Source organism: Mercenaria mercenaria, chromosome 14, assembly GCF_021730395.1.
Source record: "Mercenaria mercenaria strain notata chromosome 14, MADL_Memer_1, whole genome shotgun sequence".
Lineage (NCBI taxonomy): Eukaryota > Metazoa > Mollusca > Bivalvia > Venerida > Veneridae > Mercenaria > Mercenaria mercenaria.
The window spans coordinates 22,098,131-22,170,219 of NC_069374.1; the positions used below are offsets into that span (position 1 = coordinate 22,098,131).

General features: G+C 36.6%; 2 protein-coding genes and 2 long non-coding RNA genes across 4 annotated transcripts; 1 reads left to right on the plus strand and 3 right to left on the minus strand.

Moving 5' to 3' along the window:
* Positions 1 to 4,155: 4,155 nt before the first annotated feature.
* On the minus strand, positions 4,156 to 5,871 carry LOC123526681 (uncharacterized). Its single transcript, XM_045305926.2, has one exon. The coding sequence runs from the start codon at positions 5,869 to 5,871 to the stop codon at positions 4,156 to 4,158; it is 1,716 nt and encodes a 571-aa protein (XP_045161861.2).
* A 3,461-nt stretch (positions 5,872 to 9,332) lies between these two features.
* LOC123526684 (uncharacterized) lies at positions 9,333 to 11,039 on the plus strand. Its single transcript, XM_045305930.2, has one exon. It carries the CDS (start codon positions 9,333 to 9,335, stop codon positions 11,037 to 11,039), a length of 1,707 nt encoding a protein of 568 aa, XP_045161865.2.
* Positions 11,040 to 18,265: 7,226 nt separating this feature from the next.
* Positions 18,266 to 35,374, minus strand: LOC128548393 (uncharacterized). The gene is made up of 3 exons (XR_008367006.1): positions 34,699 to 35,374; positions 28,120 to 28,269; positions 18,266 to 20,579 (listed from the first exon to the last, which is right to left on the minus strand). It is a non-coding gene; the product is annotated as an uncharacterized LOC128548393 (long non-coding RNA).
* A 226-nt stretch (positions 35,375 to 35,600) lies between these two features.
* Positions 35,601 to 47,805, minus strand: LOC123528292 (uncharacterized). The gene is made up of 6 exons (XR_008367007.1): positions 47,692 to 47,805; positions 43,551 to 43,765; positions 42,873 to 43,012; positions 41,814 to 41,913; positions 41,401 to 41,522; positions 35,601 to 36,060 (listed from the first exon to the last, which is right to left on the minus strand). It is a non-coding gene; the product is annotated as an uncharacterized LOC123528292 (long non-coding RNA).
* Between the last annotated feature and the right edge of the window lie 24,284 nt (positions 47,806 to 72,089).

Below are 72,089 nucleotides of genomic sequence, written 5' to 3' on the forward strand. Positions count from 1 at the left end.
AAAGCGCCTTTGAACGTGAAATTGATCATGAAAAGGGCGCTATATAAATCTGGTATAATAATAATAATAATAATAAACCTTAACCAAAAATTTCTATGTCGAAAAAGGGCCATAATTTTGTAAAAATGCAAAATAGAGTTATGTAACCTGTGAAATGTAAGTCAGTTTATCACAGTGGATAAGTGTGTGAAGTTTCAATCAATTCAAACAAGTGATTACTAAGATACCAGCTTACATACAAAAACTTAACCAAATCGGGACGTGGACGCCAACGCAGACGCCGACGCATGGGCGAGTCCAATATCTCTACTATTCTTTGAATAGTCGAGCTAATGACATCAAATGCACTTATGTTAATCGTGAAACTATTTACTATGTGCAGAGTGCTAACTTACTACCTGTCTTTAGACAAAAACATTATGAAGATTATTTTCCTCAGAAAACATTAAAACTTACAAGAGCACCGCAATACTAAGCAATATACGCCTGATGGTATGACTTTTGACCCTTAAGTGTGACCTTGATCTTGAAGCGAGCCGTCTGAAACATGCGGTCTGCACATCATCTCGATGTGGTTAACATTTGTGCAAAGTTGGGCACGAAATAATGTCATATGACCTTTTACCCCTAAGTGTGATATTGACCTTGAAGCGAGCCATCCGAGACATACCCTCTGCATGTCGTCTCGGTATGGTGAACATGTGTGCAAAGTTTCTTTAAAATCCTTCAAGCAGTTCCAGAGTTACAGAGCAGACACAAAACAAAGTCATATGACATTTGACCCCTAAGTGTGGTCTTGACCTTGAAGCCAGCCATCCAAAACATGAGCTTTGCATGTCGTCGTCTCGATGTGGTTAACATTTGTTTCAAGTTTCTTCGAAACCATTCAAGGGGTTCAAGAGTTACAGAACGGACACGAAATTGCTAACGGACGGACGGCCACCGTGTCATGATATAATACGTTCCTTCGGGCATATAATAAAACAAATATTATATCTACTCTACAGAAAAGATGTTAATACCTCCAGTTTTGATATATCTCAAATATCCTTGATTTAATTATGATTTAATTGCAGTAGAACAATTGTAAACATGTCGTACGTTAATATAACAAGAAAACCTACATATTTGCTATAATAGCTCATCTTATCTCAATAGGTACTACTAAATTCCCAATCTTTGGAACAACAGGTGATTGTTCTCTTGACCTTTATTTTTGTTTAAGTTGATACATGTATAATCATCCCTTACTTACATTATCATTTCACGTTTATTTATCAGTTTAGAATGTCAATGTAAAATGCTTTAAAATTGTTTCACAGACTTGTAAAAGTTATATTCAGTTTGTTTTGCAGTACATTTTCACCCAAAAGCAAATAAAGATTAGAAATACCAAAATGGACAAATACAAAAAAAAAAAACTACTCGTGTTCATTTATCTTTTAAGGTTCAATTTTCAGTTTAGAATGTCAATGCAAATTGCTTGAAAATTGTTTCACAGAGTAAACAAACTTTTTAAAGTATTATTAAGTTGGTTTTGCAGTACGTTTTCACCACACTTTCCTCCAAAGAAAGCAAACAAAGATTTACAAAACAAAATATTACTTTATTCAAATTGATCTACACTAACCGGTAAAAGTCACATAGACACTATGTTGAGAGATTTACATCCACTGAGCTTAGCAGGTACTATATATACAAATTTAGTCTTAATTCACACTTTAAGGACTATGCTATTTTGAAATTATGAATTAGGTGGGTGGGGTACATGATATTATTTCTGAGGAATTTCGAAGTTACTGTTAAAAAAACTTTATTCCAATGTGACAATACATTAAAACCATGAAGTGCTGAACTCTTTCTTTAATTAACATTTAATTCCAAGAGTACATACACATATACATATATATATTTACCTTTACAATTTATACACTAGGAAAATGTTTGTTTTACATGTAAGATCAAAACATTAACCGCCCGCCCGCTTAGCTCAGTAGGTAGAGCGTCGGTCTACGGATCGCGGGGTCGTGAGTTCGATCTTCGGGTCGGGCGTATGTTCTCCGTGACTATTTGATAAACGACATTGTGTCTGAAATCATTAGTCCTCCACCTCTGATTCATGTGGGGAAGTTGGCAGTTACTTGCGGAGAACAGGTTTGTACTGGTACAGAATCCAGGAACACTGGTTAGGTCAACTGCCCGCCGTTACATGACTGAAATATTGTTGAATAACGGCGTTAAACCCAAAACAAACAAACAAACAAAAACATTAACCTCTCGTGAAAATATAATGCATGTGGCGTTCACTGTTGATATATAATTGTAATATTATATTTTGACGTTACACTGAAACAAACAAATACCCTTTCTGCATATTCATTTATATAAAAATATAAACAAACAAACAAACAAACAAACAAAAACGGGAACAATGTTTATTTTGTTCGATTGAGAGTAACACCAAAACTATACACAATAAACTTTTTCCCAGATTTGTTTGGTGGGGGAAGACTCCAGGTGCCCCTCCAGACATTTTTGGGGCTCAGACTGGTACCTAGATTGAGACACTAACCTCAGCTGGATAGCTTCCTTACGTGAACAGTTTTACACCTCAAGTGAGGTTTCAATTCCACGTCGGTGATGGGCGAGGAATTCGAAGCCAGCGACCATGACAATCACGTTTTTCTTTTGCAACTTTAAAACTTAAATATTCAATTAAATTTCGTGAACATAAATGATACTCTCAATGATATTTACCGTCAGAAATTACAAATGGTTTGCCGAATACACCATATTTTTAATTACAAAAGTTTACACACCATGTGGGTCGGAAAGCACGAAATTTACGTTCTTGAACGTATATGTGAATCGTCATGTTTGAAATGTAAACAAAGGAATAAAAAAACTGTTTTCATGTTCGTGGTAAAGATCGAACTGTGATTGTCAATGGGATGTTATAAAAAGGTGATGCTTTATATAGATTAGAAAGTGAGTCGTACTATACAATAAGGAAAACTAAGGTAAAATGCTCCTTTTATTTCGTTCACTGAAGAAAACATGGCGGACATATTTTTGTAAAAGGGCGGTGTACGTGTGATTTGTGTAACACAGTTTAACGACGGTTTCTTAGAAAACTAACGCTCAGCTCATTTAAACTGACATATCCTTGACTGATGAATATATATATTGTATAAATATGAGAGACTTACGGTACCAAATACTTGCACCGAAAATTTCTATGCATTTTCTTCCAGTACACTGTTGGGACATGCTTTTGAGTGTCATTGATACTTTATAATTTATTCGGAGATACATTTTTTTATTATTATTAGTTTCTCTTTGATCCCCGTGCATTTCTCGTGTTGTTACGACAATCTCAATTATACACTGGGATTTTACATTGTCAATATAGAATAGTACTTAATGAACTTTGATCATCCATGCCTATCCGGTAGACTACAAATATTCCTATGGAAGATTATCTAAGTATTTTGTTTGTGTAATATACAAACTGTACAACAAAATAGATTAATTCAATACTTTTATGAAAACATTTTAATGACATATTTTTACTTTCATTCATAGGATACATTCTTTTTTCATGGTTAACAGGCACATATAAGCATTTAAGTTTTCTCAAAAGTTTGTAAAATGCATTATGTGAAATAACGTTTAATATATACCATTTGACATATAAATTGCTGTCACGTGTTCGTTTAAAGTACAAACACGGTAGCATATCTGATACGGTATTGTCAATGAACGTTACAAAAAAGAGACGCTTTTGGATAAGTAACAAATAATTTACAAAATCCATTGGTACATTTTGCTATATTTGATACAGTCTTTCACTTTACTTATGAGTTTAAGATCAAAGTTTATGTAAATAAAGCAATCAACGTTTTCATCAAACTGTAAATGTAGTTTTTACTCCAAGGCCAGTATTCATCAACGTTTTAATCCCGAAACTCTAACTTAAGACATCAGAACTGTGAATATTCAAGATGTATTAATTGTACCATTAGCATAGCTGAAGAAATACTAGTGCAAAGTTTCTTTACATTACGTGTTAAGTATGCTGTGGCAAAGAAAAACAAAGTTCAAGACTTTAAACGTTGATAAATATGGGCGTTTGATGCGTTTGAATGGTGGTATCTAATATAGCTTAAACATGCTGATTCTGTCACCATCCATTCCTATATACAGTGTGTCCTGTTTACTTTTGGCAATGCATTTTGGATTTCTTATGCCATCGCTTTTGTTCAAAAGTTCTGTTGTTACTTCACAGTCTTCAGACAGCTGTAAAATACTATCTTTAAATTGACAACATGCAAGCACTGAGCCTGTTTTGTCAACAATGATACCATGAGGCCTTCCTAAATGATCACCTTCCGTTGCAGTGTTTACCTTTCCTTCGTTTGTAACACATGTTACTGAACCTGAAAACCCACTCCCGTTTGAAATGTAAATTGTATCGCGGACAGGATTCACTGCTATATAATCTGGGTACTCAAAGTTTCCTTCTATCATCTTGATAACTCTTCCATTTGTAGTAAGTATCTTCACTACCGATGGATTATTGAACGACACGACCAAATTACTTCCGATACACGTAATGCCATGACATTGTCCTGTTGCATTTATAGCTCTATCAAACTTAAAACTTCCGGACTCTGATATAGTAAGGAACTCAATTGCCCTGGCAGAAGGATAGGAAACAGCAATCTGCCGATGTTCAACTTCTGCCACATCGAATGGCTGCTTTAAAACAATATCTCCCGTTTTGTAAATGGAAGTGAACTGTTTCTGTTCAACATCCAAAAGTTTAACAGCTCGGTTTCTTGTATCGGCAACGACAAGTTGCTTATTTTCAGAAAGTAAAGTCATTCCAGTTATATTACATTCATTGTTATCATCTGCTGCTTTGACGTTGACTTCACCTTCGAACTCAGCAACCTTAGCATGTGTATCTAGACATTTAAGTGTGCCAATTCCTTTAAGTTTTTGCTTCATGTCAACGATCACTTGGTCTGGCTCAAAGACATATCTTTGAATACTTTCGTTTTCAGCTACTCTTTTTATCTCCTGCGCTATCTTGTCAATAGATTCCTTCATGCATTTTGTCGCAATGAACAACTGACAAATCTTCCGCTCGTTTACTTTTGTTTCAATTTCAGATATATAATTTTGAAGATCGTTAGAAATTATTTCTGTTTCATTCGCTAGCTTTGTCATCTTTGCCTCGTCCCTGCTCTTTATATCATCGACTGACTTGTCAATGTCCTTTTCAAGTCTTTCAAATAACGTAATCACTTCTGTCCTCAATTTCATTATCTGCGCCTTTGCTCGTTTGGCATGAAGATCAACCGCTTTAGATTTACTTAGTGTGTCAGATTTGTTGTTCTCGTTCATCTTGAATAATTCCAAAAGATATTCTTGCGTTTCAGTAAGCTCCGTACTTGTGTCGTATGTAACAGCAACTTCCGGGATATAATCGACTTTAATACAAGCACGATGACCTGTCGTCATACATGCGGAACACCCGAAAGTTTCATGCTCATTGCAGAAGTATTCAATGATTTTTTCTGTATGTTTTTGGCAAACATCCGTACATGTATCTTTCACTTTTGTTGCCGGTTTGATTTTCGGCATTGCTTGAGCATCTAGAAGCTGGTGGTGTCTCCATACAGCCGGTCGTCGATGGATACTATAGCACGCCGAACACAAGTATTCTCGACAATCTACACAGTATCCGTCTGCAGGCAGCTGGTGGCCATCGTGTTGACATGGATCGCAGTAAATCTGATTTGCATTCTTGGATGCATCTGACTGGGGTTGAGCCAAGTCCTCCTTACGCCCGGACACTTCCATATTTTGCTATAATCCTTTTTGTACAACTATGAAAACACAAACAAAATATGTTTATTCAAAACGTAGTTGCGTTATGCCACTTGTGTATCATTTAACTTTGATCTAACGGTGCCAAGTATTTTATTCTACGTCTTTAAAAATGTATTCGCTTCGCTAGTTGCTACGGGCAGCGTTTGAAGTATATATATGTCAATGATAATGAAATTGGATACATCATAATTTGCGGTAATAATGTCCTCATAATTATTGAACCGTTTGAGATCGGGAACCAAACATGGCTGAATATCAAATTACCTTCGACCCGAGATAAGATCGATTTCTGACGCGCGCATGAACTCTTCCATCAAACGTTACAGATACTGTACCTTAATCAATTTTGATACTGTGCCAAATTTCAGGGTCTGTTATCTGTTTCAGATAAAGAAAACTTCAAAAATGAAAAGACAAATGCAGGAAGTAAAATAAAACTACATGTCTGTTTACTTGATGTTTACATTGACACAGTTACTATGGAGTTGTATCTACACAATTATGGCCATATGGCGACTTCCAAGCTTTAATGATGGAGGAAGACCCCAGGAGTCCCTCAGTGCATTATTTCATCACCAGCGGGCACCAGGGTAGAACCAACGACCTTCCGTTAGTCGGCTGGATGGCTTCACATGAAGAATTCAACGCCCCGAATGGGGCTTGAACTCACATCAGTGAGAGGCTAGTGATTCGAAGTCAGCGACCTTAACCACTCGGCCACGGAGTCCCCTTTAATGACTTCGATAGAGGGATATGTCACGGCAATTCACCCACAACACACCCTAGTTATATCAACCCAGGCCCTCTACATTTAATATTTTGCAAACGGACATAATTTTCTATGTACTAGTTTAAATTGTATAAATTAACAGATAATTCTTGTTGCCTATGTTCCTTGTAGATGTATTTATTAATTATGCTTATCAAAGAATTAAGGCAGTTGCTTTGAACACGACGTTAACAAGCAAATAACTATGATGTCAATATTTCTCGTCACTTATTAAATTATTAATGCTTAGAATCTCATATGATAGAGTATCAGTTAAACCAGATCAAACATTCTCTTTCCTTTAGGATTGATTGCTTTCATACATACAAAACTTCATGTTATTTGTGAAGCTTTCATACAGATTATCTTGAAAATAAGGTAACTTTAGACAACAGAAAAAATACAGAAATACAAGAACTTTTTTTCAAGGAATTTTATTGAAATTGTATTTACATAACATTACATAATATGATTATTTTTGTTTCATTTTAAGATCGCAACAGCTTTCCCCAAGTGAGCTTCAGAGGCAATATCTTCAAGATTCGACTGATAATTTGAAGTCACGGGTTCATGAGTGACTGATGATGCATTTGGTTCTCTTGGATTTTCCCAGAGCTTGAATAATGATACCACGAGGCAATTGAGGCCTGTCAAAATCTACGACTGACACAGCCAACTGCATCATGGCAGACCCAGGGACTGTTTAATGACCCTTTTACTATCCTATGTCTAGTGTTATCTTAGCGAAATGTGACTAAAGTTTTAGGTACCAGTTAGACATATTTTATGTCATGCCTGAAGCTATCCGTTATTCTAAGTTGAATTTTAGTTTTGTATTCGTTTGTAAAATATGAGCTAAATTTCTCACAGAAAAGTTATAGGTATATGATAAAATTCGTCATCATAAGTGAACAAAAAGTTTCCATCTACCCGTCAAACGTAGAAGTTGAACAGTTCTATGAGATCAATATGTCTCTTTTACATTTACATTTTACAGTTTATTGAGGTATTTATTTTGTTGAAACTTATTTTCTTTTAAAAAAAGTATCAATTATTTATTCTTCATATTCTTTCGCGTTCAGGTGTAGTCCCATGTTCGATGAAAATTATATTTGGATTTCTCACTGTTTGAAATAGTAAGTATAATCTGATTCGCCTTAATTACCGCAAGCTGTGCAACACAAACAAAAATAAACATACATTATGTGGCATGTTTAACTAACAGGATATTGTACAGTCCATAAAATAAACAAACGTGTTTGTAAATGTAATATGAAGGAGGAGATATATAGTAATAAACAACATATGTTTACATTGCTAGTAAAGATATGGATATACAGGAATGTAAAGATGCAAAACTACTAAAATAAGATAAGAATAAAACAAATTACAGAGGACTAGAATCTATACAACATTCGGCAACATAAGACTTTTTAAACATTGAGTAGAAGCTACCTAAAGAATGTAGTGAAAATTTTCAGAATAAAATAATGTACAAAATGTATTATGAAGCTGTTACATTTAGCAATTCCACAAATTAATGTATTAACTAATGTACATTAACGTAAATATATTTTTAATATAAATGGAACTCGTCATCCAAAAAAGAACATGGCAGAAAATACATTTTTATGCGTAGATATAAGCTTTACAGTGTCTTCGTAATGTCCCCCCATTCAATCTTACACGGATAACTAGTGTGTGTGTAGTGATGTTGTGATTTGGTTGTAAATCCATAACTGAGACAAATTACTTGTATTTCAGTCACGAGAGCACAATGTAGGTCATATTTTAGAGGAAGACCCATTGACCCAAAGTTCCTCTCTCAGCATTATGTCTGGTATAGACGGGAATTGGGTGAATGCAAGGAACTCCCCGCAAACAGACTGAACAGGATCTTAACTTGAAATCATTCCACTAAAACTAAAGTCATTTAAACACAAATCGAAGGAGAACCAGTGATTCTATATAAACGACACGACCAAACAGCCTTTGAGATCATATATTATGTAAAGATGTCTTGTATATTTTGATGCAATGGCAAGGACGCAAACCTAACGTTTATACAAGTATAAAATTTCGTTTTGAGTAAACATACAATATGCGTATCATGATGAAGCAGTCACGAGGAGAACATGATACATAAGTTTGCAGTATTTCAAAGTGATAGAAAAAAGAAACGTGATACATGTACTCTCATTTTCTAATCGATCAGGGATTTGTTACTTATGAGTGGTATTGCGCTATGGTTAATTCCTGAGCTTAAATGAAGACATATTATTACAAATAATTCGTAGTATATTTGTCTATGACACTAAACGTAACTAGAGTTGTTGCCAAAATAGGTTAAAAGCTGAACCTGTCGTTATTTTCATATTGATTGAACGACAGGCATTTAATCAATTTTGATAGGTATCGGATATATGCATGGACTATTTATTGCAACATATTTATTAATATTAATGACCAAGCAATGGTAAACAATCATAAACTTCTAAATGGTCCCACACTACTTGAGCGTACGTCATAACTAGTTATTTCCGCTTATTGTTTACGCAAGTAACGGAAGTGGTATAATATACGCAGAAAGAATAATTTGATAGTATATTTAAACAGTGATTGCTATGTACAAAGTACCAAATCGAAGTTTATAGTGTGTGATATGGAAGTGTCTGGGAGAAGAAATGTGAGGTCCGAATCTGTGTCAAAAGCATCCGACAAAGAAATTGATAATAACTGTGATCCGTGTAAACACGATGGCCGCAATCTTGCCGCGAATGGATATTGTGTGGATTGTAAGGAGTATCTGTGTACCGGATGTTACAGTGTCCACCTACGACCATCTGTTTGGAGACACCATCAGCTTCTGGACGCACAAACAATGCCGAAAACTAAACCAGCGACGAATATCAAGGTAACAGATGTATGTACAGAGGTGTGCCAAAAGCATTCAGACAAAATAATTGAATACTTCTGCAATCCACACGAAATCTTAGGTTGTTCGGCATGCATTACAACAGAGCATCGTTCGTGTATTAAAGTCGATTATATTCCGGATGTTGCTGCAACATTTGGCAAAAGTAAAGAGTTTAATAACCTCCATGAAAACCTTGAAAGTCTTTTAAGTTTAAACGAGAAGAATAGGTCAAACATAAGGAATAAAACAAAGGTTGTCGATATTCAAGCCGATAAAGCAAAGGTCCAAGTTACTACTTTAAGGTCTGAAGTTAATGCGTTATTTGATCGACTTGAGGAGAAAATTGACAGATCAATTGATGACGTAAGAAATAGAGACAAGAAAAAGATTGTCAAGTTATCAAATAAATCAGACGCAGTGTCAGCTAATCTTAAGGACCATATATCTGTAATAGAAACAAAGATTAACGAAGGAAAAATGTGCCAGCTGTTCATAGAAACAAAACGCATGAAAGAATCGGAAAGAAAACTCCATGCAGAGGTGCAAACAATTGCTGAGGATAGCAATTTACAGATTTTTCAATTTCAACCGGACCAAATGATTGTTGATATGACGGAAAAGCTTACAGACATTGGTAAACTCGAAGTCCTGGACAAAAATGCAAACCTGTCACGATTTGAAGGCGATATCGATGTAAAAGTTAGAACTGAAACAAAGAAATGTAATATAACAGGGATGTCAGTTCTATCTAAAAACCAGCTTGTCGTTGCGGACTATATGAACGGATGCGTCAAACTTCTAAGCATTGTGAATAAAGATGTAATATCCGTCTATAAAACAGAAGTAGTAGAATATTCTGATCCATTCGATGTGACAAAGGTTGAGGACGGACGGATTGCAGTTACCTATCCTTCTGCCTGGAAAATCAAGATACTGAACGTACCAGACGGCGGAAATTTGAAGTTTGTTAGAGAAATAAATGCGAAAGGGGCATGTTATGGTATTGTTCGTAGCGGGGCTAATCTGGTCGTGTCGTTCAACACTCCGCCTGTAGTCAAGATTCTTACTCTGGATGGAAAAGTTGTCAAGAAAATAACAGGAGACTATAAATTTCCGGACTATGTAGCATTCAACCCGTATCGCAACACGATTTATATTTCGGATTTCTCTTTAGATACAGTGACATGCGTCACAATCGAGGGAAAAGTTGTAAGTGATGGCAAACATTTAGGAGGACCTTGTGGCGTCGCAGTTGACGCAAGTGGTCAGGTGTTAGTTTGTTGTAGATCTACAAACAGTGTTTTGCAGTTGCTAAAAGGCAGCAAAAGGCCACATGAGCTTTTGCACAAAAGCGATGGAATTAGATATCCCCAATGCATCGCTGTCAGTGAACAAAACACACTTTTTGTTGGACTGGCTGATGACAAAGTCAAAATGTTTCAATTATACTAGAAATTGCCATGAGATCAATCAGGGAAAATGCAACATTTAAAATTTGTTATTAGAAAGAGTCACGCGAAAACATGAAAAATGGGAAATAAAATAATAAAACAAACGGTAAAGCCAGTTTAACTAGTTTCAGTGTAAGAAAATGGCAAATGGTGTCATCCATCGTTCTTACAAAGCTTCTTTAAGCTATATAACATTTATTATTTTCCATTAACCTATATCATTCATTAAAACTTTGTCAAGTTTATCACGTAAGAAATTGTTTTGCATCTAAACTAGTTTGTAAGACAAATGTTTATTATCGCACATCAATTACTGTTTTGGTTTGCTTATATTAGGAGCTGCATAATTATATATTTAAAGTTTTAACTTTCAACCATTATTTCTCATTCTCATTTTCAAAAATGTATACAGCTATATCAAGGCTTTATCTATATGTTACTTTACTAGCTATAGAAACTTAAACAATACATTTCATCAAATACAAATTTCAATATGATTAAAAGTATGAGAGCCATTCTGAAAATAATGACAATCGCGCTGGAGTATGGAACACAATCTGTGTTTAAAGAGAATATAAAATTTCAATGTATATGCCTTTGAGCTATTATAATTTACAAAAAAAAAAACATTTACCAAAGTAACAAATGTGTTGTTATCACTCTCATCTAAAATCCAAGCTTCCTGTACCATTTTATGTATAGTATGTCACAGTGTCCTATGTCAGCTGTGCTGAAAATATGAAATAAAACTGCATTTTCTTCTTTAACTGACCACCATGAAGTCAATGTTGATGCAACATGAACAAAACCCCTCCTGTATTGTCTGCATATAGTCCCCTTAACAGAAACACAACGTACATATACAATATTTAGCATGAATTTAGCAACAGGGTGCTGTTTTTATACCCCACCCATCATTAAAAACAGTGCCTTTTTCATTGTCAGCACATTTTCTGATCCTACAGGGGATTATTGAAAGTGAACAATAGCTGATATTTAGACAGAGCTGGCAAATTATTTACACTGTCATTACAGTATTTTAGGACTTACAGGTCTTAAAAATAAAGCTCTACTGCAGTTGTTTTCATTAGTTTCTGGCCATAAATGCAACTGTGAATAAGGGGAAGCCTAATCTTGCAAAAAAAAATTAAATAAACCCTTGAGAAGAGTGCTTTACACTCAAATTAATGGCTGCCAAGCATCCCTGGAGTGCAAATTTTCGGTTACTTTCACACAATTTTAGACCATGGAAAGCCTTAATTTTGGCACTTCTTAAACAAGAGGGCCAAGATGGCCCTAAGTCGCTCATCTGAGAAACACACCATAACAGTGTAAACATGTTTGACATAGTGATTTCATGGAAACAAATATTCTGACCAATTTTCATTAAGATTGGGCCAAAAATGTGTACACAAGCATTTTCTTCAATTTGACCTAGTGACCTAGATTTTGAGCCAAGATGACCTACATTCGAATTTGACCTAGATTTGATCAAGGCAATCACTGTGACTAAATTTCATCAACTGATTGAAAAATACAGCCTCTATCGCATAAAAAACGTTTTTCTTTGATATATCCTAGCGACCTAGTTTTTGACCCCAGATGACCCATATTCAAACTTGACCTTAATTTCATCAAGGTTAGCAATCTGACCAAATTTCATGAAGATCAATTGAAAAATACAGTCTCTATTGCATACACAAGTTTTTTCTTTGATTTGACCTAGTGACCTAGTTTTTGACTACAGATGACCCATATTCTAACTTGACCTAGATTTCGTCAAGGCAATCATTCTGACTAAATTTTATGTATATCCAGTGTAAAATGCAGCCCCTATTGCGTACACAAGGTTTTTCTTTAATTAGACCAGGTGACCTAGTTTTTTACCCTAGATGACCCATATTCAAACTCCACCTAGATTTCATATAGACAAACATTCTGATTACATTTCATGAAGATCCGGCGTAAAAAATGCAGCCCCTATTGCATACACAAGGTTTTTACTTGATTTGACCTAGTTTTTGATCCTGGATAACCCATATTCAAACTTGACCTAGATTTTATCAAGGCAATCATTCTGACCAAAATTCATAAAGATCAATTGAAAAATACAGCCTCTATCGCATACACAATGTTTTTCTTTGATTTGACCGGGTGACCCATTTTGAACCTGGCCTAGATTTCATCAAGGTAATTATGCTGACAAAATTTTATGAAGATCAATTGAAAAATACAGCCTCTATCCCATACACAAGGTTTTTCCTTGATTTGACCTAGTAACCTAGTTTTTTTTGACCCCAGATAACCCATTTTTGAATTAGGCCTAGATTTCATCAAGGTTATCATTCTGACCAAATTTCATGAAGATCAACTGAAAAATACAGCCTCTATCGCATACACAAGCTAAATGTTGACGGACGACAGATAGACGACGGACGCCGGACATCGAGCCATCAGAAAAACTCACCTGAGCATTGCTCAGGTGAGCTAACAAGAGGGTCGTGAAGGCCCTGTATCGCTCACCTGACCTACTGACCTAAAGATCACAAAGATTAACATTCTCTGACCAAATTTCATTAAGATATGGTCATAAATGTGGCCTCTGGTGCGTTAACTATTTTTTCCTTTAATTTGACCTAGTGACTGACCTAGTTTTTGACTCCACATGACCCAGATTCAAACTTGACCTAAAGATCATCAAGATTAACATTCTGACCAAGTTTCATGAAGATATATGCCTTCTAGATTGTTAACAAGCTTTAATTTTGATTTGAACTGGTGACCTAGTTTTTGACCCGACCTGACCCAGATTGGATCTTAAGATCAATAAGATTAATATTCTGACCAAGTTTCATAAAGATATGATCATGAATGTGGTCTCTAGCTTTACATTTGATTTGACCAAGTGACCTAGTTTTTGACCCCACATGATCCAGATTTGAACCTGACCTAGAGGTCATCAAGGCAAACATTCTGATCAATTCCCATGAGTTTCAAACCTAAAATTAGGTCTCTAGAGTGTTAATAAGCTTTACCTTTGATTTGACCTGGTGACCTAGTTTTTGATCCCACATGACTCAGATTGAAACACGACCTAAAGATCATCAAAGTTAACATTCTGACCAAGCTTCATGAAGATACAGTCATAAATGTGGCCTCTAGAGTGCTAACTAGCTTTTCCTTTGATTTGACCTGGTGACCTAGTTTCTGATCCCACCTGACCCAGATTTGAACTTGACCTAAAGATCATCAAGGTTAACATTCTGACCACGTTTCATGAAGATATAGTCATAAATGTGGCTTATAGAATGTTAACTAGCTTTTCCTTTGATTTGACCTAGTGACCTAGTTTTTGACCCCAGATGACCCAATATCGAACTCGTCCAAGATTTTATTGAGGGCAACATTCTGACCAAGTTTCAGTAATATTGGGCCAATATTGTGACCTCTTGAGTGTTAACAGTCAAATTGTTGAACAATCTTGTTAAGAGATCAACTAGGCAATGATACATACCAAATATCAAAGGCCTAAGTCTTGAACTTTCAGACAAGAAAATTTTTTTCCTATATAAGTCTATTTAAAACTTGGGACCCCCTGGATGGGGCCTCTTTTCAACTTGGCAGCATAATTTGAATAGTCTTGGTAAAGAACCACTAGATGATGCTACATTACAAAAATATCAAAGCCCTAGGAGCTGTGGTTTTAGACAAGAAGATTTTCTGAGTTTTTCCTATACAGGTCTATGTAAATCATTTGACCGCCAGGGCGGGCAATATTTGACCCTAGGGGGATAATTTGAATAGTCTTTGTAGAGGACCATTAGATGATGTCACATATAAAATATAAAAACCCTAGACCCTGTGTTTCAGACAAGAAGATTTTCAAATTTTTTCCCTATAGAAGTTTATATAGACCATGTGACCACTGGAGTGGGGCCATATTTTGACCCTATGGGAATATTTGAACAATCTTGGTAAAGGACCACTAGATGATGTTTACATACCAAATATCAAAGCCCTAGGCCCGTGATGTTTTTCACAAGAAGATTCTAAAGTTTTTCCCTATATAAATCAATGTAAGCCATGTGACCCCTAGGGCAGGGCCATATTTGACCCTAGGGGGATAATTTGAACATAAGGACCATGATGGTCCTGAATCGCTCACCTGTCCCCACATGACCCAGTTTTGAACTGAGTATGACGTCGTTTTTTCTATTATTTGACATAGTGACCTATTTTTTGAGCTCATGTGACCCAGTCTTGAACTTGACCTAGATATCGTCAAGATAAAAATTCTAACCAATTTTCATGAAGATCCATTGAAAAATATGGCCTCTAGAGAGGTCACAAGGTTTTACTATTATTTGACCTAATGACATAGTTTTCGAAGGTACGTGACCCAGGTTTGAACTTGACCTAGATATCATCAAGGTGAACATTCTCACCAATTTTGATGAAGATCTCATGAAAAATATGGCCTCCAGAGAGGTCACAAGGTTTTCCTATTTTTATACGTACTGACTTAGTTTTTGAACGCAGTTGACCCAGTTTCGAACCTGACCTAGATATCATCAAGATGTACATTCAGACCAATTTTCATGAAGATCCATTGAAAAATATGGCCTCTAGAGAGGTCAAAATGTTTTTCTATTTTTTGACCTACTGACCTAGTTTTTGACCGCAGTTAACCCAGTTTCAAACTTGATCTAGATATCATCAAGATGAATATTCAAACCACTTTTCATACAAATCCCATGAAAAATATGGCATCTAGAGAGGTCACAATGTTTTTTACAATTTGACCTACTGACCTAGTTTTTGAAGGCACGTGACCCAGTTTCGCACTTAACCTAGATATCATCAAAGTGAACATTCTGACTAATTTTTCATGAAGATCCATTGAAAAGTATGGCCTCTAGAGGGGTCACAAGGTTTTTCTATTTTTAGACCTACTGACCTAGTTTTTGACCGCAATTCAGATGTGTTGACAGACAGCAGACGCTGGACAATCACTGACCACAAAAGCTCACCCTTGAGCAGTTCGTGCTCAGGTGAGCTAATAAAAAAGACAAAAAATGGCATACCGCAGACTGTCGCTGCTTCAAGGAAAGGAGAAAAATATTGCATATATAATGTACTGCAGGATTAAATTTTAAACTATGCCTGTCTAAAAGAATGTATTTCTATGTCATATCATTACTATTCTTTTCCAATATTCACTCTGGCACTGTCAGTAACATAGTTTTCCCACAGTCTTGTCATAAAGTCTTCATGGAACCGTAACTGGTCAAGTCTCTCTGGAGAACTAAATAAAAGATGGGTGAAAAAACTATACATTCATCTAACATTCATTATGTCCTGCTCACAAAAAACATTATGCCTCTAAGCAGATACCAACTAGAGTTGTCACAGGAGTGACGAATTATACCCCCACAATTTGGCCTTGTCGCAGAAGTAAGCCAATGTTGAAGCCAAACTTGCTTACCCTTTGAACTACTTACCTCAAAATCAATAGGGGTCATCTGCTGGTCATGATCAACCTCTCTATGAAATTTCTTGATCCTCGGCCCAAGCATTCAAAAGTTATTGTCTGTAAAAGGTTTAAAATTTCAAGGTCACTCTGACCTTTGACCTTTTGAACTTGGAATCGATAAGGATCATCTGCTGGTCATAGGCAATCTCCCTATTAAGTTTCGTGATCCTAGGCCCAAGCGTTCTGAAGTTATTGTCCGAAAACTGTTTAGATGTTCCTTGTGACCTTGTCCTTCGACCTACTGACCTCAAAATCATTAGGGATCATCTGCTGGTTATGACAACCAACCTATCAATTTTCATGATCTTAGGCCCAAGCGTTCTCAAGTTATCATGCAGAAACCGTTTAACTGTTTCGTGTCATTGTGACATTGACCTTTGACCTACTAAGCTCAAAGTTGTATTTGACCTGTATTTTATCATATTACACCTGTGTACAAAAATTTATGATCCTAGGCCAAAGTGTTCTCAAGTTATCATCCAGAAACTATTTAACTGTTTCAGGTCACTGTGACCTTGACCTTTGACCTACTGACCTCAAAGTCGAACTTGACCTGTATATCATGATGCTACACCTGTGTACCAAAGTTTATGATCCTAAGCCCTAACTTTCTCAAGTTATCATCAAGAAACCATTTAACTGTTCAGGGTCACTATGATCTTGACCTTTGACCTCAAAGTCAAACTTGATCTGTATTTTTTGATGTCACATCTGTGTACCAAAAATTACTTAAATTGTTCAAGCCTGTCATAAGTTATTGTCTGGAAACCATGAAAACCAACAGACCGACCGACCAACCGCCAAGCTCACTCCTATGTACCCCCCACCCCAAACTTCGTTTTGTGGGGGTATAAATACTGCAAGTATCACCAGAGTCACATGTAATTATCTGTTTGAAATATAAACAATGCCAGAATTGAGCACCAATTGTGCTGATAATGTCTGAAAATATCTAGTCACTGGACTAACTTCTTGTAATTTTATTACTGAAATTTTATTACTGAACAACCTAAGACCTAAGAGGCTTTGATTCTCCTAAAACTCGATAGCCAGAATTTTGAGATAAGCAACTTCAAGACATCGAGTTTCAACTGTGTAAGCGGTCTTCAAAATATTTGTTTTTTTATCAAAATGCAAAAAAACTATTCTAGAATTGATATGTGCATTTTCAGAATTCCAACCTTGCCGGCCATTGCTGGAATTCTTAAAATCCAAATAACAATTCTAGAATGGTCCATATTCTGATACTTCTCATAACATGTACATATCTTTTGTTAACCCTTACCCTGCTAAATTTCAATAATGAACTTGTCCATCTTCCAATTTGGACAGTACCATTGACTGTTATAAGGGGTGCTTACCAAAACGATACTGATTGAATAGCAAACAGTGCAGATCTTGGTCAGACTGCACAGATCTGCAGGCTGATCATAATCTACACTGGTTGTAAAAGCAGAATTAATCCTGTCCAGCATAAGGGCTAAGGTCATCCGATGGAAAACAAATTGATGTACCTGTAAGATGTTCAACAGTAAACTAAATTATAGTACAAGCAAAATGGATATAATTTTTTTCATTTTATTTACATATTGCAACATGCTGAGAAGGAATCCAGCCAGGGTATGCTGCCAAAATACACTAGAAGATTTACTGTTCACATGCTTTTATTACTTCTGTCACACAGAGCTACAAGACAAGCGGTCTAGTAACCAGGCAGTTTTGACAGGAGCTCAAGTTATACCTACAACAGTTTGATCCCTTTGAATTTTAAATATCCTATTTCATTGTAGTCAAAATCTGGTAAAGTCATAACTATTTGTTTCAAATGCAATGCTAACAACCAAAATTCAAAGCCTGCAAGAAGCCTGTTGTTAGTCAGAGTAGAAAAAGCGCATGTCTCTCCCAATGCATAGTCGTATATGCAAGAAATCAATAGGGAACAAGAGCGAAAGTCAAAGGGACACTGATGGCTGGCTGCAATAGTGATCACCTACTTCCAATCATCCCACAAAGTTCCAACATTCTTGGCAGAGTGGTTCCAAAGTTATGAATTGGATATGGTTTTCCATGTTTGGGCACCTGTGACCTTGACCTTTCGTCAAGTGACCCCAAAATCATTAGGGGTCATCTATGCTGCATGTCCAATCATCCTATTAAGTTTCAACATTCTGGGTCAAGTGGTTCTCAAGTTATTGATTGGAAAGGGTTTTCTATGTTCAGCCAACTGTGACACTGACCTTTGATGGCATGACCCGCAAAAACAATAGGGTCACCTATTCTGTAATTTCTAGCTCCCTATGAAGTTTAAATGTTCTAAGTCAAATGGTTCTCAAGTAATAAACCGGAAAAGGATTTCCATTTTCTATCTGCTGCGACTTTGACCTTTAATAGAGTGATCCCAAAATCAATAGAGGTTATCTACTCTGCATGTCCACCAATCCTATGAAGTTTCAACATTTTGGGCCAAGTGGTTCTCAAATTACAAACTGGAAATGGTTTTCCATGCTAAGGCTCCAATGACCTTGACCTTTAACAGAGTGACCCCAAAATCAAAAGGGGTCATCTCCTCTGCATGACCAATCATCCTATAAAATTTCAACATTCTGGGTCAAGTGGTTCTCAAGTTACTGACCAGAAACGGTTTTCCATATTCAGCCCCCTGTGACCTTGACCCTTAACAGAGTGATCCTAAAATTATTAGGGGTCATCTCCTCTGCATGACCAATCATTCTACTAAGTTTAAACGTTCTCGGTCAAGTGGTTCCCAAGTTACTGACGGGAAATGGTTTTCCTTGTTCAGGTCCCTGTGACCTTGACTTTTAATGCAGTGACCCCAAAATCAATAAGGGTCATCTCCTCTGCATGACCAATCATCATAATTATGAAGTTTCAACAATCTGGGTCAAGTGGTTCTCAAGTTATTGATCGGAAATTTTCCATGTTCAGGCCCCTGTGACCTTGACCTTTGATGGAGTGACCCAAAAAGCAATAGGAGTCGTTTACTTCATGAGTCCTGCCACCCAATGAAGTTTGAAGATTCTAGGTCAAATGGTTCTTCAGTTATTAATCCGAAATGAATTGTGACGTACAGAAGGACGGCAAAAACAACATGTTTCTCCCAGTTTTTCTAGTTTTACATCTGCATTTGATAAATCTGACTATTTTAACAATCTGAATCCAAAGTGAAGTTTTAAAACTCTGTGTAGCTTCTGAATTGATTTATTTCCAATCTATCCTGTTTGTGCAAAGGGAGGTAATAATACTTTTTCAAACATGCATTTCTAATGAATTCCATCTAGATATACAACCATTCATGCAAATCTTTTACAAGGTGTTAATTTTATATATTTCCTTAGGCAATGTATGTTTGTCAAATGACTTTAATAAGGCAAAATATTTCTATCTTGTTTGGAAAACTAAGAAAATCAAGTTTCAGAAATACTGGCCTCTGGTGAAAATCTAAAAGGTACTAATCTATTTCTTGGCAAAATCTGATTAACTGCTCAGAAAACATTACCTTAAATTGCATAGGAAATAAGTTCAATCATTTTATGTACAAGAAGGTCATGTGACAAAAAATACTATCATTCAAAAAGTTCTCTTTTTATATCTAAAAGATGTGAAACAGTCATTTCCACAGTCAATTCCGCAAACCTGTCACCAATATAATGTAATGCTTTTTTGGATTAAATTTTTTGTAGTAAAAACTTGTTTTCATTGCACTTATTCCCAGACTATGAAAATTATGTTTTTTAATAAAATACAAAAACAGGAAAAAATGCCTTTGACTGAAACTATGTACATGCAGTCTAAAGTCACAATCATTTTTAAACTTAAATCTAGATCTATCAGTGTTATCTCCAAACTTGAATCTTGGGCAGTATGTCACCACACATTGATCTGTAATCTTGTCCACATGTCTGCTCCTCTGGGTCCTATATTTAGAACAGGTACTGAGTTTCCTTCTTGATCACTAACAGCTGCTGAAAATCTGTAACTGAAGTTTACCTGAAAAATGGTTTTGATTACATGAAATACTACAAAAACATAGAATTCTTTAAGGTGGAGTGCGACCTTTAAATTTTTTTTAGATAGATCTATGAAAAATTAACGGAAGAAAATTGAGGATATTTCTGATTTATTCCAGTTTTCCGTTTGGCTCTTATTTAAGCCACATTTGTTTGGTGCGCTGTCAAACTTGGTTTCTGTACGGTTTTCAGCATATTCCTGTTTTAGCTGGAAGCGGACGCGAATGGAATTTATATATTTTTAAAAGATTTAAAATTTCCTTTCCTGTGATATAAATTTCGTGAATGATTTATGACGTACCTTAAATTTATGACGCCTTAAAGCGTCGGATTTACACAAAACGTAACGTAGAGTTTAGCTCGAAAATTGTCCGTTTTTCGAAAATAACATTTTTTCGGGTCGAGGAATTTTGTTTAAATTTCAATCATAAATGCGCAAGTATATTTACTTGCGTTTGATTAACAAAAAGTTGTATGTCACCGAATTCGTTTTTTCAGTACCATCGATTTTGTTTCCCCACCCCCGAGCTGAAATGCGACGTTATTTGGTGGTAATACGCTAAAGTTTCGGACGATTTCGGAAAGTTTGGAACCAGTTTTCGAAACTTTATCGTAAAAATATACGTCCAATGAAGGCATATACTGAAATATATATATATTAAAAAAAAACATCACATATACAGTAAATCAAATTATATATGAAAAATGAAGTAAACGCAAAGTTATTTGGTGGTATTTTAAAGTTACGCCGATAGTTTCGGACGATTTCGGAAAATTTGTACTATGGAGTTTATTGTCGACATAATTTCATTAAGTTATACGTTTAATGTCAGCATATATATACTGAAATATAAGAAAATAACAATTCGAATTATAATAGAAAAACGAAATCCCGGCTAGTTATGAGCTGTGAACTTTCGGGTTTTTTAAAATTTATTATAACTACCCTTACAGAAGAAAAAGGCCTGCTGCGTACTCTTGCTGTGTACATACAGCGTATATGATGCGTACATGATGTGTACTGAAATCAAGGGCTTTAAATAGTACGCAGGATATACACCGCACATACACCGATAGTACGTTTGTAGTACACTTTTGACATGCAAATGAGCTCTGCCGCGTACTACTTGCTGCGTACATGCTGTGGACTACATAGTACACAGGATGTACGCTGGAGGAATTTAGTATGCGGGAAATAGTACGCAGCATGTACGCGGCACATACACTTTTCACATTCAAATGAGCCTGCGGTGTACTACCCCTGCGGCGTACATGCTGTGTACTCCTGGCCTGAGTCCTGCAGCGTACATGCTGTGTACTCCTGCTGCATACGTGCTGTGTACTCTTGTGGCGAAACTGCTGTGATAATGTAAATTCCTTACCCCACCAATTTTCGTATGCAAATGCTGATCATTTGGACAGAAAAAAACAGAAAAAAGAGAAGTGACATGCATCAGTAAGTATTTACCCTTACCAAAATAATGTAGATTGATGTTATCAAATAAATTTGTATGCTTTTCTTCATCCACTTTTCAATGAAATAAATCAATTTTTGTAGCATGTAATTTGGTAAACATTTGAAGAAAATGGCGTAACTGCATCAAGGGGAAACAAATTTAATGCAACTAAATATAAGTGTTATGATTTATTATAGACGATGTGTGCGTAGTATGTATTTATTTTGATTAAAATCCATCTGAGAACAATCTAGGACTGGAATTATATAAGCATTTATACACTTTTACGTCCGTAAAAAGTAGCGCACCAAAAAATTTTGGATTGATTTTTTCCAATGGGGCAAGCGCAATTAGCCAAAAATGTTCTGAAAATATACGAGCGGCAAATCCAATGAACAACTTTTTAATCTGGTGAGGCCTTAATGAGTTAACATAATGAGCATTAAAGCCTTTATAAAACATGATAGAATGGTGTTTTGCTTAAGAGTATTCAAATAACAGTGAGAGCTATTAATTCTTCTCATTCGGGCGCTGTTGAGGCATTATCTTGGTAATTATTTCATGTATTACAAAATGTAATGCAACGAAGTTCAAATAACTTTTTTCAATTATCTAGGTTAGAAAGCTCCAGGATTAATTCAAAATGAAAAAGAATATATTTTTATACTGCATGCAAGGTGCAGCTCAGAAATCACTAAGATGTAAGCTTCACAAATGAACATTGCAAATAGTTTGGCAAATTTTCATTGTTCAGAATACCGGTAATCTGAACTATTCTATGCTATTAAGATAAAAGTTACTCGGAAATCAAGTTCTTGCTTCCAAAAAAAAAAAAAAATGTACAAATCCTTCCTGCATGAAGTGTACTTCAGACTTTTACCTAAAAAAATTCAAAGTATAAACACCAAAAGAAAATGAACAAGTCCCTCCCGCGTATATGAAGTTTACTTCAGACTTTAACTTATAAAAAAAAAAACTAAGTATAAATGCCAAAAGAAATTGTACAAGTCTTTCCCGCATATATATGGTGTACTGCACAAATTTCAAAGTATCTGCGGTGTACATGCAGTGTACTATTTTCTTGTACAAGTCCCTCCTGCGTACATGCAGTGTACTCCTTAAATTTTCAGAGTCTGTGCTGCGTACTTGAAGTGTACTAGTGACCTCCTGCGTACATGCTGTGTACTCGTCGAAATAGTATGCGGCATGTACGCGGCATGCGGTGTATGTAAAATATACTCCTCTGGCGTACTACTGTGTTCGCGGCATATACACAGCAAATACGCAGCATGTACGCCACAGAGGCTTGCTTCGGTAAGGGTAACTTAGTTAGCATTCGAGTTTAATGTGTGATTATGATTAAATTACTCCTGTCAGAAAGCGCATTATATGAAGAAAAAATGATTTTCAACTTTATAAGAATTCGATTTAATCGTGGGATTTACGGTGTTCCGTTAGGGCCAGCGGCTACTCCCTGTAAATGGGAAGCCCGAAGGTACGATAGTATGATGGCTAAGCGCGACAGTACGATGGCGAAAACAACGACAGTATGATGGTGACAGTCTGTTGAACTACTCTTCGGAATCAACTGTTGTGCTTCACCATCGTAGTGTCGCGGTCCGCGAATTCACCATCGTAGTATCACCATCCTAGTGTTGCGGTTTACCATATCGTACTGTCGCGTTTCGTCAACGCACTGTCGCAAGTGTCTTTTTTATGATGTTAACCTGACAACAAATATTTTTAACGTTCCATGGCTTGCAATAAGAGCTGATTAAAAATATTTTCTTACAAAACAATTAATGACAATTACATGTTTTATTATTCATTTTCTAGCTGAGAGGTTAATTTTGAATATAATATTGTTTAGAAATAACATTCTGTCGGGTGGTATTCGTTTGAATTACACCCTACAGGTTGATATTTATTTCTATAACCTCATGAAAACAATAGACCGACGGAGACTATCCTTGAACAGTACAACGCAAATAAGGTATATAAACAGAAAAAAGAGGGTGAAACGCGACAGTGCGATTGCAAAGCTCGACAGTTCGATGGTGAAACTGCGATGGAGAAGCGTGACAGAGCGATGGCGACGCGTGCCAGTAGTATGGTGACACTACGATGGAGAAGCGTGACAGAGCTATGGCAACGCGTGACAGTACAATGGTAACACTACGATGGAGAAGCATGACAGAACGATGGCGAAGTATGACAGTACGATAGTGAAGCGCGACAGTGCGATGGCGAAGCACAACAGTGCATTGGTGACACTAAAATGGTTAAGCGCGACAGTGCGGTGGTGACACATCGATCGCGAAGCGCTACTGTAAGATGGTGAAGCACAACAGTACAATGGCGAAGCAGTACTGCAGCACTTCACCATCGCACTCTCACAATTCGCCATCATTTTTTGTTTGGTTGATTGTTTGATATGACGTTTTTTCCATTACATATCAGCTGAGCTGCAAATTTCTAACTGAGTGTCAATCGCGATTCTCTGCGACATTATTTGTGAACTTAAACACATCTTCTACTGTAACTCGGAATAGTTGAGTGTTACTTTTCGATCAAACCTTGCCGCTTGTTACACTTTAAAGAGTGCATATGCATTTCGACATCACAGTAAGCATGATATGTCTCCTGCAAAATCTTGAATACAACAAAGTCGGTACTGTTTAATAATTTTCTCTTTTAGTTTTCTTTCTAATATGCAAAGGAAGAAACATTATATCAAGTCAGCAATCGAGCTCGAGTTACAAGCAGAAAATCAGTGATGAAAAATATAGAGTATTTCTTTAAACTAAAAAAGAATAAGTAGACAAACTCCGTTAATAGTAAAACTTTAACTTGTGGGTAATTCTTTACCTTTCCTACATACAGCAACAATCCGACATCTAAGGTGCACAGTTATAATATTTTACATTGATATCGTCCATGGATGTACGGTCTCTTTGACCTTTAGAAATTTTTGAAACGGTAACATGCATGAGTCCATTATAACACATGTTCACATTAAATACCAATAATGAAGATAATACAAACTTTTAATGATGTTTTTTTATAGAAGTAATTCCATTAAAATTACGTAACAAAATCGAATGCTAATAAAAATTATTATAATTGAAGTAAAAACCAAAAGTTCGCAACTCAAAACCAGCCGGGGCTATTTTTTTCTACTATTATTCTAATTACTGTATATGTGTTATTTCTTATGTTTCAGAATATGCTTTCGTTGAACGTATATATTTTTACGACAGAATGTCGACAACATCTTCCATAGTACAAGTTTTCCGAAATCGGCCGAAATTTTAGCGCAATTTTAAAAATACCACCAAATAACGTCGCATTTCAGCTCGGGGGTGGGGAAACAAAATCGGTGGTACTGAAAAAACGAATTCGGTGACATACAATTTTTTGTTTATCAAACGCAAGTAAATATATTTGAGCATTTATGATTGAAATTTAAACAAAATTCCTCGACCTGAAAAAATGTTATTCTCGAAAAACGGACAATTTTCCAGCTAAACTACGTTACGCTTTGTATAAGTCTGACGCTTTAATGCGTCATAATCTTAAGGTACGTCATAAATCATTCACGAAATTTATATCGCAGGAAAGGAAATTTTAAATCTTTTAAAAATATAAAAATTTCATTCGCGTCCGCTTCCAGCTAAAACAGGGATATGCTGAAAACCGTACAGAAACAATGAAAATGACGCCAAGAAATGACGCCCAAAAAGTGCCGTTAGTGGCCAAGTTTGACAGCGCACCAAACAAATGTGGCTTAAATAAGAGCCAAACGAGAAACTGGAATAAATCAGAAATATCCTTAATTTTCTTCCGTTAATTTTTCATAGATCTATCTAAAAAAAATTTAAAGGTCGCACTCCACCTTAAGTGTTTTTCTCCTGTTTTGTGCAGACATTCCATCAAGAATATGAATTTTACAGTTGATATTTTTTAGTGCAGTAAGAGTTATACTTCATGCAAATGAAACATAAAATTTCTCATTATTTAACTGACTGTACAGTATGTAAAATTATTAAATAATGAAATGACGTTACAACAAATGTTAGTCAATGACATTTCAAAGGTTAAAATGCCAGTAAATAAGCAAAAAATATCTTCGAAATTAAATATTTTAAATTATTTTTCAAACTTTGACTGGTCAATACAAGCACAATACCTGACACTTGTGTGTGACACATTTTCTCATCATGCTTAACATTTGCATGAATCCCTTAAATTGCAATATTACTTTATACATTGCCAGACATGTAAAATTTTTGACATTTACATTCATTTTGGTATATAACTTGCTTTGTCACTTTCGTTCACTTTTCAGAATTGCCTTACTGTAAACATAACAATAACACAATGCATTTTTTTGGTTACGGGTTTATCCCCCTACCCAAGTTGAAGTGTATTTCTGACAATCATAGCATCTTTATTCTATTCTAAATCACATCCAAAGGATGTTCATGTGCTACACAAAATAGTCCCATTCATGAACAATGCAGATGAATTATCAATGAACAAGCAGTTCTTATTCAACCTGTATCTACTCACACTGACCATTTAGATCATATAAGACCTATCAATGATAAGGTATTCCAGCCCATGGTTACATCACAAGCTGGGTCAGGCAGAGTTCATCTTAGATATGAGGCACATTAAATTTGTATTTGTTTCTCATTCATGTACCATATAGCGGGTTATTTCTGTGGTCAAAATATTCTGTGTTATGGCCCCAAAAATTGTGAAACAAATTTCTGCATGTTAAATTTCTGCATTTTCACATAAAAGGAAGAGAAATATCTGCGTTTTCGATGCCAAGGAAGAGGTAATTCCTCACATGATCTGGCGTCGTGAGAATGTTAGCATATGAAATCAATAAACTAAATTATAGGTAACTGCTGTAAAGTAACTTTGCTTTTACTGAATACATTGTAGGATATAATAACATGTGAATTGAAAAAATATAAGTCTAACAACAATATATTGTACAAACTACAACTGCAAACTACGGTATATCGGCATAATTACGGTTACAAATGTATAAAGGTTACTAAAGTAAAGTTCGGAAGATCTTCACAAGGGATTAATAAGAACAACTCAAGTGAAATTCGCTCAGTTTATTTCATTCACAAAAGAAAACAAACGTTTTCTAAGGGATTAACAGTTAGGACTTTGACTGACCATCACACCTAATTATACCATTATCGGTAGTTGTTAGATGACGATGGTAATTTCCAATAATTAGACCATGCCATTGTGAACTTCGGATTACCTCAGGTAACATAGCGTGAAACAACGGTGAAAAAATGCAGATTTTTTTGCGTTTTAAATTTTTGCTGGATGAATATTCTGCTGGAAATATTTTTGGGATTCTACCAAGAGACTGCAGAAACGCAGAAATATTCCCCCATAGAAATAACCCGCTATACGGTATATTCATAAACTGGCATTTGAACAGAAAATAAATCTACCAAAAACCCGCAACCATCAGACATTTCAAGGCTTTGATTTATTTTCTGATCATAATGCTTTACATATTCAATCCAGTTTCTAAATTTATTGCTGGCCTGTCTGTTTAAGTACAAGTAATAAAGTCGCAAATATCCATGACATAATTTTCCCATGTTATTGCAGGCGCTGGAAAAACTCATTGTAAAATGACACACAAGCTGAAATTTATGAAGGAAGACATAAATTCATGGCTACTAGTGCTTAAAAAAAAAGCATTCATTTTATTTTATTTCTTCTATTAACTGAAGGTAGCACTGGAAGAAGTATATACACTGGTTGAAGGTGTGGATGGAAATATCTTGCTCTCCAGTAACTGTTTCGCAGTAACTCAGCAGAGCCCCAATACTGCCTAAACTGTTACCCTTGAGCCAGATATTTCCATCCGCACCTTCTATCAGTGAAAGATTCTTAAAATCTACAGCACAAGACTAGGTTCTAACTGCTGGTAATTTCATTTGTAAAGTTTAATATCAACATTTACCATTATTTTTAACATCAGGTCAAAAATACTCAAACAGAAAGTCAGATTACCTCACATATCAGTTCCTAGGAAAGTTTGGATTTCCGCATCAAGAGCTTAGTATTTCATCTGACAGTGAATTTCCAGTTAAAATTATATGAATCTTTAAGTATCTGCATGTCTGGATGTCTGTTTTTGTGATCACAAGTTTGACACATTACCTGAAAATCATGATTTTTTTAAATGATGGTATCATCAAATAAAGATGAAATTTGTTAATATTTCTAAATTAAAGAGATTCATATCTACCTGTTAAACTACTGACACAAAATACTTAAAGAACAATAGTGAAAAATAAAACCTTACAGGGAGCAACCTACGAACTACTTTGCTGATTTGTTTGTTTGTTTTGGGTTTAACGCCGTTTTTCAACATAAGAAGTGGCTGTAGGCCAACTAGAAATTTTGCTTTGAATAAAAAAATAGTATCAGCCAGAAAATTTACCATATCCAAAACTAAACCTACTGAGATGTCTAAAAAGATCATAAGAAATGAAATACATTTGTCACCTTCCTTACTTACGGGCACTGAAGCTTGTTCACCTTGCTACAAGCCTTAACTGTGTGCACTGCCTTGTGACCTTCTTGCTACAAGTTTTACCTGTTTGCACTGCTATAAAGCTCAGTGACATTGCTGCCAGCTTTAACTATGTGCACTGCTATAAAGCTCAGTGACATTGCTGCCTGCTTTAATTATGTGCACTGCTATCAAGCTCAGTGACATTGCTGCCAGCTTTAACTATGTGCACTGCTATAAAGCTCAGTGACATTGCTACCAGCTTTAAGCATGTGCATTGCTATAAAGCTCAGTGACATTGCTGCCATCTTTAACTATTGGCATGGCTATTAAGCTCTGTGACTTTCTGGCTGCCATCCTTAACTACATGCATGGCCGTGAAGCTCTTTGATTTTAACTGTCAGCAATGCCATGATGCACTGTAACCTTTTTGTTACAAAATTTACCTGTGCACTGCCATGAAGCTCTATGTCCTTATTGCCAGCCTTAACTGTTTGCAATGCCATAATGCCCTGTGACCTTTTTGTTACAAACTTTACCAGCCTTACCTATGTGCACTACTGTGGAGCTCTGTTACTTTCTTACTACCAGCCTTACCTGTGTACACTACTGTGGAGCTCTGTGACTTCTTATTACCAGCCTTACATGTGTGCACTGCTGTTAAGCTCTGTGACATTCTTACTACCAGCCTTACATGTGTGCACTGCTGTGAAGCTCTGTGACTTTCTTACTACCAGCCTTACATGTGTGCACTGCTGTGAAGCTCTGTAACTTTCTTACTACCAGCCTTACATGTGTGCACTGCTGTGAAGCTCTGTTACTTTCTTACTACCAGCCTTACCTGTGTACACTACTGTCGAGCTCTGTGACTTCTTACTACCAGCCTTACATGTGTGCACTGCTGTGAAGCTCTGTGACATTCTTACTACCAGCCTTACATGTGTGCACTGCTGTGAAGCTCTGTGACTTTCTTACTACCAGCCTTACATGTGTGCACTGCTGTGAAGTTCTGTGACTTTCTCACTACCAGCCTTACATGTGTGCACTGCTGTGAAGCTCTGTTACTTTCTTACTACCAACCTTACCTGTGTACACTACTGTGGAGCTCTGTGACTTCTTACTACCAGCCTTACATGTGTTAACTACTGTGGAGCTCTGTGACGTCTTACTACCAGCCTTACATGTGTGCACTTCTGTGAAGCTCTGTGACATTCTACTACCAGCCTTACATGTTGCATGCTGTGAAGCTCTGTGACTTTCTTACACCAGCCTTACATGTGTGCACTGCTGTGAAGCTCTGTGACTTTCTTACTACCAGCCTTACATGTGTGCACTGCTGTGAAGCTCTGTGACTTTCTTACTTCCAGCCTTACATGTGTGCACTGCTGTGAAGCTCTGTGACATTCTTGCTACCAGTCTTACCATATTGCACTGCTATGGAGCTCTGTGATTTTCTACTACCAGCCTTACCTGTGTCAACTACTGTCGAGCTCTGTGACTTTCTTACTACCAGCCTTACATGCGTGCACTGCTGTCAAGCTGTTATTTTCTTACTACCAGCCTTACCTGTGTACACTACTGTGAAGCTCTGTGACTTTCTTACTACCAGCCTTACATGTGTGCACTGCTGTGAAGCTCTGTGACATTCTTACTACCAGCCTTATGTTTGTGCACTGTTGTGGAGCCCTGTGACATTCTTACTACCAGCCTTACCTTTGTGCACTCCTGTGAAGCTCTGTGACCTTCTTGCTGCCAGCCTTACCTGTGTGCACTGCTGTGAAGCTCTGTGACCTCATTGCTATCAGCCTTACCTGTGTACACTGCTGTGAAGCTCTATGACTTACTTACTACCAGTCTTACCTGTGTGCACTGCTGTGGAGCTCTGTGACCTTCTTGCTTCCAGCCTTACCTTTGTACACTGCTGTGAAGCCCTGGGACCTTCTCGCTACCAGCCTTACCTGTGTACACTGCTGTGAAGCTCTGTGACCTTCTTGCTACCAGTCTTACCTGTGTGCACTGCTGTGAATCTCTGTGACCTCACTACCAGCATTACCTATGCACACTGCTGTGAAGATCTTTGACATTCTTGCTACCAGCCTTACCTGTGTACACTGCTGTGAATCTCTGTGACCTCGATACCAGCCTTACCTTTGTACACTGCTGTGAAGCTCTGTGACCTTCTTGCTGCCAGCCTTACCTGTGTGCACTGCTGTGAAGCTCTGTGACTTTCTTACTACCCGCCTTACATGTGTGCACTGCTGTGAAACTCTATGACTTTCTTACTACCAGCCTTACATGTGTGCACTGCTGTGAAGCTCTGTGACATTCTTGCTACCAGTCTTACCTATATGCACTGCTATGGAGCTCTGTGATTTTCTTACTACCAGCCTTACCTGTGTACACTACTGTGGAGCTCTGTGACTTTCTTACTACCAGCCTTACATGTGTGCACTGCTGTGAAGCTCTGTTACTTTCTTACTACCAGCCTTACCTGTGTACACTACTGTGGAGCTCTGTGACTTTCTTACTACCAGCCTTACCTATGTGCACTACTGTGGAGCTCTGTGACTTTCTTACTACCAGCCTTACCTGAGTACACTACTGTGAAGCTCTGTGACTTTCTTACTACCAGCCTTACATGTGTGCACTGTTGTGAATCTCTGAGACATTCTTACTACCAGCCTTATGTTTGTGCACTGTTGTGGAGCCCTGTGACATTCTACTACCAGCCTTATGTGTGTGCACTGCTGTGAAGCTCTGTGACATTTTTACTACCAGCCTTACATGTGTGCACTTCTGTGAAGCTCTGTGACATTCTTACTACCAGCCTTACATGTGTGCACTGCTGTGAAGCTCTGTGACTTTCTTACTACCAGCCTTACATGTGTGCACTGCTGTGAAGCTCTGTGACTTTCTTACTACCAGCCTTACATGTGTGCACTGCTGTGAAGCTCTGTGACTTTCTTACTTCCAGACTTACATGTGTGCACTGCTGTGAAGCTCTGTGACATTCTTGCTACCAGTCTTACCTATATGCACTGCTATGGAGCTCTGTGATTTTCTTACTACCAGCCTTACCTGTGTACACTACTGTGGAGCTCTGTGACTTTCTTACTACCAGCCTTACATGCGTGCACTGCTGTCAAGCTCTGTTATTTTCTTACTACCAGCCTTACCTGTGTACACTACTGTGAAGCTCTGTGACTTTCTTACTACCAGCCTTACATGTGTGCACTGCTGTGAAGCTCTGTGACATTCTTACTACCAGCATTATGTTTGTGCTCTGTTGTGGAGCCCTGTGACATTCTTACTACCAGCCTTACCTTTGTGCACTCCTGTGAAGCTCTGTGACCTTCTTGCTGCCAGCCTTACCTGTGTGCACTGCTGTGAAGCTCTGTGACCTCATTGCTATCAGCCTTACCTGTGTACACTGCTGTGAAGCTCTATGACTTACTTACTACCAGTCTTACCTGTGTGCACTGCTGTGGAGCTCTGTGACCTTCTTGCTTCCAGCCTTACCTTTGTACACTGCTGTGAAGCCCTGGGACCTTCTCGCTACCAGCCTTACCTGTGTACACTGCTGTGAAGCTCTGTGACCTTCTTGCTACCAGTCTTACCTGTGTGCACTGCTGTGAATCTCTGTGACCTCGCTACCAGCATTACCTGTGCACACTGCTGTGAAGATCTTTGACCTTCTTGCTACCAGCCTTACCTGTGTACACTGCTGTGAATCTCTGTGACCTCGATACCAGCCTTACCTTTGTACACTGCTGTGGAGCTCTGTGACCTTCTTGCTGCCAGCCTTACCTATGTGCACTGCTGTGAAGCTCTGTGACATTCTTACTACCCGCCTTACATGTGTGCACTGCTGTGAAACTCTATGACTTTCTTACTACCAGCCTTACATGTGTGCACTGCTGTGAAGCTCTGTGACATTCTTGCTACCAGTCTTACCTATATGCACCCCCATTTACTGTGTACACTACGTGGAGCTCTGTGATTTCTTACTACCAGCTTACCTGTGTACACTACTGTGAGCTCTGTTACTTTCTTACTACCAGCCTTACTGTGTGCACTACTGTGAAGCTCTGTGACTTTCTTACTACCAGCCTTACCTTGTACACTACTGTGGAGCTCTGTGACTTTCTTACTACCAGCCTTACCTAGTGCACTACTGTGAGCTCTGTGACTTTCTTACTACCAGCCTTACCTGGTACACTGACTGTGAAGCTCTGGACTTCTTACTACCAGCCTTAAATGTGTGCACTGTTGTGGATCCTGTGACATTTTTACTACCAGCCTTATGTTGTGCACTGCTGTGAGCTCTGTGACATTTTTACTACCAGCCTTATGTGTGTGCACTGCTGTGAAGCTCTGTGACTTTTTACTACCAGCCTTAGTGTGTGCACTGCTGTGAAGTCTGTGACTTCTTGCTACCAGCCTTACCTGTGTGCATGCTGGGGAATTCTATGACTTTTTGCTCCACCTTACCTAAGGCACTGCTGTGAAGCTCTATGACCTTCTTTACTTCCATCCTTACCTAAGGCACTGCTGTGAAGCTCTATGACCTTCTTGCTACAAGCCTTCCCTGTGTACACTGCTGTGAAGCTCTGTGACTTTCTTGCTACAAGCCTTCCCTGTGTACACTGCTGTGAAGCTCTGTGACCTTCTTGCTACAAGCCTTCCCTGTGTACACTACTGTTGAGCTCTGTGGCTTTCTTACTACCAGCCTTACATGTGTGCACTGCTGTGAAGCTCAGTTACTTTCTTACTACCAGCCTCACCATGTGTACACTACTGTGAGCTCTTGACTTTCTTACTACCAGCCTTACATGTGTGCACTACTGTGATCGTGACTTTTACTACCCTTCTGTGTCACTACTGGAGCCAGTACTCTCCCTACCTGTGTACACTACTGTTGAGCTCTGTGACTTTCTTACTACCAGCCTTACATGTGTGCACTGCTGTGAAGCTCTGTGACATTCTTACTACCAGCCTTATGTTTGTGCACTGTTGTGGAACCCTGTGACATTCTTACTACCAGCCTTATGTGTGTGCACTGCTGTGAAGCTCTGTGACATTTTTACTACCAGCCTTACGTGTGTGCACTGCTGTGGAAGTCTGTGACCTTCTTGCTACCAGCCTTACCTGTGTGCACTGCTGTGAAGCTCTATGACTTTTTTACTTCCAGCCTTACCTAAGACACTGCTGTGAAGCTCTGTGACCTCATTGCTATCAGCCTTACCTGTGTACACTGCTGTGAAGCTCTGTGACTTACTTACTACCAGTCTTACCTGTGTGCACTGCTGTGGAGCTCTGTGACCTTCTTGCTTCCAGCCTTACCTGTGTGCACTCCTGTGAAGCTCTGTGACCTTCTTGCTGCCAGCCTTACCTGTGTGCACTGCTGTGAAGCTCTGTGACCTCATTGCTATCAGCCTTACCTGTGTACACTGCTGTGAAGCTCTATGACTTACTTACTACCAGTCTTACCTGTGTGCACTGCTGTGGAGCTCTGTGACCTTCTTGCTTCCAGCCTTACCTTTGTACACTGCTGTGAAGCCCTGGGACCTTCTCGCTACCAGCCTTATCTGTGTACACTGCTGTGAAGCTCTGTGACCTTCTTGCTACCAGTCTTACCTGTGTGCACTGCTGTGAAGCTCTGTGACCTCGCTACCAGCATTACCTGTACACACAGCTGTGAAGATCTGTGACCTTCTTGCTACCAGCCTTACCTGTGTACACTGCTGTGAATCTCTGTGACCTCGATACCAGCCTTACCTTTGTACACTGCTGTGAAGCTCTGTGACCTTCTTGCTGCCAGCCATACCTGTGTGCACTAATGTGAAGCTCTGTGACCTAATTGCTACCAGCCTTACCTGTGTGCATTGCTCTGTGAACTTCTTACTGCCAGCTTTATAATAAAGAATATTAAAATTCTGCCTGACCAACATTGGAGAACCTTACCCATTCTCTCCCACTTTGTTCAATATGATTTGCAAGACATGAAACTAGAGCTATCATTGAAAACTGAATAGAAGAGTTCAAGCAGTAGAAACTTTGATTAGAACACTTACATCTTTCAAAGATTTCTTATATCTGACTTTTCTCATATTCGACTTCATCTGTGGTCCCTCTCCAGCCAAGTTTATAGCCTGTTCACTGACAGCATATTCTGCAGATATCAAGACCAACAAGGATCAAAGACTGTTCACACTTCCTAACCTGCTTGGCTGTGCTCTCTAGGTGTGTTCTATGCCAATAAAGAGGAACTATAAAGAGGAAACTTATCAATACATGGATATAGTGCTGGGTGCTATTACTTGTGTCCAGGTTACAGTTGTAATTCATCACAAACATCAAGGTCCAAGGTGATAAAACTTGAGTTTGGAGACCAGTCTCAGACTGAAGGCTTACCATTGGTCAGTTCTAAATTTGTGATAAAAAAACAACCAATCACATTCTGCACTTCTCAGACTGGTGTCAAATATAATTTTTATAGCCATGTACATTTCATATACTGTAAATGCAGAATTTTCGCAAGGGTATAATTTTTGCTCAATTCACAAAGTCCCTTAACTTGCTAACAATAATCCTCTCATAAACATTAACCACTAGTATAATGCAAATCAAGAAAATCTAGTCATTCCACAACACTTCCTCAAAATCTGAAATGGAAACAGCCATATTTACATGAAGAGCACCGCCTTGCGGGTGCAGACACTCATCTGATTTTTTGTCTCTGTATAACAGAAATAACCATACCTGTCTAAAGGTAATACTTTATGACGTGTAAAATCCTGAAAAATTCAGATTAAATAAACATTGCATTTCCCTTACTCCTCTTGTCCAACTGTTGAAATGTTTAAAATTAATTTAGTTCTTTTCATTTTCCAAATAATTAGCTGTAACTTCTACAAATGCTTATTGAGAAAATACATTTTAAGACTTTTAAAGCTTTTTCAACACAATAAACGGTTTTAAAGGCCCTTCTTGGGATGCCTGAACAATGCTAATTGTTATTCATGCCAAATATAAATGCATGTCAAAGTTATTGTCCGGATTTTTTAAATCCGGACAGAGGTATGCACTAACACACATACACCAAACAGACATTTGGACGACTATGTCTTTGCTTTTCTGCAAAGTGGGCTTCAAAATACAAATAACCAATGGCATTTTAGTGGTCTTTCTTAATTGAGTTACCTCCCTTCAACTGTAAAATTTGTAACTTATTGTTTGCATAACTTTAAATGCAGCTTGATTATTTAATAGTATATGATTCTAAATACAAATGTTCCATTTACTTGTTAACTGTTTTCTATTATTAGCATGAAATCAGAAAATCCACTATTGTTCCCTAATTACAGCATGTAGAATAAAGATCTTCTGAAGTCCATGGTTTGTAACAAGCCATTCTTCCTTGCTGTTACTTCAAACTACAAAAGAAAAAACATCTTTTCTAACTGTTCAGAAAATATACAGAAATACTAGATGTGCATATAAAATGTTATTGAACAATTATTTGCTCCATGCATGTCAAACTTATGGTCCAGACAAACAAATCCTGACAGACACACACACGCACGCACAGACACACATACACAAAACAGCCACTTGGACAAGTATGTCTTCGCTTCCGCAAGCAGGCTCGACAAAAATGATATAATGCATTGGTGGGGATTTAATGTGTTGAAAATGTTGGATTGCAGTATAGATAAAGAACTATAATAAAGACATTCTTTCATACTGTACATGATTTTTTTTAACCATGTGAAGTTTCAATAAAATCATTATAAGAGCCGCGCCATGAAAAAACCAACATAGTGGCTTCGCGACCAGCATGGATCCAGACCAGCTTGCGCACCTGCGCAGTCTGGTCAGGATCCATGCTGTTCTCTTTCAAAGCCTATTGCAATTAGAGAAACCGTTAGTGAACAGAATGGATCCTGACCAGACTGTGCAGATTTGCAGGCTGGTCTGGATTCATGCTGGTCGCAAAGCTACTATGATGGTTTTCTCATGGCGCGGCTCATTAACAGTTTCTTTCAGTCTCCCAAGCATTGTTTACATAAGAAATGACTTCTTGACAAAATTACGATGTTTTACATAAGAGTGCAATTTTAAATCAATATTGCATTTCTGACACATTTCGGTAGATTTATCAGCAAGAAGCATTTAGTGATTCGAAATCATATCAAACACTTGCTTCTATTACTATTGGTGTAATCAAGCAGTGGAAATCTATCCGCAAGTACACTACAGAGTTTATATAGATAGCCGAGCTCACCTCAACTATTAACTACACTATACATAAATTTCTACACAAATTTAGGGTGTAACGATTATTGAACTAAAAACCAATCATCATTCAGGTAAAACTCTAATATTACATATATAAATAATTCCTGTCCATAGTAATCTTTTGTACTTCTCCGATAAACGTCATTAGAGTCAGTACCTACTGATGAAATGTAATGAAACTTTATATGAACAGTATATTAATTTCAGACAATTAAAAGTATGCATGTAGTCACTTCTGTACAGTCCCACTGTTTCTAGTTGAACAATTATAAATTTACAATAGTTGTTGGTTCTTTAACCTTTAGCCTGCTGGCAGCAAATGGTTCTTTCACCTTTAGCAACACTTGGACACAATATCAAGAAACACAATAAACTAAAAGTATAAAAATAGTGGCCCTATGAAGCTGACCACTAGGGGTGTCACAATAAACCGGTACATCGGTATATTGCAATATGTTGCAAAAACTGTACTGCACCACGATATGCACCCAACGTACCAGTTTTCTACGGTATTACCTTGCATTTTTCTTTTTCGAATGTGTTTCTCGAATTGCCATTTTTTTTCATGGTCTGCTCGATTGAAATATAAGTTCCAAAAATTTAGTCGAATAGATAAGTCATGAAACCCTTATAAGTTATATTTCTATTCAAAACCTTGAGAGTGATATTTGTTTAAGCTTATGTTTACTTTCAACAACTTGTTTTAAAGAGTATAGAGGTGTACAAAGGTTTAACAGTAGTAAAAGAATAGCTTTATTGTGGTACATATTGCAATACGACTATAATGTATTGCAATATATCGTAGTACGCTTCAGGCGTATCGCGACACCCCTACTGACCACTCAGACCTTGACTGTTTGACCTTGAATAGATGTATGAAACATTGAAGCATAAATGGTAACATAAACTAGTGGTCACTAAAAGGGGCCAAGTGCCACCAGTTGGATAAATTTGGGAGATGATCTTACAATGATGATGAAGACTAAGCTTCATGAACACCCACTTAACAGTTCAGGAGAAAAAGTCATTTAAAACACACTTTTCTATTTTTAGATCAAGCGATCCTAAAAGGGGATAAGGACCCTATTTCAACAAACTTGGGAGAGGACCTTATAAAGATGCTACAGACCAAGTTTTAGTGAAGAACCATCAAGCCGTGAAAAGAAGTCATTAAAAAATATTTCTATTTTAAGCTCCAGCACCCACCCCCTCCCCCTCCCCTCTAGCATGCCTGTTGGAGAGGACCTTAAGGTAGTTCTGCACGTTTGATAAACCGGAAGTGATGGCGTAACCTCATTTATCCGGAAAACATATAGAATAAAGGCTGGATTCGATGTACGGAAATGAAAATCATTTCATGAATCAATGATAACTTGTTGTAGATTTATTAAAATGGCACTGTTACTATATTTCTAAAGTCAAAATATGATATCAAAATATAAGACTCGTTAAACTAGAGCTATCACTAAAGGTGATGAATGTACCCCTTGCATGCACTGACACAGTAAATTGCAATTTGACGCACACAAGATTGCATAATTACGTGGACTGTATGTATATAGACTGTATGTATACAGTATAGTAACAAAAAACAAAGTCCCATAACTATGCAGAATATTTATCTAAAAGAACGTAACATGCACCATGCACAACTAGGGTTGGTACTGATCACTTGTGTGAAGTTTCATTAAATTGTGTGCAAGGGTTCGGAAGATTAGGCGCGCACAAGATTGCATATGCAGACTGTATGTACATAGTTATGATAGTATGTTAACAAAAATCAAAGTCCCATAACTCTGCAAATTTTGTTGTTGAAAGAACCTAACATGCCCCATGCACATCTAATGTTGTTAATGATCACTTGTGTGAAGTTTCATTAAATTGTGTCAAGGGGATGAGGAGAGATGGTGCGCACAAGATTGTGTCTATGTATATAGTAAAGTAACAAAAAACAAAGTCCCGTAACTCTGCAATTTTTTTTCTGAAAGAACCTAACATGCCCCATGCACAACTACTGTTGTTACTGATCACTTGTGGGAAGTTTCATTAAATTGTGTCAAGGGGATGAGGAGAGATGGTGCGCACAAGATTGTGTCTATGTATATAGTATAGTAACAAAAAACAAAGTCCTGTAACTCTGCAAATTTTTTTTCTGAAAGAACCTAACATGCCCCATGCACAACTACTGATGATACTGATCACTTGTGTGAAGTTTCATTAAATTGTGTCAAGGGGATGAGGAGAGATGGTGCGCACAAGATTGTGTCTACGGACAGATGGACGGACAGACAAACAACCTGAAACCAGTATAACCCCCCTTACAACTTTGTTGTCGGGGGGTACAATAATTCAAATAATGTCTTAAAATTAGCGTGAAATATTCAGTTCCCTTTAATCATGGTCAAATATCTCAAAAATAAGCACAAGGACCGATACATTTTATTTCACCACATAAAAGGCCAAATGTTTATTTACAACTGTGAGAAGTTTCATCAAAATCTACATTGCAGAATAATTTCTATTCACGAAAGTTATGAGTTTCCCATAGACCCATCATGAATAACTGCGCGAGGTCCAAATTTTTAAAATCAGTCTTGCAAAAAATCAAGCACATGACCTTATCATTTTTATTTGCTGAATTTTCTAGGCATATTCTGAAGTTTTGAAAAATCAGAGTTAAATCAAATTCTACATTGAAGAAAAAAAATCAATCCAAACGTGCAGAACTACCTTAACATGATGCTGAAGATCAAATACGATGAAGATTTGTCAAGAGGTACATGAAAAGAAGTCTTTTAAGTGCATTTCTATCTTAAGCTCTGTAGGAGTTGGGGTGGGTATAGGAGACTGAGGGGGTGGGGATGGGAGCAACTAGGGGTAATGTGGATGAGAGTTTGAAGGAGTTTAATAGGATGTCCCCTAAAGAACATTTCTGAGGAAATATTTCTTAATCAAGCCTGCAGTTTTATGGAAAGAGATTTTTTAGCTTTTCCTTTTGGTTGCCATGGCAACAAAACTTCTTCAAGACTGACCTAAATTTGAAGGAATCAGAAATAGAACCATCAAAGGAACATTCCTTGAAAGTTTGGTTGAAATTGGCTTGGTGTCTCGGGAGATGTTTTTAAAGAAATTATTGACAACAGAAGGACAGACAGATGATAAAGTTTTCAATTATCCTAAAAGCTCACTTTTGGTACAGTATGCATAAGTGAGCACTGGGGTGTGATAATGTGGCCAAGAGCGTGAAGAAATTTTGTAAAGAGTCACCTACAAGAGCTGTCAACATTGGTCGCAAATGCCCCTGAAGCATGCCCAAGAATGCTACAGTTGTCTGCGCAAAAAAAACACACATCATTTCATAACCTTGACCTTGACCCAAGAGACCCGGGTCATAAGCATGACATAGTTTCTCAATATGGTTAACATTTGTGTCAAATTCTTTTCAAATCCCTTGATAAATGGCAGAGTTATTGACCAGACAAGAAACACCTTTGACTTCTAAGTGTGACCTTGACCTAGGAGCTAGGGGTCTCAGTCTTGCACATGACATGTCATCTCAATACATGGAACATTTATGTCAAGTAATTTTAAAATCCCTTCATCAATGGCAGAATTATGGAACGGACAAGAAACAGACCATGTTTAACTTAACATTTAACCTCCAAGTGTGACCTTGACCTTAGAGCTAAGGGTCTGGATCTTGCATATGACATGTTGTCTCATTATGGGGACCATTTATGCCAAGTAATTTCAAAATCCCTTTATCAATAGCAGAGTTATGAACTGGACACGAAACAGACTCTGTTAACCTTTGACTTCTAAGTGTAACCTTGACCTTGGAGCTAGGGGTCTGGGTCTTGCACACAACATGTCGTCTCATTATTGTAAACATTTATGCCAAGTCATATCAAAATCCCTTCATGAATGGCAGAGTTATACACCAGACACAAAACAGATCCTGTTTACCTTTGACCTCAGAGTGACCTTGACCTTTGAGCTAAAGGTCTGGGTCTTGTGAATGATGTGTTATTATGGTGAAGATTTATGCCAAGTTATTTCAAAATCCTTTAATGGATAACAGAGTTACAGCCCAGACAAGAATTTACACAGATGCACAGGCACACACACGAATGGACAGTGTGATTTTAATATGCCCACCTTCTGGGGGTATAAAAACATCCAGTGAAATTATTGTACAATCAAGCCAGCAGTTTCAGAAGAAAAGATTTTTTTCAGAAAATGGGAAAATTTGCCCTATCATTTTAAATAACATAGAATGATTTGAAGGAAAGTAGATATTATTTTGAAATCGAGTCTGTGGTATTTTCAGAGTTTTCCAACTAGCCATATAGAGAAAACTAGCCCGGTCCATCTGCCATGTTTTTAATGGATTGAATTTGGAAGATCACCTAAGGAACACTGCTGTGAAATTATTTTGAATTTAGATCAGCATTTTTTAATATTTATTCTCTTACATCATCAATTCAACCTGTAGAGCAACTCCCTACGTCTAATAGCAACATCCATCACAGACCTACAGCCCTATTCTTCTGGAATTCTTGGTATTTAGCTTCCTCCTTGCTTTCCTGCAGCTTCACTATAAAAAAAAAGACACATTTTTCAAAATAATTAAAACAGGTACACAAATGCCATAATGAAATTTTGTAAGAAAAATTGAAATTGAGTTATCTCCCTTCAATCATTTTCTATTTAATAATCTCTAGGTTTAGACCTCACACTGGAAAATGACTAACTAAAATATGCCTTCTATTTGAATAAATATTTTAAATGATTTTCAAAACTCAAAGCTGCTATGTACAAAGTAAAGCAACTCAATAATGTTGATTCCTTGTCTTAAATTACAGCAATTTTATCAACAAGTACATACCACATCCTTATCCCTATATTTTCCATATCCTTTTTCCATGACACTCCATGGCACATAACTATGCACACACAAATTTCTTGGTTTCTCACTGCAGCATGATCTACCATACAAAAGAAATATTTCCTTATATAACATCTTATGAGGTACATAAATACAATAAATACAAAGAATATTAGACAATAATTGCAATTTTCATGGCACTTCGCTCTGGGTCTTGTGGTTTTTGAGAAGAGGATTTTGTCTTTTGATTACCTTGGCAATCAGAATTAATGGGAATTCTTTGAACATATTTGGTAGAGGACCATTAAAGGAACATCAGGCAAAGTTTCATCAACTTCCACTGCATAGTTTCTGAGAAGATGTTTAAGTAAAAAATGTTGATAACTCAACCTCAGGAAGAGTGGTTCGGTCATGACTTTTTGTTTGGATAAGGCTGTTATGATTGTTATTATTAAATATTGTCATTTTTATTACTGTTATTATTATTATTATGTACAACGCCATTGAATATGTCACTGTATAGAAATAGGCGTTTAATCAAATTATACAGTTTCAGTTTTTCAGTTTGAATAAAAGACAGAGTTATGGACTCTGGTGTGTAACTTTACTTTAGGATCTACAATGTTTGTGTGAGATTTCAATCAAATTCATGAATAGGTTTCAGTAACAGAAAGAAATGTCAGTTTTAGGAAAAGGGGATATAACATTGTAAAAAAAAATAAAGTCAGAGTCATGGGACCTAGTATGTGAACTTGTCTTACGACTCTTATGATAAACATATCTTGATATACGTATCAGTTCCTTAGGTGGGATGGAACAGGGCTGGGATGGATGGGACATTAAGTTATTCTTATACAGTCTTTGGTGGGGGTACACCTATAAAACTGTGATTTGATTCAGAAATGATAGGGTTTTGTGAAAATATACTTAAAGAAACTTACCGCCCTTCAACTGTGAAAATTGTTTTATGCTACAACTTTTACTTTTTTTAAAGTAAGCTCTCCTCTAAATGCAGTTATCTGAGTGGAAAATAATTTGAAATATGAATGATCTGTTTACTTATCAAACATGTTCCATGATTGCTGTGAAATCCAAAAATCCACTATGTTTTCCTCATACATCATGTAGAACAAAGGCCTGCATCTCTGATTACTGAAGTTCATAGTCAGTAGACATTCTGCTTTTGTTGTTACCTCGCACTATAAAAGAAGAAACATTTTCCAAAATGTTTGAAAATCCACAGAAATGCTACATGTTTAAATAAAATATTATTAAACAATTTAATCTTACCAAAGTACCAAAAATCTGTTTTATATGCATAACCAGGAGGGTGTATGGGCCTCCCCAAAAAATGTCTTAAAATCTGGAAGGCACTCTTGTGCAACTTGTCAAATATCTGAAAACTTATAATTTAAAGGAGTTATAAATCAGATTGTAATAGAAACTTGTTAAAGAATCATAAAAATTACACTTTTAAATGTTTCTCAAATGCCGCTGATAATATGTGAAGTGACCTCTCCTTAATTAGCGAATATATTTGCATTTTAAAAAATTCACAAACTTGTGAAATCATAAATGGATACACGCCTGCCAATAAAAATTCAATGGTCTGATTTCAAAGCAGTGTTTACTGCTGCTACCATATAATGTGTTCCATTTGGTTTTCAAAAATCCCCACATTTCCATGTTGCATTGTCAACACATAATTTAGTATTTTATAATTTAAATTGGACTTACTGGTAAGTTGCAGTCTTAGTCTGATGTACAGCAAAGGTTGGCCAATGACTTGAGAATGTATCCATCACTCTTCCCTTATTGGGGCTGAAATTCAGCCCCATTCCCCTCTTCAAAAAATTCTCTGGTTTTATTATGATGCAAGTTTTCCACAATTCTAACTGTTTTTATGAACTGATTTCCCTCTCCTAACAGGCCCTTCTACCATTCCTTCATTACTGAAAAAAAACAAAAACAAAACAATGCAAGCTTGAATCTCTGGAGACATCTTACAAATGTATCTGGCCCTCTGTGGCTGAATGATTAATGCTTTTGAATTTTGACTCACTTGCCAGTAGCATCAGTGAGATAAAAATGTGAGGAAGCTGTTGGGCCATTTTATGGAAGCTTACGTATACAAAAATGTAAATCTATATAATAACAGAAGATCAGGACAACAGCACTTAATAAACTGAACCCACAAAAAGATCTCAAGCAAAAAGCAATGCAACAGTACAATCAGCAGATCTAAGTAATGCCAGATTTTTGAGTTGTATCAGGAATCTTGGATGTAGGGGTTGGACTAATCAATTATACTCCCACCTGCAATCCGTAGATCTGCACTCTCCCTGTTGAGCTCAGTATTAAGTAGGCAGACTTACATTACATTTACAGGTGCTAGTAACTAAATCCTTTTTACCGTTCTATAGTCCTATAATTATGTATATACGTATATAGGACTATAGAACATTAAAAAGGATTTAGTTACTAGCACCTGTGCATTATCCTCTAGAGGCCGCTAGCTGGCACAACTACACATAGCACTCTCATAATGGCTCTCATAATGGGGAACCCAGACCATTAGGTATTACAGTGTAATGTTTGAAGTATTTTTAAATGTGTTCATAACTGGAGCTGTGACGTTTTGTGCAGGTAGATTATTCCAACATGATATGACCCCAGGAGTGTGGAAATCCCAACATTTTTCACTGGTCCATGGACAAGTGACACTTAAAAATCCACTTGTCTGCAGTCATAATTCACTCTTATAAACTTACCTTATAAACTTGCTTCGTATCATCACGTAAACACCAATATGAAAGAGTTAGTATTTTCAGTCTTTCTTTATATGGACTAACATAATACTGAGTAGCCCTTTTCTGAACCCGTTCTATTGCTTCAATGTCCTTTTTAAATCTTGGAGACCATATGATATTTCCATACTTCAGGTGAGGACGACCTAAACATTTATGTAACTTTCTGAACTGTTTAGTTGTTAAGTGCAAAAGTGTTCTTCTTATTAGATCTAGTCTGACTTTACTATGCAGTTTAATATATGGCTATTATGAAACAAGGTGTGCAATTATTACTAGAAGGCACAACAAGCCGTTTATTGACCTTTTTGTTATATACCTTCACTTCATATATTTATCTTGGTATTTTCATTTCATATATTTTCCAAAAGCTTAAAAGCAATACTTGTATTTCTTTTTTCAATAACAATGCAATTAATATTTGACAATCGATCTGAAAATGATTCAGCACCCTTTTGCCCATCATAATGAATGTTGCTACATGACATCTGCGTCAGAACGCACTGACGTTCCAGTTACCTGGGGCCATTATGATTATGGTGCGTGAGGTGCACTGGTCCATTATGGATTCGTCAACAGAGGACGTAACCATTTGAAACAGCTTCATAATATGCTGTTTTGAAAAATGTATCTATATGTTCTTAAAAACCCCAGACCTTATTACACAGACATCTGGGGTGAGGAACACTTGCCGTACCCTATCCCCAAATACTACACACTTGTATGAGTTCCACACCATAGTCTAAATAATGAGACCTCGGGTTGACAGATTTTACATTCTGATATTTCAAGTTTTTTACTGGACGGGGATATCGCCCAGTAAAAACATGTAACGATATTCAACTCTTGAGTATAATTATTTGGACTATTTTATAGTCGGTTCAAAACCACCAGCGGAGCACTTATGTTAAGTGTTTGACTCTTAAAGGGGCATGGTGCTTCCCTTGAAAAGGGGCATTTTTAACGCGCGGTTTGGCATTGAAAGGGCATTCGTCCAAGAACGCTTGTCGGCGTCATTTTACATACTATTTTCTCATTGAATTTGAGAATCTTTCATATCTCAGATATGGGATAGATATTTTGTAGTATTCTTTATAATGCCTACCATGGCATGTTGTGAAAGTGCTTTCCTTTCTTTTGTTTAAAGATGAAACTGATGATTCATACTTTCAAACATTCTTATTCTGTTACGCTCGTGAAGTGTTAGCTTGCATTTTCAGAGACAGATTTCAGGTGATAATTAATAAGCAACAAGTTTTATTGAACAACTATCAGTGCACAACTTTATTTTGTCAATCATATCATTTCACCACTGATTTACGTTAAGAGAATAGGCAGTTCGTCAAATCTACATGTAATCAATGACTTTGTACCTATATTGCTGATTAAACCCATTGTTCTTCCTTGCCAGTAAGATTTAGACGACAGGTCGAGTCGGAAAGTTATATTTTGCTAGTGTTTTGGGCATGCGAAAACGAAAGTAGAATGCGACGTAAAAAGTATATGCTGTGAAATTTGCTAGATTAGATCGTCTGCCACTATTTTTATCACTCCCCCGTTGCTCGGATGTTTTTGCGATACATACAGTGACTGACTATGAATCTGTTTTTTTTTCGTCTAATCACACATTATTCAGTAATATAAACATAAATGTGAATACCAATGGTTCATTGCGAGTAATAACTCAAAATTTCGGCTTGCTTGACGCATGCGGCTGTGCACTTTCATCTTAAATTTCGGCCTTATAAAATCATTTTGACAAATTATTTACGAAAACAAAACTAGGGCCTTGCATTTTTAGTTTATTCATTTAAATCTCGATCAGTTTTTATAACTAAATCGCTAAGTTATCGGTTATTTTCATACCGATGCATGTTTTCAAATTTTCAAGATGGCGACGACTTCTGCATCGGCGCGTCATGAATGTGCTTCGTAATATTACAAATCAAGACATTGGTCGATTTTAATGAATTTGGTATCATTCTAAAGCTTAAACGTTTATCTATTATTTTTATAAATGATATCCGTAAAGGAATAAAATAAATCTTGTAGATAAAATCGACATAAAATATTTTGAGTCTGGTCAATTTTCATGGGTTGGTCGGCGATCGGCCTAATTAGCGCATCGAAAATGTGCGATAATCAATCTACATTTTAAATGATTACAACCTTTTAAAATAATTATCGTTTAATTGACCGTTTCAATCATATCTTCCGTAAAAAGGCTACATGTTGCTTCACCGTCGACGTGCTAAAAACAAACAAATTTTCATCTACTGTTTCCAATTAAACTATCATAAAACAGTAATTGATTGCATAATCCTGTCAGTTCTTAATCAGGGTCATTCACGGTTGATGCACTCACGTGTCGACCTGTTGATCACAGCCGCTAATTGACGGTACAATACACGGAACATGGCCCGCGGACATTGGCTTTCCAGACTGGTTTTGAAAGGGCACTTGTCAAGATAAATATACAAGCTTCGTAGAATAAAAGGGCACGTGGCGCAAACGGGCGGTTTGAAGGGCAGCTTGGCGGCACTTCAAACGGGGCATGGCGCTGCGCCATGTTAAAAAGGCCTGCAGGAAACACTAATGTTGTATTGTTACTTGTCTTGCCGACTCAAAATAAAACTTATCTCATTCCACACCCTTGTCAAGCGGCTTGTGTCTGTGCCTTCTTTACGGTTCAATTAAAAGGTACCTACCGGTTACTAGTACACAACATCTGTATAATCTGACACTAAATTAGCACAATGTTGCAGACGTCATTTAAAATCCTTAAAAGCAGGTGCTGCACGTAGGAAGCATTTTCAGATTAGGGGTGGTGGTTGGTGGGGAGGGGGCACACATTTTGAAAATCAGCCGACCTAGAAAATCAGCCGACCTATAATAAAAGCAGACCTATAACAAACCCAGTTCCATGTGACAACTGGAATAGATCATGTATGCAAAGATTCTACCATGAAACGTTAAACAACACTTTTTTTAGTTGTTTTAACCCATCAAATAACAACTACAAAATGCAGTGCTAAATTGACTCGCTGTCAAATGATTGCTATGATAATTACCGTAACTGGTCAAATTATTGGGTCTCTCCTGTTCCTTCGGCCCTAAAAAGCCATGCTTTTGAGTTTTTTAAGTGCTCAGACGACGAATTAATCGCACCTCCAGTACAAATGGCGCATTTGGTTAAAGGGCAGTAACTGTGCGCTGTAAAAAACATACTCCAGCCAATAACCGATATATAAATATATAGAAATAGATCAGGGCATAATATGCAGGCACGTGTCCAGGTGGGGGGCCAGGGGGCCCGGGCCCCCCCAGCTGGCTGCCTAGTTACGATTTTTATTACTATGGGCCCCTCAATTAACAAATTTATACACCAGCGCAACTGCCTTGATTTGACAGCAATACACAGGCTAAAGAGCCATAAAACCGTGTCTGGTAGTGGAAATTAGCCCCAGGCATGTCACAGGTAAAAGTTTATCTGTGCATGCTTCATTGATCGCTTGATCGGTACTTGATTAGGTAGTGGAGAAACTATTATGTTTTTTACTCTTTGGAAGTGTTATAAATGATCAGAACATTGTTGGTTTTGTTAAGTAAATCTTAAAATGAATCTGAAAATTGAAACATTATGATGGTTGTATTTTGTTTCTACATTAAGGCACATTCCCCAAATTTATTAAATTGATCTTTTTATTTTACAACAATTATGAATTTGAAACTACTGTATCAATTTTACTCTTTTGGGTCCAATAACCTTACTTAAAAACTCTCATAGTTTTAAAAGTAGTTTCTCAGTAAATCTCACAAAACGCATCTAAAACTCGTTACTTATGAGGGGTTTTATACATAAAAATATCACTTAATATGTGCTGTGATGTTATAGTTTGTACAGTCAAAGAAGTATAAAATACACATCTATTTATTTTTATAGATCTTTGGTACAGTTAAGAGTTCATTGTCATTTGAAATCTACGATGTAAATAGTAATTGTCATAATATTTCGTTTGTTTTGTTGGAAATCTAAAAACATTTGGCCATTTTGCAAATAGGATACCCTTGATAATTAGACTAGCCACTAGACTGATAATTACAACATTTCTATGATTTTTTTTCTTTTTTATGTTCATAGAGACAAAAGTCAGTCTATTCTAGAGATTTTCTAAGAGGACTGATGTTAAAATTGTAATATTGGACATAGTATATAGACTGGCTCAGTTCACTACATGAAATCATAAAATGGGGAAAAAATATCATAGTCTAGGAGCTAGTCTTCTTAATAATCATCTTAAAACTTCAACATTTTTTTTCAACTGGGTATCATACAGAAAAATAAGTCCATACACTGTGACTGTACAATCATACATACACTGAAAAAGGCTCGATGAAATGATTAAAAAGTAGACTTTTCCTTAAATATATGATACATTCATGCATCCTTAAAGGTGTTTCAGGTAGCAGGAAAATGCATCTATTCATGTGCAATATTAAAAAAATTTCGCAATCGGGAGGGGATACCCCTCCCGAACCCACCCCAGGTTGGGCCCCCCCAGCAAAAAAATCCTGCACACGGGCCTGCAATATGCATGTGGTTAATTGACATATGCATTGTGATTTATTGGTCCAACAGTTTCAAGAACAAGGTATGTTAGCATATTACATAGTCTACATTCAGGCACATTGGAACATCCAAAGACTCTTACAAATTGGACTGTTAGCCAGCGGAACATGTTGCCTGTCACAGCTCATGAAGCAGCCGCAGTTGACATGTTTAATTAAAAAGGGCCCTAGGAACAGGGGTGGGGGCGGGGCCTAATAATTTGACCGTTATGGTAATTATCATAGCAATTTTTTGACAGGGAGTTTCAATTTTAGCTGATTTTCATAGTGTGTGCAATCCCCGCACACCCCCGCCCCCCAAATCTGAAAATGCTTCCTACGATCCTGTTAAAACCATCGTCATTATGCCTGTTATTGTCTCAACCATAGGATATTAAACAAGAACTATTCATTCTACTGTACAAAGATTTTATTCTAATTTTGTAAAAAAAAAAAAATCACTAGTAGGCTACTATAGTTTCCTTATGTACAAACACTATATTTTTAGTTATTTTAAATTCACCAGTGCCTACATACAATTTTCATTTTTAGTATTCAAAAGAAGAAGACAACTGAACCAGTATAAAGTTTCAAGTTTCAAGATTTCAAGTTTATTTTTCACATTTCGCATAATTTTAACATGTCTAAACCGTTGCGGAATGGTACTAATTCCACTTTGGCATTGATTACATTTTAATCGGACTTTATCATAAATTCCTTGTGTAAAATCTCAAACTTTAAACTAAATGAAAGGTTTTAAATCCATATAATATTTCAACGAAACTTCAAAGTTTTGTTGTTTTTAGCATCATCTGGGACATGTGCAGTGAAAAATCTTATTTTGATGATATGTATTTCTAAAGTCATTGTAAATATACTTCGTTCTACCCAAAGAAGTATAAAATTATTTTTATAGCTCTTTGTTCTACCCAAGCGGATAAACCCATCAGAAAACTACCCGTGACAGCGGAAATACTCTCACCCGGCCATATTAATCCACCTTTTTCCGCGACGATTCCTCCATCGCCGCGGCGTTGGAACCATCGCTTCTGCGGACTGAATTCTCTCATATTAATCCACTTTTTCTGCGACGATTCCTCTATCGCCGCGGCGTTTGAACCAGCGCTTCTGCGAAAGCTACGGCCACTGTAATTGTAGTTACTCGGAAATATGTATTTGAACGTTTTATTCGACTCAATGAGTCTAAGTTTTACTGTAAATGAACTTCGCAAACAATTTGGTTTTTAATAATACGCACTTCACAACATAAGAAAATTGCTCAGTTAAATATTGCATTTTATGATATTTTCGATGCTAAAAAGGAAGTGCGCCTTCGGTCAATTATAATGATAAAATTCTGTTTACTCGTGTATTTTTCATTTTCAGCTGTATTTTCTGTCATATATAATTAAATGACCGGATTCTTATGTTTCATTTCTCTTCGTATTTTTGTTTCTTAAAAAAGTAAAGAATAAAAAAAAAATGTTTAAAAAAAAAAAAAAAAAAAAAAAAACAAAGATTGACAAACTCCAGTTGTCACGTGGCAATAAGATAAGTTTTATTTTAAGTCGGCAAGACATATAACAATACAAAAAAATAAAAACTTATCTTAAGGCAACGTGACACAAGAAGACGCACCATGTTTTTCCTTTGCTTTGTTTTGTTTTGTTGGGTTTAACGTCGTACCCACATAATTATAGGTCATATGGCGACTGTTAAGCTTTGATGGTAGAGGAAGACCCCAGGTGCCCCTCCGTGTATTATTTCATCACGGGCAGACACATGGGTTCCATAAGCCCGGCAGCTGGATGGCTTCCTCACATGGAGAATTCAACGCCCCGAGTGAGGCTCAAACCCACGTCAGTGAGGAGCAAGTGATTCGAAGTTAGTGAACGGCTTAATCAATGAGCCACAGAGCCCCCATGTCTTTCCTTGCTCAGTACAGGAATACATTTACTGACAGTTTAACTTTGAAATTTTGTACACGTCTTTTAATTATTAAAAGAACAATGTCAAAATTGTACATACTTTAAGAACTCATGGAAATCGAAGTTTCTCTGTGTGAGCTTTCAGTAAAATCAAATTTCTTTATTTGGAAACTATGATATACAACATACGTAGGAATTTTACACCAAATTAGTGAGTTACTGTATTTTTGTAAAAATGAAATATAAATATCTACGCCATTATTTCCGCATAGATCTAAATGTATTCAAACTGAGAGATCACTGTCGTTAAAAAAATAATGACCGCATTATTAGATTTTATTGTAATTTTAATATGCGATTGACAAGAATAGCCTATACATGTTGTTCTTTTTAAAGGTATTCGAAACAAGTTTGATAATATTCCCTGCAGCACTCGTTAACTCCGTGATATGCTTATACAATAGAAGGATTAGCGGCTATTGTTAGGGTGTGGTTCAACACACCTGAGCTACATGTGTAGAGAAAATCACCTTTAAAATCATCAGGTGAGTTACTGCTTTGTATCAACATACTATTATCTGCTACGCGAATTACGGTATGATCCGTGTGCCTACATTCAATGTAAAAATACAAAATTAGAAATCCACATTACCCTGTCTCTTTCGTTACGTATGTTAGATATGACTTATTCTTCATTATAGAGTCTGTTCACCCCGTGTATTCCTTCATTACATATTTCCGTATCTTCTTTATATCTCTTCTGTTCTGTCATTGCAGCCCGGCTGTTCAGTCATTATTGCCCGATGGTGAAGTGGTAACTCGCTTGACTGTCAATCCAAAGGCCCGGGGTTCAGATCCAGGTACAGACACTGGAGATTTCTGAGATGCTCTTGAGTGTCTCTCATCTAACTAAAAGGCCAGTACTGGTTCTTCCAGGAAGGGCGATTTCGCGTGTATCCGGCGGTGCTTCACACCGGGCACGTTAGAGAACCAGTCGGACAGGCCTGTATCTAAAAGGATTTCTCTCTCTCGGTTCTGTGGGCTCTGTCCCTCTGGTCAGATCGCTCTGTATTTGTACTAATAGAGGATGAATTTGGAACCCTGAGTGGCTGTCTTTGCGCTATGTAAAGCGCCTTAGAGCGTGTTTATTTTGAAAACGAAACTAAAAAAAAACCACAGGCGGGGGCCCCATGTTTTTTTGTTTAATTCAAAAGCCCCTTTTTTCACCCAAAAAATACTTTTTATATTTTATCAAATGAAAAAAATAGTCCAAAAATCCGTCACAGTACTATACATTCATGCCCGGGTTTTTTGGTATTATTTTTTTCACATACACTGGCCCGTGCCCTTTTTAAAAATTTGGTACAATAAAATAAAAAAATAATAGCCCGTCGCCCTGTTTTTATTATTATTTTATTTTATTATTTACTTACAAGTACTCTTTTGACCACCTTTTTAAACCGCATGTTCCTGGATTCCAACCAACTAACCGTTCTCCACAAAAACGACAACTTCTCTACATAAAATCAGACGCAGAGGACGAATGTTTTCAGAAAAAAATTTGTTTTTTTTTAAAATCCCACAGTGTATAAAACGCCTCCCCCGGGAGTTGAATCACAACCACTAAAAATAAACCAGGGTCGGAGTTCTATTATGTTGAATAACACTTATTTTTAAAAATTATGTTTTCCCAAACCTGTTCCTTAATAACCATTTGTTCGTAATTATGTCCCGTTTTTTTATTTATCACAATGCTTTCCTCATTAAATCTGCCTTCCATCATTTCCCCATATGATATAAAACGTTCTTTTCACTTGCAGAAAAGTTCGTTTGCTGTTGCCTCGCGACTGCAAAAAAATTGGCCCCAAGACCCGCGGTCGAAAATGGCAGTAAGGGGTGAAGTTCGCGCATATATGGTTTAAAATTAGTTGAACTATACGTGCTTTTTAAATACTATTGAAATTTTTTGTTCCTTTTTGCTTTAAGGTTCTAGATTTACAAAAGAAGGCCAAGACTAAAAGTTTTTACTTTAGGGAAGTTTTTTTTTAGCCATTTTTAGCGGAATTTCCAAAACGGAAAAACGGCAGTTCTCTTTTTACCATACAAAAACGAGTTGTGGGGGAAAAATGAACATGCCAAAAAATAAATCGAAAACAATATGTGCGGACCGAAAACAGCATTTGGGCCCCAAGACCAAAAAAAAAAAAAATTTTTAAAAAAAAAAAAAAAAAAAAAAAAAAAAAAAGGGAACACAAAAAAAAAAAAAAAAAAAAAAAAAAAAAAAAAAAAAAAGGACACAAACGAAAAAGGGGAAAAGGACACAAAGGGGGAAAGGGAAGGAAAAATATTTTTTTTTAAAAAAATGTTAATTTTAAAAAATTTTGCTGTTAACTTTTATTGAATTCGATTGTTTGTTTTATATACACATTTTTCAGAATTTTTGAGGTGATTTGGGGGGAAAAATTTTTTTTGATAAAGCAGGGCCATGGTGTTTGGGTTGAACCAGTTTCCGAAAAGTCTGTTTTGCTGGGGTGAGCGGGCAGTGTCCGGGTGGGGGCCGGGCCCCCGGGGCCCCCAGCTGGCGGCTATTTTCGATTTTTTTACAGGGCCCCCTAAATTAAAAAATTTATCACCACTCAATTGGCTTGAATTTCACACAAACACGGGCATTTACAGGAAAAGTTTATTTACTGCTTCATTGTCCTTGTTTTTTAAAAACGGGGTCTTGAGGGGTAGTGAGAAACTATATGTTTTTTTACTCTTTGGAAGTGTTATAAAATGATCAAAATTGTTGGTTTTTAAGTAAATTTTAAAATGAATCTGAAACTTGAACATTATGAGGTTGTATTTTGTTTTTATTTTAAGGCACTTTCCCCCAAATTTAAAAATTGAAAGATATTTACCTTTTTTTAATTTTACAGTAAAAATGAATTTGAAACTATGTAAAATTTTTTACTCTTGGGTCCAATAATCTTATTTTAAAAACCCGTAGTTTTAAAAGTAGTCACCCAAAAAATCAAAAATTTAGTTATAGCAATGGGGGGTTATATACATAAAAATGTGCTGTGAAGTTATAGTTTGTACAGTTAAGAAATGTTTAAAAAACTCAGTTTTTTCCCTAAATATTTATACATCTTCAGCACCCAAAAGGTTTTTCAGGTAGCAAAAAATGCATCTTTTATGTGCCATATAAAAAAAATTTTAAACATCGGGGGGATACCCCCCCCCAACCACCACTTGGCCCCCCAAAAAAATTCCGGAAGGGCCGGCTGAGTCAACGTAACCTAAAAGACTTGCCAAATTGGGGGAAAAGGGTTGGTCTTTTTTTTTGTTTTGGGAAATCAGTTTCACAGTAAATATTTTGAGTATGAACACACATTTTTAATGTTTTTGGTTCTATAAACGGTATCCTCACTCTAAACCCCTTTTTTTTTGCAGGTAGCATAGTGTGGGTCGAACAAGTATGCCATCCCCCCCTCAAAAATCTTTATGTTAATTGGGAAATCATTTTTTAGGCGTGAAGTGTAATTTTCTCTACAATTGAAAACATCCAGTTACACAAGTTTTGGGTGGAAAACCCTTTTTTGCTCATCAATTCATGATTTTAATTTTTTGTCTGATTCCAAAATGACCCCCCTTTGCATTTTTTTTACAAATTCTCTTGCTGAAGGTCAACATGTTTCAAAAAATGCTTTTGGGTCCCCAGTCCATTTTTGCGTAACTTTGACAGAGGAGAAATTTTTTTTAATTTTTGGGACAAACTATTTCTTATCGATACAAGCTAAAAGGGCCCTAACAAAAGGGGGGAGTTTCCCCTGGATTGAGAGACATCTCCATCGAGATCGTCCTCTTTGAAAGACAAAGGGCAAAGGACTAAATTAGCTAAAGTTTGAAAAACAGAAACTTTACAGGGGCAAATTTAGCAACATTACTATTAGCAAAAGTAGCCCCTATAAAAAAGCCATAACATGGGGAATTTTACCTCAAACTTTTTTTTTAAAATGTTTTACGTTTTTTTTTTTCAACGTAAAAAATCATAAAAAATAAAATTTTGATGGAAAATTTGTGCCGTTTTGGTTTATTTATGGCTAATTTAAAAAAGTCAGTCCCCTTTTTTTGTTCCTACTAAAATAAAAGATACGGAAAATTTTTAAACAATAATAATTAATTTACTTTATATATTTATTGGCCAAAACCTAATGTTAATCTCTGTAAGTACCATCAAAAAAAATTTCTATTAGCTTAAAAATAGCTAATCCCATTTTTTCCATTGAAGTAAACAAATCCTTCCTTTTTAACGAGCAAGCGCAATCAGCATTATATCAGATTTTGTTGAAAAATTTACTATCGTACGCAAACAAGGCAATTTCATGTGCTGCTTTTTAATACATGTTTTCTTTTTTTAAAATGCTTTGTCAGGGAGTACGACGACATCGGGTATCTCACTTGATTCTTCTAAAATTTTCCGAAAAACATTAAAAATTTAAAATAAAAATTCCTTTTCATGAAACTAGGAAAGCCCCAAAACTCGACCATATTTTTGACCAAAATTCCCCTGAAAAAATTTAGAAAATCCTCTTTAAAGATTTGCAGAAAGTACAACAAGCAAGTCATAGCAATTATAATCAGTCGCCCATAATTTTCGTATATTTCTTTAAGAATACCCTGTTATTGTGACTTTGAAAAGTGTGGTTTTTGATATCCAAACTGCTGTTTTCAAATCTCAAATGTTGTAATGAAATGAGACTGCCCATAGTGTTATAAAGATATTGAATACATTGATTGTATACTATATTGCTTTATTTTCAGCATATTCTTAAACAAATATATGAAAATCATAGGTCATGACCAATTATAAATGTCTGTGAGAGTATATAGCTATTATCAATATTAAATAAAGCAAAATTATAAAGTTTTTAAACTTTTTTTTTTTTAAATACTATAAATTTTCCCAAACCTTTAATGGGTCAAGCACATACCTCTAAATTTGTTGGGAAAAATTTTACCCCCTTTTGGCTAGAAAATCCTGCAATTTTAACTGTCCCCAAAAACTAATGCAGATTTTAAATTAAAATTTTACTTGTGTCTTTGGGTTTTTAAAACTAGGATAAAGCCTGAAAATCTGCAGCCGGGCCCAAAAATTTATCCCCCCTTTTGTGAAGAAAATCCTATTAAAATTTCTAAATTAATGCAATTACTTTTTCCCAAAAAACTAAAAGCAGTTTGGGTTTTTGAACTCTAGATACTAAACTTTTGGGGAAATTTTCCCGCTTCGGGACAACATTAGAATGTCATGAAAGCATTGGCTGTCTTACCCAAAAGTTATGGACGCAGCTTTTGTTAAGATTTTTTACGTTTATGACATTTAGTTTAAAATAAACTTTGGGATTCAGTATTTTAGGATTTTAAACATTAATTCCGACGGACTGTTAACGTCCAAAATAAAAAGGGCCCTTGCAATTTTTAATGTTTTTGAACACAGTCATGGGCTGCGATCGTTCTACCGGCAAGTCATTGATGATATTTAATCCCGGCCGGGCTATCATAACTTGATTTTTTTGGAAGAACAAGTCAATGAAAAAAAAAAAGTTGTAAAATACATGATTTGAGAAAACAAGAAAATGTTTTAAGTGTAATAAAAAAAATTCAGATTCTTTTTTAAGCTGAAATTTAGTAAGTAAAAAGTTTTTTGGGTCCAATCCCCAATTTTTAAAATAAACCAAAGAAAAAACTCTTTTTTTTACTCTAAAAAATGGACAATTTTTGTAGAAAAAGATTTACCCCAATTTTTATCTGAAAAGGTTTTTCTTGTAACATAATGCAAGGGGGAAACATTATTTGTGTCATTGAAAAATCCTAGTAGAAACTAAGCAAGTCAAGAACAATAAACAATTTTTTCAAGCTGAGGTCATATTGGTCTTTCCAACCCCTTTTTGGGAAATTTTAAAAACCAAAGTTTGTTGTATTCGCCATCATCCATTGACTCGCACAGTGGTAAAATCTAGCAGCTGTTTAGAAGGGGAACCAGAACAACCTTAGTGAAACCCAAACATTTTCATTCTTCAAGTGAGTACATGACTAGATTAGTTTGGACAGAATCTGTATGCAAGTTTTCTAGAGATGGTATGTATTAAACAATCTAAATGCACCAACTTCAGGCCAGTTGGATAATGGCAAAAAGAAAAAAACCCCATTTTTAGCTCAACAAAAAATAAAGAGGCTATCCACCATCTCTGGTTGGCTTTTCCCCACCCCTCAAAAAGTTTTTTTTTACACTTTTTCTTTTTTCACCTTATTTCTCTAATTACTTGATGGATTTGCTTTAAACTTAAAATAGTTTATCCTCACTATCAACTACATCATCTGGCATAAGGACCATAACACTCACACCAATATTTAATTAGAATTTCAGGTTAAAGTTTTGATGCATTTTCACTCACTCCCAGTTGTTACCCTACAGATTTGATTCAAATTTAAAGTAAGTGTACCACATCTTCACCCACATCATATGACACAAGGTGCACAACTCTTGCACTCTTGTAAAATATGCCCCCTTTTAAATGAAATTTCAGGAAAAATTTTGGTGCACTTTCACCTGCTCAATACCCTAAAGGGATTTTGACCGAACTTAAAAATTTGTTCCAAAACTTTTACCAACACACTGATCAGGGTTCTAACTCTGGCACAAATATTTCATGAATTTTCCCCTTTTACAAAAAAATTTTTATTTAAAAATTTTTTGGCGTATTTTCACTCATCTTTAAAACTAAAGGGATTTAATTGAACTTAAAACAATTGTCACATATCACCCACATCATACACAAAAGGGCCTTAAAGCCTGCCCCAATTTTCATGAATTATCCCCCCTTTTGACTTACAATTTCAGGTTAAAGTTTGATCCCTTTTCACTCTATTTATTTTTTAACAAGGGGATTTGGGTCTCATGAAACATTGTTCCCCCTTTATCACCAACATCAATGACAAAAGGTGCAAAACTCGGACCAATTTTGCTTGCCTTTAAAAGAAAGGTAGAGCTATTGCCTGCTCGTGCGTGGGACCCGATTTGGTTAGGGTTTTTTGTAGTAAGCTGGTATCTCATAACCTTTTGTGGAAATGGATTGAAACTTCACACATTTTTTTACTGTGATAAACCGATTTCACGCACGGGTTTCCCAAAATTTTATTTTGCTTTTTTACAAATTTATGCCCTTTTTTCTTTAAAATTTTTTGGTTAAGGTTTTGTATTAAGTGGATCTCAGACCCCTAACGGGAATGGATTGAAACTTCACACACCTGTTAATTCATCATCTACATTTTTTGCATTTCCAAAACTCTACTTTGCATTTTTAGCTCATTGATTTTTTAAAAAAAAAATGAAGTTTTGTCATCCTTAGGGGGTTGTCGCGCGGCGTCGGCGTTGCCTGGTTAATTTTTATGTTTGGGTCAGCTTTTTCCTAAACTATAAAAAGCTTTTGTTTTGAAACGGGGAATACTTTTTTACCATATAAGCTGACCCTGTATAGCAAAAAACTAATCCATTTTGCTTTTTGCAAGATTTATGGCCCCTTTTGTACTTAGAAAATTCGATTTTTTGGGTTAATTTTTAGTTTAGGTCAATTTCTCCTAAACTATCAAACATTGCTTAAAACTTGAATATTTGTTCACCATCAAAAAGCAACCCTTACATCAAAACAAAACTCCACTTGTTTTTTGCAAGTTTTATTCCCCCTTTTGGGACTTAGAAAATCTTTTTTCTTGGTTAAGTTTTATTTTAGGTCGTTTATCCAAAAAATAAAACTATTGCTTTAAAACTTGCACCCTTGTTCCCCACATAAGATAAACCGTACAGCGAACCATAATCCATCCGCTTTTTGAAAGATTTAGGGCCCCCTTTTGGGACAGAAAAAACAGTTTTCTTGGTTAAGTTTTTGGGTTTGGGCAATTTTTTTCCAAAAACATCTAAGCTATTTTTTTGAAACTTGCAAACTTGTTCCCCATCATAACGACCCTAAAACAAAAGCAACTTTAAACCCACCCTGCTTTTTGCAAAAATTATTGCCCTTTTAGACTTAAAATCATTTTCTTGGTTAGTATTATGTTAAGTCAACTTTTCTCATAACTATCAAAGCTATTGCTTTAAAACGCAATATTTTTTCCCCATCATAAGTGACACTGAAACATCAAGAAACTAATTTTATTCTGTTTTTTTGCAAGAAGAGGCCCTTTTTTAGACTTAGAAAATCAGGGTGGACAATATTTTAAACACAAAAAAAATCAGAGAGCGTCAACCCCAAAGGCGTGCTTTTGTTTCAAAATTATGCCCCTTCTTAGCCGCTAGTTCAAAGAAAGTCCTAGGACCGCCCTGTGTTGGCGGCCTTGGCCCATGCCCAATTTTGGGTTTAAAATTTTTTGTATGTAACTGGTTTCTCAGTAACCACTTGTGGGAATGGATTGAAACTTAAAACCTTATTACGTGATAAACTGATTTACATTGCACGGTTCCAAAAATTTATTTGTTTTTTTTAAAAAATTTTGCCCCTTTTTCGACTTAAAAATTTTTGGGTTAAAGGTTTGTATTAAGTGGTATCTAAGTCCCCACTAAGGGGAATGGTTTAAAACTTCACAAAACTTGTTCACTGTCATGATCTGACATGCACAGTGAAGTCCCATAACTCTATTTTGCATTTTTTAAAATTATGTCCCTTTTTGATTAAATTTTTGGGTTAAATTTTTGTATGAAAGCTGTATCCATTACCCACTAAGGGGAATGGTTTTGAAACTTCCACACTTGTCCATTTATGAGCTATAAGCACTGCGGTTCCAAAACCCGTTTTGCATTTTACAAAATTACCCCCTTTTTTGGGTTTGTTTCAGTTACAAGCGGTTTGAATTTTTTTCACATTGCGTCCCAGACAGCTTTGTTGGTTAAATTTTTTAAATCACCTGAGCCAAAGGCCATGGTGATTTTTTGTTACCGCTAAATTTCCGTCATGGGTCGTGAGGTGTGCTTGGCGTCATCAACAATTTTTTCAAAAAAAAATCTTTTTAAAAAACCACGGGACAGAATTACACCAAATTCTAGGAATATCCTTGGTACCCCCCTTTCGAAGTTTTTAAAAAAAATTGTTTCATGCGAACCTGGTCCCATGGAAATGGAAAGGAAAAATTTTAAAAATTTTTTGTCCAAAACCACGGGCCTGGGGCTTTGATATCGGGTGTGTGCACATCTAGGGCCCTCTACCAAAAAATTCAATTACCCCCCCTGGGGTCAATAGGGGCCCCCCCCCCGGGGGTCACATTGTTTTATAGCTTACATGGGTAGTGTTATTTCTAGAACTCAAAAAGGGCGGGGTGCTGCCAAAAGGGCAGGTTGCGCCCGAAAGCGGCAGGGTCCTTTTAGATGTGAAAGTTAAACCATAGCGGTATTTCTAAGTCAATTTAAATACATTTGTATTCCATTTATCTTTTTTCCCACACTTAAAAAAATGTCACAGAATAAAGTGCTAAATCTCCCAAAACTATACAAATTTTACAAAGGTTTTTTTCTTATTTTATATTTTTTGGTTAAACCATTAAACCTTTCTTTTAAAAAAATGTCCCCAAAGAATGTCAACTTATTCAATGAAGTGAAATGTGGGGGGGCCTTTAAAATATAAGTTTAAAATCTTAAAACCCCAAGATCATTTGTAAAAACATAGTTGTGGGGCCTTTTCGGGTCACTTTGTAAACGATAATTTTAAAAAATCCTAAATTTATCGGTTTTCATAAATTTTCTTTAACAAAAAGTGCTTTTACAGTAGGTTTAAAAGTTTTCTAAATCGCATATCCAAAATATACTTTTGGATACTGGTACACTTTGGGAATGTTGTGTGAAAGTATTTTTACTTATTTTAAATGACCCACTTGGGTAAACCGAGATAGTTCCACATTTTTTGATTTTTTCTCATCATAAAAAATCCCGACTGTCAGCTTTTTTAAAGGAAATATGGAAAAATTGCATACACATGGAGTAATAAGACTCGTAAGGACTTTTCAAATTCTTTTATTTTCAAAAAAACTTTAAAATTTGCTTTTTCTATTTTTAAATTACTTAGAATCAAATGCATAATATATATTTGTTACTAAAGACGGGTCAATTTTAAAATTTTTCCCCAAAGAAACTGGGGCACTTTTCACGTGCTCGAAAACGCGGGCCGTTACGCAGTTTTTTTTGACTTTTCACGATCCATACTCTTTATCAATTTTTTTTTAAAACATTCATTGTTTCTCATTACCTGTGTGCACTCGCCGTACAAAATTTTTGCTGATCAAAAAATCGTCGGGGTTTTAAACAGGAATTGGGGGGTTTTAGTATAAATAAAAGGCAACAGGGCAATTTTACGGGGACGGGCGGCAGTAAAAAAAGGGGAGGGCGGGGCGCCCCGCGCATCGCCTAAAAAACACTAATAGGGAAAACTTTGAAAACTTTTTGTACAAAACCACTGCCTAAGCTTTGTATTTTGGTATGTAGCATCATATGGTCCCTACCAAGTTTTCAAATTTTCCCCCCAGGGGCAAATATGGCTCCGCCCCGGGGGGCCCCCATGGTTTATATAACTTATTAGGGAAAATTCGAAAATTTTTGTACAAAACCCCAAAACCTAGGCTTTGATATTTGTATTTTCATCTCTATGGGCCTCACCAAATTTTTCAAATTTCCCCCAGGTCAAAAATGGCCCTGCCCCCGGGGGCCCCCGTTTTACATAGACTTATTAAAAGGAAAAGTTTAAAAATCTTCTCATCAAACCAAACACTAAGACCTTTTATATTTTTTGTAGCATTTTCTTTGGCCTGAACCCCAATTGTTCAAATTGTCCCCTTTGGTGAAAAGAGGGCCCCCCCCTGGGGGGCCCAAGTTTTTTATAGACTTATAGGAAAAAGTTTAAAAATCTTCGGAAACCCTACACCCCAGGCTTTTTATATTTGGTATGAATTGTTAGTAGTCCTCTACCAAACTGTTCAAAAAATGCCCCTGGGTGAAAAAAGGCCCCGCCCCCCCCTAGCACTTAGTTTTTTGTGATTTTACTTAAAGAAACATCTGATTTTATTTCAAACTGTTTAATTATGACCCAATAATAAGCACTGACTGTGACCTTACCTGCTACCTCTTTTTTGTTTTTTAAAATACGCCTTAAATTTTCATACCGTTTGCACAAAATCCTAAACGAATTTCATTGACCATGAATGTGACCATAATTCTTAAATTTTTTATCATTTGCATTGAACAGAGCCATACCTCAGGGAGCTTTTTGATGTAAGGGTTTCCTGTATCCATAATTTGAATTTGAAAATTTTACACACCAAATCACGTCAAAAAGACAGCAATGCTCTACTTGCATTTTTTTGCTCATCTATTTTTTTAAAAAAATGATGATTATTTTCATCACTTGGCGTTGTCGCGTCGCGTTGACTGGTTAACTTTTAGTTTTTCAACTTTTCTCCTAACTATCAAAGCATTTCTTTGAAACTTAGAAACTTTTCACCTCATAACTGACCCTGTATCCAAAACATTTAATCATCTTTCTTTTTGCAAGATTTTTGGCCCTTTTGTACAGAAAATATCAGACGGTTAAGTTTTATGTTTTGGTCAACTTTTCCCCTAAACATCAAAACATTGCTTTTTAAACTTGAATACTTGTTCACCATCATAAAACCCTGTACACAAGAAACAAAACTCCCTCTTTCTTTTTGCAAGAATTTTTGCCCCCTTTTGGACTTAGAAAATCATTTTTTGGGTTTAAATTTTTGTTAGGGCACTTTTTCCTAAAATATCAAAGCTATTCCTTTAAAAAATTGCAAAACTTTTTCACCATATAAGGACCCTGTGCAGCAAGAAACAAACTCCACTGCTTTTTTCAAATTTTTGGGCCCCCTTTTGGGCCAGATTTCTTGGTTAAATTTTTTTAGGGCAAAATTTTTTCTCTTAAAATTTAAAGCTTTTCTTTAAAAGTTGCAACCTTGTTTACCCTCATAAGCGACCCTGTACAGCAAGCAACAAAATCCTTTTGCTTTTTGCAAAATTTTGCCCCCTTTTTTACTTAGAAAAATCATTTTCTTGGGGTTTAATATTTTTTTAAGTCAACTTTTCTCATAAAAATCAAAACTATTTCTTTTTAAAAATTGCAAATTTTTTTCCACATAAGGGACAGTACATCAAGAAAAAAACCTATCCTGCTTTTTTCAAGAGGATGGGCCCTTTTTAACTTAGAAAATCATGGTAGGGCAAATTTTTATTTTACAAAAAAACAGATGACGTCACACCCCAAGGCGGGGCCTTTGTTTCAAAATTTCCCCTTTTTTCTTACACTTTTGTTTAGTTTTGTATGTAAACTGTTATCATATACCCACTAATGGTTGGAACAAAAATTTACACTTTTCACTGTCAAGCTACACTGCGGGCCCAAACACTTTTTGCATTGTTTTCAAAATTAGGGGCCCTTTTTCAATTTTAGTACATCAATTTACAAAGGGGTTGAAAAGTCGACGTTTTCGTCCTCCGACAGCTCTTTTTTTTCAGAAATATCACCTTTACTTAGAATTATGCTTCCCCCCCCCCCCCCGCCCCCGCCTTTTGGGGGAGAATATTTTTTTTGCCCGTTCGTCGTACGCACACTTCATTTCCGATCAATAACTGGAGAACCATTTGATCAAGAACCCTTTAAAACTTAATGGGGTTTTAGGGCTGCTGGATAGACGACCCCATTGTTTTTGGGGGCACTCCGTCAAAGGTCAAGGTCACAGGGGGCCCGAACTTGAAAACCATTTCCAATCAATACTTGAGTCCAAATTTACCCAGAATGTTGAAACTTTATAGGTTATGTACATGCAAAATAGATGACCCTGTTTATTTTTGGTCACCTGTTAAAGGGCAAGGTCACAGGGGCCTGAACATCAAAAATGTTTCATCAGTAAATTTAGAACCCCTTGACCCAGAATGTTGAAACTTTAGGTGATGGGCATGCAAGTAGATGACCCCTATTGATTTTGGGTATTGTTAAAAAGGTCAAGGTCACAGGGGGCCGAAGATGGAAAACCCTTTTTTATCAACAACTGAAAATCTTAACCCAGAATGTTAAAACTTTATAGGGTAATTTGGACAGCAGAGTAAATACCCCAATTAATTTGGGGTCCTCTATTAAAAAGGGCAATTTCACAGAGGCCTAACAGGAAAACCGTTTCGGTCATAACTTTAGAACCACTCAGAATGTTTTAAACTTCGTAGGGGATGGGCATGCAGAGAAATGACCCCATTGTTTTTGGGGTCACTCATTAAAGTCAAGGGCACAGGGCCGAACATTGATAACCCCTTTCCAAACAAAAACTGAGAAACTCTTGAATCTAGAATGTTGAATCTTCATAGGGGATGAACATGCAGAGTGATGACCCTAACGATTTTGGGTACCGTTAAAGGTCAAGGTCACAGAGCCTGAACAGGAAAACAATTTCCAATCAATAAATTTGGGAACCCCTTGAACCCCCAAAACTGAAACTCATGAATATTGAACATGCAGAGTAGATGACCCCCCCAATTTTTTTTGGGGCAGTTCTTAAAGGTCAAGGTCACTGAGCCTGGTCATGTTAAACATTTTTCCGGAAAATAACTTGAGAACCCTTTACCCAAAGTTGAACAGGGTCAAAATTTTAAAAATATTTTTTTCTGCTAAAATTTCTAGTGCCCTTTTTTGTTCACTATAAAAGGGAAAAGATATACAAAATCAAACCGGGTATTTTAAAAACGCAAAATATTTTTTTCTGTTTACATTTAAAAATACACAGTTGGAAATTTCCCAAAAAAGCGATCTTTTTTAGTTTAAAAATTACGAGCCGACCCAAACCCTTAAATTTCAAAAATACTCTTTTCGGGAATATTCTGGGTACTAAATTTTAACATAATGCAAACAAAACAAAATATTAGAGTTTTTTCACCATTAGGTTATAATAACCTTTGATAACTGTCATGGCCATACGCTTGCATGTTTTACACCCATCTTTTTCCAGTTTTGCCTGAAACAATATCAAGGGGCGACATTAATTCTCCCTTCCTTTTTTTTACTGTTTTTTAACACTGGCGGTTACGCCCTTTTTTCGGATCATCATTTTTTTTTTGGGGCACTGGCCCCCTCTAGTCGTGCCGACCGTTTCAAAAATTGGTAATTTTCACAACATTTTTTGCTCACCTGTCACAAAATGACAAGGTGGCTTTTTTTGATCGCCGGTGTCCGTCGTGCTTTCCGTGCGTCCTAAACTTTTGCTTGTGACCACCAGAGGTCACATTTTTTTGGGATCTTATGAAAATTGGTCAAATGTTTTCTTTATGATACTAGGTCAAATTCGAAAATGGTCACGTGCCCTCAAAAAATAGGTCAGTAGGTCTAAAAAAAAAACCCCGTGACCTCTCTAAGGGGATATATTTCACAAGACCATGAAAATTGGCAGAATGTTTAGCTTTATAAAATCTAGGTAAATTCGAAATGGGGCAGTGGGCAAAAACTAGGTCAGAGGTCAAAAAAAAAAAACCTTTTGACCTCTTAGAGGCCCTATTTTTTTGAGATCTTCATGAATATTGGTCAAATGTTTATTTGAGATTCAGGGCAAGTTTGAAACTGGGTCACATGGGCAAAAACAGGTCATTAGGTCTAAAAATAGAAAAAAAACCCTTGTACCCCTCTAAGGGCCCTATTTTTCAAAGATTTCTGAAAATTGGGCAAATGTTATCTTATGTTTTCTGGTGAGGTTTTGAAAATGGGGCATGTGGGGTCAAAACAGGTCAAGATCTAAAAAAAAAAAACCCCGTGACCTCTCTAGAGACCATATTTTTCATGAATCTTCATAATATTGGTCAAAAGTTCACCTTGTGAATCTAGGCGAGTTCGAAACTGGGGCAGTGGGTTTAAAAACAGGTCATAATCAAAAATGAAAAAACCCTTTTGACCCCTCTATGGGCCCTATTTCCAATGGATTTCAGAAAATTTGGGCAGAATGTTCACCTTGATGATACAGGTCGAGTTCGAAACTGGTCATGTGGGTCAAAAACAGGGCAGTAGGAAAAAAAATAGGAAAAAATTGGACCTCTCTAGAGGCGATATTTTTCAATGGATCTTCAGAAAATTTGTCAAATGTTACCTTGAAGATATCTAGGGCATGTTCGAAAACGGATCAGTGGGGTAAAAATAGGTCATAGATCTAAAAATAGAAAAACCTTGTGACCTCTCTAAGGGCCCTATTTTTTTTGAATCTATAAATTGGGCAAATGTTCATCTTGATGATATCTAAGTCAATTCAAAAGGGTCACGTGGGGGCAAAAAAATAGGTCAAAGGGCTAAAAAAAGAAAAAACCTTGTGACCCCTCAGAGGGCCATATTTTCATGGTCTTCCCTGAAAATTGGGGGAATGTTCACTTGAGATATCTAGGTCAGGGTTTTTAACTGGTCTGTGCGGTCAAAAATTAGGTCAGTAGGTCGAAAAAAAGAAAACCCCTTTAAACCCCTTTTAAGGCCTTTTTTACGAGATCTTCATGAAAATTGGGGAGTGTTCACCTTTATATTTCTAGGTCAAGTTTAAAAGTGGGTAGTGCTTCAAAAACTAGGGCATTAGGTCAAATAAAAAAAAAAACCTTGGACCCTCGAGGCCCGTTTTTCAAGGGTCTCATGAAAAAAATTTGGTCAAATTTTTTATCTTGATGATATCTAGGTCACAGTGCTCAAAAACTAGGTCACTATTCAATAATAGAAAAAACATTCATACTCATTGAAAACAGGGCATGTGGGGATAGGGGAGCGATTTAGGACCATCATGGCCTCTTGTTTTTTAATTTTGGGATCCTAGGCAATTTAGTTACTAAATTTAAACAACCAAATTTAAATCCCCGATACCAAAAAAACGTCATTTACCCCCAACGTACTTCCGCGCATTTCCCAAAAGATTTACACTGGAAACGTACGCATACACCTATTTTAAATTTTTACTGACCTTCACAAAGTGACAAGGGGAGCTTTTTTGATCGTGCGGGTCCCGTCCCGGGGCGGGTGCGTCCCGAAACTTTTGCTTTGACCACTCAGAGGCACATTTTTTAAAAGGGGTCTTTAGAAATTGGCAAATTTTACCTTAGATACTAGGTCAAGTTCGAAACGGGTCACGTGCCACAAAACTAGGTCATAGGTCTAAAAAAAGAAAAACCTTGGACCTTCTAAGGCCATATATTCAAAAAATCTTCATGAAAATTTGGGCAGAATGTTCCCTTGAGAAAAATTTTAGGTCAATTAATCTGGGTCCGGGGGTCAAAAAAATAGGTCAGTAGGTCTAAAAATAGAAAAAAAATTGTGACCTCCTAGGGCCTATTTTTCATGAACTTTATGAAATTTTGGGCAGAAAGTTCACCTTGATGAATCTAGGTAACTTTGAAATGGGCACGTGCCCTCAAAAACTAGGTCATTAGGTCTAAAAATAGAAAAACCTGTGACCTCTCTGAGGCCATATTTCTCAAAGGAAATTTATGAAAAATTTTTTTAGAATTTTATTTTAGATATCTAGGGCAAGTTCGAAAAATGGCACGTCGGGCAAAAACTATGTCAGTAGGTCTAAAAAAGAAAATCCCTTGGGCCTCTCTGAGGGCCCTATTTTCATGGGTCTTATGAAAATTGGTCAGAATGTTCAGCTTGATGGGACAGGTCAGATTCGAAACGGGGCATGTGCGGGCAAAAATAGGGCAGTAGGGATAAAAAAGAAAAACCTTTTTGACCCTCTAGAGGCCATATTTTTCAATGGGTCTTCAGGGAAAAATTTGGGCAGAATGTTTTTCCTTGATAATCAATCAATTCGAAACGGGTCACATGGGTTAAGAACAGGTCAGTAGACAAAAATAAAAAACCTTGTGACCTCCTAACCCTATTTTTTATAGATCTTTATGAATATTTGGGCAGAAGTTACCTTGATATACGGCAGGTTCGAAACGGGTCACTGGGGTCAAAAAATGGGAGAATGTCAGCTTGATGATATCTAGGTCAGGTTTTTAACGGGTGATGGCGGTCAAAAACTAGGTCAGTAGGTCGAAAATAGAAAAAACCCCTTTTGACCTCTCTGAGGGCCTATTTTTTCACGAATCTTCATGAAAAAAAGGTGAAATTTCACCTCGATGAATCTAGTCAAATTTTTAAAAAAGGGTAGTCTCCAAAAAAGGTCATTAGGTCAGAAAAAAGAAAAACCTTTTAAACCCCCTAGAGGCCCTATTTTTCAATGGATCTTTAGAAAATTGGTCGAATTTTTATCTTATGATAAGGTCACTTGTGCTCAAAAAATAGGGCCTTGAAATAATGAAATAACGCGTCAAACCATTCAACACTGGTCATGTGGGGGTAGGGGAGCGATTCAGGACACATGGGCCCTTTTTTCCCATTTAGGCGGATAAGATTCAACGAAAAATATATTTGGAACTTTTTTTATTGTACTGTCATGGTTTTTTTTTTAGGGGAATTTTCATTTGCCTGGCATTTCATTTACTGCTAAAATTAGCGAGTGCTTTTTTTTTTAGGCACACTATTCTAAAATTTTCCCCTGGTTTTTTTGCGAGTATGCGTGCTTTTAAAATTTTAACCCGTTGAAAATTAATGGGTTATTTGGGAAAGCAGAGTGAGACCCCATTATTCTGGGGCACTGATCATAGGTCAGCATTTACAGGACCGAAAAATGTGATTGAGAACAAATAGGCCAAAAGTGTTGAAACTAGCGGGATGACTGGACATCCATTGATATCCCCACTGCACCAACCATCATGTCTCTTTGATTTTTGCTCCGACCCCATTATTCTTGCCCAAAACCGCATTGGGGGGAAAAAAAGCCTTTTTTCAAAAGCATCTTTAGTTTAAGGTTAATTTTTATACATTTCACTATATATAGTTTACTAATGGATTTGATTCAAACTTGGGGAATAGTTGTTTCCCCACCCTATGACACAAGGTGCATAACTCTTGCACCAATATTTTAGTGTTTTTTGTTGGACATTTTTTTTGCTTGACTATTTTAAAAATAAATAAACTATCCTACTCAACACTGCGTCGGTTTTTCTTCGGGTCACACCTTGGTTAAATTTTTTGTACCTCAACATTTTGCAAAACTCTTGAGATAAAAATTTGAAACTTCAACACTTGTTTTCCATCACCATTTCCCCGTTTTAGGCAAGAGCACATAACTGCACAATAATTTTGGGTGAATTAGGCCCCTTTTACTTAGAAATCAGGTTAAGTTTTTTGACCAAATTTTATTTTTACATCTTTTGGGATAAAAACTTTTTTAAAATTTCAAACTTGTTTTTCCACACCATGTCCAGTTATGGCAAAAGTGCTAACTCCACAAGGTTTTGGTGAATTATGGGCCCCTTTGAAGAAACCTTGGTAAGTTTTTTTGTACCAGTCCACATTTGACAGTCTTTTGAGAAAAGCTTTGGAACTTTTAATACTTGTTTTCCTCCCAGCCCCGGTATAGGGAAGGAAAATAACTCCATCAAGAATTTTTGGGTGAATTTTGGCCCCCCCTTTTGACTTAGAAATCTTGGTTAAGTTTTTTTGTACCCGTTCAAAATTTTTTTGTATGTTTGAATATGGCTTTTAAACTTTTATCGCTTGTTCAATTTAAATGTCTATCTGTAGGAAACAGTACTAACTTTTACTATTTGGCTGAATAGGCCCCTTTTTGGACTTGAATTGGTTCAATTTTGTACAAGTCCATGTTTTTTCAAAATTATTTGACAAAGGCTTTTTTAAAATTTTTAGGGGCCTCCGGCCCAGGTTTAAATCTTGACCTTTTAAACCATTGCCCCCCTCGTGTGGGTTTGAAAACCCCATTTGGGGCGTAGAATTCTTCACAGAGGAAGCCATCCGGGCCCTTTCGGAGGCGGTGGGCTAAACCCCCGGTGCCCGCCATGATAAATGTGCCGGAGGGACCTGGGGCTTCCCCACCATTTAAAACGGAAAGTCGCCATAGACTAAAATTGTGTCGGTCGATTAAACCCAACAAAATAAATAAATAAATTTAAAATTTTAAAACTTGTTTATCACATGATTTCCAATGTAGGCAAGAGTCATAATTCTGACAACTAATTTCGCGAATTAAGGCCCTTTCGGACTTAGAAATCATTTTAAATTTTTCATACCATTTTTATTTTTTGTTTAAACTTTTTGACTTTAAAACTTTTTAACATTCATAACCCCTCATGGCAACCCCTGCCTTAAGTGCAAGACTTATCAAAATCCCAAATAAAGGAACATGGGGTTTTTTAATCTATTTTTTTTTTTTTTGTCTGAAAAAATTCGGGAAAAAAAGCACTCGTTTCCCGGGGGAAGAATATTGCCTCCTAAATCGCACAATATTTCTGCTGAAAAAACAGCTATTTCCCCAATTTAAAGCTTTAAACCTATAATTATTAACCCCTGAAGGGGCAAAATTTTGTTTGTCCCGGGGACGTCGTCCTCATCTGTCCTTCCGCTTCGGAATTTTGGGGATCTGCTCTGAGCTCTGAAAACCCCTTTAAGGGTTTTAAAGAAATTTACACAAAAGTTTCCCACGAGACGAGGCAGAGCGCATGTGTTTTTGGATGACTCATTCAAGGTCAAGGACACCTGGGGGGCAAAGGGCATTTAGTGTGTTTTTTTTCCCTCTGTAATTCTTTAACTGTTGAAGGATTTCAAAGAAACTTGGCACAAATGTTCTCCACACTGAGATGACGTGAAAAGCGCTTGTTTCGGATTACTAGCCTCAAGGTCAAGGTCACACTTAGGAGTGAGTAACTCTTGAACTGCATGAAGGATTTCAAAGAAACTTGGCACAAATGTTCACCACACTGAGGCAATGTGCAGAGCACATGTTTTGGATGACTTGCTTCAAGGTCAAGGTCACACTTAGGGGTCAAAGGTCATATATGACTTTGCTTTGTGTATATTGCTATGCATTGCAGTGCTCTTGTTTTTATTTGGCAGATCCCTTTTTGTTCTCTTACAATAATTTTTAGCTCACCTGTCACAAAGTGACAAGGTGAGCTTTTGTGATCACGCAGCGTCCGTCGTCCGTCCGTGCGTGCGTAAACTTTTGCTTGTGACCACTCTAGAGGTCACATTTTTTATGGGATCTTTATGAAAATTGGTCAGAATGTTCATCTTGGTAAATTCTAGGTCAAGTTCGAAACTGGGTCATGTGCGGTCAAAAACTAGGTCAGTAGATCTAAAAATAGAAAAACCTTGTGACCTCTCTAGAGGCCATATTTTTCATGAGATCTTCATGAAAATTGGTCAGAATGTTCACCTTGATGATATCTAGGTCAAGTTTGAAACTGGGTCACGTGGGGTCAAAAACTAGGTCAGTAGGTCTAAAAATAGAAAAACCTTGTGACCTCTCTAGAGGCCATATTTTTCATGAGATCTTCATGAATATTGGTCAGAATGTTCACCTTGATGATATCTAGGTCAAGTTTGAAACTGGGTCACGTGGGGTCAAAAACTAGGTCAGTAGGTCTAAAAATAGAAAAACCTTGTGACCTCTCTAGAGGCCATATTTCTCAATGGATCTTCATGAAGGTTGGTCAGAATGTTCACCTTGATGATATCTAGGTCAAGTTCGAAACTGGGTCACATGGGGTCAAAAACTAGGTCAGTAGTTCTAAAAATAGAAAAACCTGTGACCTCTCTAGAGGCCATATTTTTCATGAGATCTTCATGAATATTGGTCAGAATGTTCACCTTGATGATATCTAGGTCAAGTTCGAAACTGGGTCACGTGGGGTCAAAAACTAGGTCAGTAGGTCTAAAAATAGAAAAACCTTGTGACCTCCCTAGAGGCCATATTTCTCAACGGATCTTCATGAAAATTGGTCAGAATGTTCACCTTGATGATATCTAGGTCAAGTTTGA

Coding starts and splice junctions, on each gene's coding strand:
- LOC123526684 (XM_045305930.2), top strand. CDS start 9,333: ATGGAAGTGTCTGGGAGAAGAAATGTGAGGTCCGAATCTGTGTCAAAA.
- LOC123526681 (XM_045305926.2), bottom strand. CDS start 5,871: ATGGAAGTGTCCGGGCGTAAGGAGGACTTGGCTCAACCCCAGTCAGAT.